The 71,578-nt window shown below is 43.2% G+C and overlaps 1 protein-coding gene across 1 annotated transcript; it reads left to right on the top strand.

Annotated features, from left to right (window-relative positions):
- Positions 1 to 17,721: 17,721 nt before the first annotated feature.
- On the top strand, positions 17,722 to 51,352 carry SPRED2 (sprouty-related, EVH1 domain containing 2). The gene is made up of 6 exons (XM_010574764.1): positions 17,722 to 17,987; positions 23,082 to 23,259; positions 24,581 to 24,749; positions 27,602 to 27,666; positions 47,285 to 47,434; positions 47,852 to 51,352. Exons 2-6 carry the CDS (start codon positions 23,116 to 23,118, stop codon positions 48,500 to 48,502), a joined length of 1,179 nt encoding a protein of 392 aa, XP_010573066.1. The 5' UTR covers positions 17,722 to 17,987; positions 23,082 to 23,115; the 3' UTR covers positions 48,503 to 51,352.
- The last annotated feature ends 20,226 nt before the right edge of the window (positions 51,353 to 71,578 follow it).

The following is a 71,578-nucleotide window of genomic DNA, read 5'->3' as shown; positions in this document are numbered from 1 at the left end:
CCTGAGCTGCCCTTGCAGCTCCCTAGGTTGGTGAGACGGCAGAAAACCAAGCAGGGTTTTCCTTGGATGGCTCCAATAGGAATGTGCCTTGCTGAGCACCTGGTTCGAGCTTTTCTTGCTGTATAATTCATAAAGGGGATTTAGAAACTCCCTTGACAGCAAAGGTTAATTTTTAAAACCCAGAGAAAACTTAACACTGGAGAGAGGGGAAAATGTGGATCATTGGAAGGTGCTGCATTGCAGGCAACACAACTGTTCCCATGCAAGAGTTTCTTTGCTTAATTGAATAAAAGAAATTGAAAGGGTTGTGCATGTTCACAGGTTGTGCAATTTTTTGCTGTTTTATATTTAACTTCTGAAAACTGTAGACCTGAAATATGGGGAAGGAAGTACCTAAAAGGCTAAAATCCAGTTTCTGTATATTCATTTTATTTTGGAACATCCCAAATACGGGAACTACTTTTGTAGCAATGTAGCTTTGTCATTCATGATCTGATTAAAATGCTAAATATAATAAGCTCTTTTGTGCTTAAGGAAGATATTTGCTTCTGTATGTGGTAACTTCCCTCTGCAGGATAACCTTAATTTTGTCAAGAGTTCTTTGTTGTAAAGGTCAGAAGATGGTTACTGTCTTCCCTCTGATCAACTATGTGCTGACAGATGTGGAAAAAGTCTCTCTGAGATTGGTCTTTGTGGGTTTTTTTTACAAAAACACACAACAGGCTGGCACGGGGATGTGTAAGCTTCCAAGAAACCTGTTTATATAAGAAGGTATTTCCCATGTGTTTGGTAACCAGGAGGTAGCTTGAAGATACAGTCTCCTGCCTGAGTGCAACCAGGAGCCTCTGCAAGGCTGTGACTTTGGTCACAATGGCTCAAGGATGAAGTTTACGATGTGCTCCCTCAGCATGTTGGTGCAGACGTGCATGGTAGCTTTAAGGCTTTGGTAGCTTCAAGCATTGTGCAGGCTTTCTTCCTGTGTTGCGTAGCAAACCACTCTTGGCTTACGTTGTCTATGGCTGTAGCTGTAGTTTTGTGAACACTTTTTTGCCATTTAGCATTCCTCTGTGTTACGGATCGTGCATAAATTAGTCTGCCCATGTCATGGAGCAGGATTGTGGCAGAGTGGATTTTTATTTTATTTCTTTAGCTAGACACTGTGCTGAACGTGTTCTTCCTTTTGGCTAAAATTAAACCTTCTCCCCACCCCAAGCTACTCTCCCACCCATGGCCTTCCGCTACACAAGGCATGAGACACATGCAGAGCACACTATAGGTTGGCATGATGGTTCAATTAACTATTAAATTCTTCAGCCTGGGATATGACCTAATTAAACTTGAAGAGCATGCTTGCCCCAGGTAAATAGAAAGCCTGCTCGAACAAGCATTGGGGCACTGAGCAAAAATTACTCCATATCAAAGGAAAAGCTTAATTTTAGCCCTACAAATCTAAATGGGATGTAGCACCTTCAGTAGCCCATGGATGTGGGTTATTGCGTTGTCAGCTGTTAGCAGGTTAAAGTTAATAAAATCTGCTATTTTGAAACGGTGTTGGCACCACCGGCCTCATAAAAGCCGTCCGTGCTGATTTCATAGCAGTGTTTCAGGAAAGCAAGTGAGGAGCCACTTTGAGCTTGCAATGCTGCTTGTTTGGCAGAGGGTCACGAGGAAGTCCTGAGTGCTATCCAGGAGTGGGATTTTTGGAATAGTCCCTGTACCATCCTCCATACTGGCAACAGCTGGTCATTGTAGGCATGATGGGCATCTAGGGGCCCTGGCACCAAAGCCCAGCCCTCCCCATTGCTACCTTGGTTGGCAGGAGACTCCACAGTCTATAAGTGCCATGGAAATTTTTAAAGCTGCTTGATTTTTTTATTATTGTTTTTTATTTTATTTCTGATGTCATTGGCATGCGTCTCTGACTTGTTGAAGTACCTACCCATGGACCCCAGACACTGGTTGTTTTAATGGATAAGGCAAAAACGCCCCATGCAGCCAGGGCTCTGCAAAGCCAAGAAGCCATGAGATGCCCCAGAAGAAGAGAGGTCAACACTTTCAGCATCAGATGGCTTACAGATGTCCTTGTGCACTGTGTACTCTGTAACCAGGGCTGCCAATGCTTGGAAGGCTGCTTCGGACAAGGCACCCATCATTTTACTGTGCTTTTTTGTTACTTCATACTATTTTTATTTACTTTGAAGAAAGGGACTTGAAGAGCCAATGAATGACTTCTGAAGCATCTGTTGGCTATTGGCAGACAGTGGAGAAAAATGGACTGTTGTATTTTGCGAATTGGCTCACACTTGATGAACTACCTTAATGGTGGGAGTGAAAGTTTGGTATTTTTCTGGAAGTATTGTCCAGGGTTTTTTGGTAGCTTGTTCGTTCATCTTTGTCTAGAGCAAAGAAGGGGTGAAGCCAGAATATGTGCGTGTCATTTCAGGGTTGAAATGACATTTCTGGGTGACATGTCAGGGTGTGAAGCATGGGGAACCTTGGTGAGAGCTGTATACGGGTGCAGATTCTCATTGCTGCCTCAAATACTTAATTAGCTGGAGAGCGTGAACTGTAACAGTGCTCTTGATAGTGATTTCCTAGAAGCTGGTGCTCAAGGGCTCCGTCTGTGTCTGTTAATTATTTTGCGATTTCTGCTTGTAATTGATGCGAGTTGTTTAATTACCAATAACATCAGTTAACGTGAGGAGCTACGAGGTGGCGTAAAACATTTTGTCACACAAACTCTTGTACGCTAACACACGTGGGAGACAAAAACAAAAATAAGAAAAGATTAACAGCTGGTCTACTTAGATTTGCAGCAATTCAGCATGATTTTAATGTAAGTAATCACTTGAAAAGGGAATGTAAATTGGCATAAGGCAGATACCCACTAGCTAGCCTGGCTGGTTCAGGTGGGCATTTGAGCACAGACCTTTGCTTATCCCTCGTCATCAGGGAGCACGTCAATGTGCACTATGCCACTGTAGCAGCATCGGCATTTCTCTAGACAGGAATAATTTGTGTGAACTGAAATTTTAAATTGTTTCAGTCTGAGATCTTTGCTTGTCTGATTTTACTGCAATGTAATTGACCATATTGTTGTTATAGTTGGTTGCTGTCCTCATACAAAACAAGAAAGCATGTGGCTTGGTATATTCTGTGTCAGACAAATAGCAAATGCTTAATATTTGATACAATATGTAGATAGATATATATATACACAAATGTTCATGCAGTAAGTGTGCAAATAGCATCTAGGTCTTAACTGCAGTTGTGGTAGAGGTCACATCCAAGTGGAAAGCTGGGTTGATAGTATTGCACTTGGGTTTTTTTTAATGTAGACCATTCCCCCCCCAACCCACCCCCCCGTTAACTAACATCTGCTAACTAATGTGGAAATTTAATTGTATTTCCTAAGCGATGAATGCCCTAGTTCGAAGGCATCACTTCCAGTGGACAAAAATAATACAACTATATATGGTACTAAAGAACGAAGTGATGAGAACATACTAGAAGCATAAGTATTTAAACCTTTTTTCAGGTTAATTTCTGTACTGATGGGTTTCCATGCTCTGGGAATTCTGCAGAGAAATATGAGCCTAATTCAGCTCTTAGGGTGGCATTCACTACATGTACGTAGCATTGGTTGCAATGGGAATGATCTAAATTTCTTGCAGGCTTTTGCAAGAAAGGGGTGGAGAAGTTGCTTCAAAAAGTACCTGGATGAGGACAAATTGATGTGGTGTCCCTGTCCCCTACTGTCCTCACTTCCTTTAATAGCAGAAGACCCCTGGGCAGCGCTGAGCCTCAGTCTGACTCACTTACGTAAGCTAACTTATGTATAAGAGATGACATGAGTCTGAGGGCTCCTTGTGATGCCACCATGAGCTAGCATGAGACGTTTCTGAGATGGAAGAAGAGGTTAGTGCCTCTGGTGTCTGTTCAGCTTTGGTGACTTACAATGATCCGAAAATAGCTGTGCCACCAAGTCGCTGCAGAAGTGGTGGTTGGCCTCAGCACATCCCTGCTGCATGCTTGGAGGGACTGTAATTCACAGCGGTGGTAGTTTTATTTTCATTGGAACAAAAACTAAGACAGGAGAGTCCAGAACAGCTTTTCCCGATAGTTTCTGTTTGTGGCAAAACCCTTCATTTCCAACAAGTACTACCTTAATATCAAGTATTACAGTAAATATACTGAAATATCTATCTGGAGGGAGTGCCTTCATCCTGTGGCTGTGGGGGGAAATGCAACAGCAACATAACTTGATTTACTGGTATCACCTACAGAACATTGTCCACGCTGTGACAGCCCTTTCAGGGACTTGTAATGACTTTAAATGAGGTGAAAGCCAAGTAACAATGTTGGCTAGGGAGGCAGCTAACCTGTAATGTGCAGGATGGCCTCCCTGGGCTGACAGCTCTGGGGACCTGAATGAGGAAACTCTCTGCAGCTGTTTTTGTATAGAGAATAGTGTGACCTGCAGATGGAGGCTTTTGCCGGTATCTTAAGCTTTAGAAAAACAAATATTCCCTCAAAATAACATAAAAAAAAATAAACTTCCACTTCTTCCTGTTTTTACAGTTCGCTTATTTCCTCAGTGTCATGGTTTTGTCTCCAGTACTGTAGATTATTAATCTTCAGAGGATCAGGACCTTCATAGAAGTATTTCCTGTACATGTTTATCTGTCTCTTTAACAAATTAGTATCTACTTGTTCTCTTCTGAATTTTCCTGCAAATAATAGGAAACTCTCCCTCAGTAATAAGGCTTTTTGCTAGAAAAAAATATCTAGATGAATCACTGCCAGAGGTTAAAGTACCTTTTGTATGACTTAGTTGATGGCATCCTTTAGGACATCTGCAAGTAGCCCCAAATTCCAGAGGTCACTGTCTTTATGTTGGTTTTGGCAAAGCATTGTTTCAGCTAAACTTCATTTATTTGCTTGTAAGTGCATCTGGAGGTCTCCTGTCCAAGTGTTACCTAGACTCCTAGAAGAGGGATGCTGCTATGTCTAGAGCTCGTTTTGAGATGGCCGCAGATTTCCACCTAATTTATTGGCAAGGTGAGCATTGGCTGTTAGTCAGCAGAGAAGTGCCTGTTTTCTACATCCAGCTCTTGTGATGCCTTGTTATAATAGGATGAATGCAATCTTTTCAGCCACTACACTACTAACTTCTGTTACTTTTAGCTAATCTCAGCTTGGTTTTTAAATACATGCATTAAATACGTGAATTTAAATATATTCCTCCTAAAAAGTGCATGCATGTGCATGGTGGATGGGGACTCAACTCCCAGGTTCTCCATGGAGTCATTACAGCCCAAGCACATCTGGACTGGCTGAGGTGAGGATGTGGTTTCTCCCTTCTGCCTCAGAACTGATGGTATGCTCTCCAAGGGAGAGTGCTGGATTGGGACGAGTAGCTGGCTTTCCACCTTGGCTTTCTATTTTGGATGGAGCTGTCATCATCTGATTCCATCACTGAATCCACTGAAGCTGGGTCTGTCACTGCCTGTAATTCAACGCTCGTGCTGGCACCACCGTGGGTTTCCGCGGCATGTGCTGGATTGCGTTGATATCCACAGCATTCTTCACAATGTTGGCCTGGTGGCTCCTCCAGGGCTGTCCCCATGGTGGAGGAGACATGGGTTGGGTACCTGCCTCATCGTGGTGCTAGAATTAATGAAAAGGCATCCCTGGACGAAGAAATAGCTTGTGGGTCCTTCAAGGCATAACCTTTTGAATTGCTCCTTGCCCCACCTTGCAAATTAATATTGGAAATAGCACTTGATCAGACTCAGAAAGGCTTGGGGGGGGTATTGGGTTTGGTTTGGGGTTTTTTTTTTGGACTTGACAGCTTTTGATTTCCCATCATGGTGCAAATTGTTTAGCAAAGCTCGTATTCAGCTTGCTTTTGGGCAACACGTGCATATTTCTTTCCCATGGCACACTGAAATGCCATCACTTTTTTCTCTGAATATTAATTTCTAGTGGACAACAAGGCCTTGCAGGGCAGTCTTGGCACATTGCACTTCTGCTGCCGTCTTGTCTGGGAGCCAAAACATCCCACTGGAGTGCTGGGCACAGAGCTGCCCTCCCTTTGCACAAATGCAGTGGAGACCTGTCTTCAGACCAAGGTTCTTCCTTTCCAAAATTTCTCTTGCTCCGAGATACTAGCGGACATAGCAGCAGAGGCAGGTAAATCCAAAGGAAGGAAGTCAGAGACTCATAACTGAATGAAACCACCTTAAGGAAAAAGGAAAACCAAGTTCATAGATGGGGCATCGAAGGATAAGCGTCCACCTCCTGTCGATTTAGCGTCCTTGGTAAGCAGGAATTAAAATCCTGGTTAAATCTGAGTTTAAGAGGGGGGGGGAAGCCATTTTGGATTGAGATAAACTCTTGCTGTTCCACTATCATTTGCTGAACGTGCATAGAGTGGTTGTAACACAGCTTGAAACAGTGAAAAACAAGTGGGAAGTTGGGAAAAAAAATCAGAGTATATCTTCTTCCTCCCTTCTAGACATTACCTTAATTTATTGAACGTGGCAACATACAGTATAGACGGGGCTTTGCCCAAAGGTAAACGTAAGTCCTTTCTTCACGCAGATCTTCAGCAAGAAGATAATGTTGCTGTTCTTCAGTATTTGTTTTTTGATGTTTTTAACCAGCGTTGTGGCCTGTTAAACGAATAGACTTGCATAAGCTCTTACTAGATATTTTCTAAGCTTGGCAGTTTTTTTGGTCTTGTGTGGGGCATTGATGTTCTGGTATTCCCTGACGAACCTGGAATATTTGAGATTATAGCTCCCAGTTGATACTGAGTGCATCAAAAACCCTGATGGGAACAGGATGAGAAGCTTCTTCACCATCTTTGCTGCTAAAAGGAAAGACCATGGGAGGCTTCAGTCCCCTTCAGATATGCCAGACGACTCCACCTGTGTCTAAGCAGATGTACCCAAAACTTAAGCTTTTTGGAAGGAATTGGCATGAAAACACGAAGTGCAGTGTGTTGAACAACTCATCCTTACCTGTCAGAATAAGAATATAGAATGACCCTGAGGTGATCTCCCCTGATCGACTTCTCTGCCGTATGTGAACAAAATTGCTCTTGCCAGCAATATATTCAGCAGGCACTTCACACCACCATATCTTCTAGCATTTAAAAGATCTGCCTATTAAAACAAAGCGCAGGAAATATAAGCCATTAAATGCAAGTGACACTTTTGTGACCGGGTGAAGGACCGTGGCAGGAAGAGAGGCATGCAACTGCCTGCAGCTTGAGGAAACGCTTGTTTGTTTGTGCTTTTTCCAAAGCCCTTCGGCTTTGCAAGGGAAGCGATGGCAAAGATGTAAACAGGAAACCTGGCTGCAGGGAGAACAAAGTAGAGGTTGGGAGATGCGCACAGTTGGCTGGAGGAAACCAAAGGTATTGGTGAGAAATCTCTGACTGCTATAGGACTTAAATAATAACATCAGGAAGCTGAATGCTGGATGTCCTAATACACGGCAGGCATGGCGAAGCTTGCAGTACTCTATGCAAGAGGGGAAGCCTGCACTGTATCATTTCGGTGTTCCAAGAGAGGCAGACTGTGAGGGTCGCTATCCTAAATGAACAATAAAATAATTCCCACATTACTAAAAACGAAAGCAGCATCATAAGCATTAACCATCTTCCTTTCAAGTCTATAAAATAGCAGCCTGTTCCCAAGAGCACTGGACAGAGCTAGACAAGGTACATTTTAAGGGCAAGATAATGTTTTACTAGCACATGCAGGAGAAGCAAAGTGATCTTGAAAATTTAAGCTGGTTAGCTTAAGTCAGTCCCCAGCAAAACAGGAAGTTTTCAGTGGATTTAGAAACGTAGGTGGCTAAAGTTTGTCGTTATCGTGGTGCTTGCCTCTTGGTCTTCTGTATCTTGCTGCCTTTGCAGGTGCTTTTAGCATGCAGTATTGAGTCCTGGCGTGAGGGCTTTGCGAAAGATAGCGCCAACCCTCAGAAAGAGCAGCAAAGATGATTTGAAATCTAGAAAGAAGAAATGAGGGATGAGAAATTGGATATATGCAGTCTGGGGTACACATAATTTGTCTGAGAATACTTGCATGGGAAAAAAATTTTATCCTACAGAAGGGGAAAGCAAAGATGCAGTTAGAAGTTAAAAGCAGATTCACACTTAAAAAAAAATTTATATATTTTTTTAGGGATGTTGTGGATTCTTCATCACTTGAGATCTTTTGCAGATAAACTGGAGTAAAGCCTCTGTTAGACCAAGCAATCTAGATTAAAGCTGAAATGAAACAAAAGTTTGATTTAGGAACAACCAGCCAAGTCAAGTTCTTCAACCTGTGTTGTGAGTGATCGGTTTTCTCAGGGCGTCAGAAGTATGAATCCATCTGTGGCAGTGACTGATTTTGGCTCATAGAGGCGAGTTCTTTGGACAGACGACTTGAAAAAAGCAGTTGAACTCTGCTGTCTGGCCAGTCTAGGAGATACCAATACTGGCGCAAGAAAAACACGAATTCAGATGCAAACCATGAGAGGCAGGACATCAAAAGCACCTCTCCTTTGAGCTAAGTATCTAAGCTTGAAAAAAGGGAGGAAGAAGGTCTTGGGTTTTTACTAGCTTTTTTGTTACCAGTTTTTTATCAAGAAAATGAAAATTTGCAGCCTGCCCTGTGATGATCAAGTCCATGTCACACAAGTAAAGCAAAGTACAGGGTTAGACTTCCTGGGGTATATTACAGCTGTTTGTCCAGGTATCAATTAGGAGCTATGGAGGAAGGGTTTAATTAGAAGAAAAGCATATGAGGCTTTTCTGGCGCAGAGGAGCTTGGTGCATGTCATTTGTGTAACTTCTTTTCTGGTCATGGATGTTTATTTGGAGTCAAGTAAGACGCTCTCGGCAGCTCTCCTTTGATCTGTCTGCAGGAAAATTAAATCCACATGGCCTCCACCCAGAACCTTTCTGCATCCTGGATGGAAATACCCATCCATGCTGGGGTCGTTTTTTATTGTCATCCATATGTACAAAGGTCCATTCATCTATGAGAATGACATGTCTGTCCAAGGCCTAAGCTTTAAAACACCCAGAAAAGAAAAATGGTTGTTGCAAGCTGTCAGTCACCTAGAGATGAATTTTTTAAACTGATACATAAAGAGTTGCCTTGGTTTGCACGCTTTGAAAGGGCAAAAAATGCTGCCTCCAACTTGCCATGCTCATTTAACATCTCTGTAATTTATAAATAGTTTGTGCCTTCACTAGGACCTGGAATTGTACTATATGTAATGATCCGGTGCCAAAGGGATGACTGCACTAGTCCAGCTGGGACGATGGCCTTCCAGCCTGGGCCCTGAGCTGCAAAGCAATTGCTGCTGGGTGTTAATGGCAGCTCCCACCATGCTGGTGGCTTGCAGCTTGCCGGAGCCAACTGCAAAAAGAAAAAGTGATGGATCCTCTGTTTCAGATCAGATGATGTCTACGAGAGATTAAATACTGCAGCTTTCCTCTTTCCTTAGTTTTACTGGAGTACTCGGGGTGCATTTGTGTTAGGAGAGCATCATGCTCAGTGATGCTTAAGATCTGGGTGAAGTCAATGCTGAGAAACGCATAAGCAGAGTTGAGCTGTGCCATGACCAGAACTGCTCCCACGTGGGCTTTCGTGGACCATCTATCCCCCAGCAGACTCCTCAACAGCTGAAGGGCTATTCAGCTGTACTTTTAATAATACCTTGCTTTTGTGCTGGCAGAGGTGTGCAGCATGGCAGAGCCTTATTCCAGTTTCCTCGAAAATAGGGAAAGCATGCTAATGGTAGGTAGGGAGGAGCATTTCAGTGTTCCTGAATATTCAGTGGTGCCAAGCACATCATAAAAGGTTTGAAGTCATTCCTAAGGATCAGCTTTTCTGCCCTTTTTCCTATTTCTGCTATACTTCTAGCTCTTCCCTACAGCACCACTTGAATGAATGCTGTATTCAAGAAAACTTTATGTGCAACAAGGGCAGATGAATGAAATGGGTGTCTCTGAAGTGTTGGACAAAAAGCTACACTGACCATGTCTATAAAGTCTTTTGTTTGGGTTGGGGTTTTGGGAGGTTTTGGGTTTTGGGGTTTTTTTTAATTAAAAAAAAATAGGGAAAAGCAGCCTTCTTTACCCCTCACAAGGCACAGTAAGCAATGTTTAGGTAATATTGCTATAGCAAATCTTGAATGCGACACCTAAGGTAGATTGCCTGGCGTTCCCAGATGATGAGACATTTCAAGTTTCAGAGTGTCCTATATGGACCTGGGGCTGCAGATACTTGGAAGCCTTCGCTGCACAAAAATTATGTGCTGAAACATCTTTTTGCCTGGTTCACAAGCTGTCAGCTCTTGGTCCTGTGCACTGTGTTAATATTTGCTGCAGAAGTTCAGTCCATTAATATGACTGGCATTAACAAGGTGACTGAATTTCATTCTGTTAATCACAAATACTCCAGCAGCTACAGTAAAAAAGGGCTCCTCTTGCTCTGACCACAGCCTCAGCTCTTTGAACCATGCTTGTAATTGGCCAGCAGGCAGCGGAAAGCAGATCTGCTGCCTTGTTGGCTCTCCAGTTGCAATGTTTACTTTAGATTTCTAATAGCAAAATCCTGTAGCAGCGTGCATCCCACTGGAAACTGGGGAAAATGTTCATGTATTAGAGCAGCCGCTCACCAGTCCAAGCTAGGAAATGCACAAAAGCTTTGGAGGATATTTTCACTGTAGCACCAAGTTAGTAGGGATGGGTGTGCTAAGGTGTACTGGACCAGGCAGCATGTAAGGGGAAAAATAATAATGATTTTAAAAAAAAAAGTGTGGCAGCATTGCCAACCCAGGCACTGAGGTTTGTTAGCTTAGCCTCAAGTTTAAAGAACATTTGCAAAAACAAGAACCCAACCAGTGATTCAGTTGATGCTCAGAACTATCCGGTGTCTTGATATCTGCTTCCCTTTGGAGAAAACCCTTGGGAGCAGGGCTTGAAGTGAACTGAATTAGGTGGTGGTGGTTCTTCTTGACTGATGCAACAACTTCTCAGTGTAGACAGGCAGCCAGGGCTTTATTTGCATCCATATAGATTGAGCATGCTATAACATTTATAACAGAGGGCTTTTCTGTGTCTTGGATTTTCACACATGGAGTGTTTCTCCCTACCTGCCCCTGATCCTGGCACACCAGCAGACAGGTGACTTTGCAGAAAATACCCAAGTCATTCCTCAACCCAGCCACGCGAGCTGAGAGTTACCCTGCGACAGCTGCAAAATTGTGTTAGCTTTACAGTGTGATGGCTTTTCCGTGTAAACCCATCTTTTGATGTGTAATGCTGGAATCATGTTTGTTAACGCTGCTCCTCCATAAGCCACCTTATGTCGGTGCTCAGTCCCAAGTCTTGCCATGTGCTGTGCTTTGAGTTTCTAAGAGGACCAGTGGCAGGCTGGTCTGCGGAGCAGTGGGAAGGCAAGAAAACAGGGAAGCTTTGGGGAGATGTAACCGCTCAAGTTGTTGTTTCAAAAACATGATTACAACACAGCTTATTCAAAGATAGTTTTGTTTTACACTGGGAGGTTAATTTCATCTTCCCCTGTCCCTTGGGAGAAAAACTTTAGAAACTGGACTTGCCACAAAAAGGGCCAGGCATCTTTCTTTAATTTTTCTGTCTGACGTTGCTTTGGACTTGTGTCCTGACTTCTTGCTGGAGACAGCTGAGGACAAAGCTGATGGGCGCTGTGTTAAGCATTTGAGGGTAAAAGCAGCGCTTCTGCAGAGCTTGAAGAGGAAAGCAAGGCAGCAAATCCTGGTGCATCTGGGAGGATGAGTTGTGGACTGGGGATGTGCAATTAAAATTAAAAAAACAAAAAATTAATTACTTGGATAGCACGATGCTCTGACTGGTTAATGAGTTACCCAGTGCTCGCAAATGCACTTCTACCAAAATGGAGTACCCTTTGCCCATTAAATTAAGGACCTTTTTATGTTGTATATTGAAATAGGGTAAATGCAGCTGTCACTTGATCCCACGGTAACAAACTTAAAATGCTGTCTGTTACCTTCAGTATGGCTTTGGAGTGTAGCTTGATTCCATTGTCGTGACAAAATTCAGCCAAGCTGCAAAAAGGTGCCTGCAGCTACACCTGCACATGTGCTCGCTGGATGCTGGAGAGAAGCAAGGAACAAATGCTTCTGTCCTGGCAACTCAGGATGTCCTCAGCATCCTCCGTGAAGCCTGATGTCTACACACTGAAGCTGTGGTGGTCTTGAGCTCGGTGCTTCCGTGGTCTAAGCTTGAAGTTTTCAAGAGTGTGTGTGATTTTAGGTTATTATGTCTGTAAAATGGGGATGCAGCTTTCCTAAAGGATGCGTTCAGGCAGCATCACCTCAGCCACCGTTCTCTATCCTGGGAAAAAGGGATTTTTGCCCCAAACCGAGGTTAAAACAGTATGGATTTAAGGAAGGCAGAAGCAGCTGAGCCTGGAAACACTTAAATTAGCTTTCTTCCTCCCTCCTGCCTAATCATCAGTGTAGATTAGTTCAGAAACCGGGCAAGTATTTTTAGAAGCTGCTTTCAGAGCCCCAATGTCACAATTTTTATTCTTCTTGTTGGTGCTGAGGCAGTTCTTGAGCAACATTTCAGCTTTTAAAAAAATGAAGGGGCATTTAGGGATGATCATATAACTTTGGGGAGGGGACACACTGGCTGAGCGAGGAGTTAAAAGTGGTTATGCAAGTTTTCGAGCAGCAAGGGAGTGCTTGACACCAACTGCCCAAAACTAAGCTCTTGTGTAGGGACGTTGCTGCATTGGCACTTCAGTTGCATGGGCTGCCTCCAAAGGTATGGTATACAAGGACCTATAGCTGATATTTATAAATACCAACTTGTCGCAAACGGGAAGTATTTAAAATCCTGTTAAAAGCTGCAATGGAGGCAGGCACGTCTGGAGGGGATTGTGCTTCCCCCAAGCCTGTTGAGTTGTTTGGACCCTTGGTCCCAACGCTGCGTTAGCAGCTTTTGGGGAATAAAGTGCAGTCCAGGTTACTGGAGAAGATGACGCCCGCTTTCAACTTTGGACCTGTTTGCAGTCCTGGGCGAGCAGGTGACGCGCCCGCCAGTCTGGTGCAACCTCTCGGTAGCTCGTTTACTCCGTCAGCCACTGCTAAACGCCCCCGTTATTAGTTTACGGTGGTTGTAATTATTTTAATTTTTTTCCAGCCTATAACCGGGGTGGGGAAGCAAGGATCTTTGGTCCGTGCGTGCGCTGGTGCTCTGCGAGCTGGGAGGATGTTGGGAATGAGTAATGGTCCGGCCAGGGCTGTAATATGTAGAATACCTCTGGGATGACTCACCCGGTACAATGCAGCACATCCCTCAAGGAGACTGAATCACGCATGGGGGGAAGCCGCTCGGCAGCAGCCAGCTGGGACGCGGGGCAGCCAACGCCGATCTGGAGGCTGGTGGTGGCAATGACGGTAAAATGGAGCAATCGGGGTGTAAAATGTAGAGGAAATGGCATCCCCCAGCAGGTATGTGTGTGTGCTCTTGCTGTGTATAATTTCCTATTTTTTACTCTTGGGGTTTTTTTCTTTTCCCTCCCACCATCTGCCCCCAGAGCCCTTCTGAATCTTTTCTAAGTCAGCATATAATTTATCAGTGAATATATATGACTTCTGTGAAACACTGGCTTTCTTTTATGGTTACATATTATTTTTTTCAGAAGTAATGGTTTAACGTGCACCCTCTCTTAAATACTGAGAGGAAAATAGATGCTGCTTGGGAAGCTGCTTCCCCTGATGTCCTTCTCCATGGACATTTTTTGGGGTGGGGGGGTGTTAAAGAGAGGTGGAAGGCAAACTCAATGTGCATGCTGGTTTTGATGTAGTTAAGAATGTCGTCTTTTATTCTGGTGTGTTTTTTATTTTAAATGCATTTACCTGGCAAAAGATAAAAACATTTTAGATTTAGACCACAGTTACTCTGCTTATTCCCTCGCCCCTCCACTGAAATGGATTCAGCTGGAATTGACTCACAGAATTTTTATTTTATGTTTTCAAAATACTGTCTAGCCTTTGTAGTTGTATAGTACGTGTCACGGAGGTTGTTTACAGGGGGATAAATATAGTTGCATTCTACGCTCATCAGAATGGAGGAGAGTGGGGGAAAATGCAAATTGCTTAGGGTGAGCAAGGAGGTTTGGTGTTGGGGTCTTTTTTCTTTGCTTCGTAAATTTCATTTTTTTCAGAAATATTGCGTATGCATATACATAATAATTTATTTTTATGTCCAGAATATCATTGATTCTGTAGCTGAAGATAAGCACACCTTGCGTTGTTTTCACTCCCACCATAATACAGCTGCATTAGGACGGGTAGCACTTAATCTGCAAAACGTGATGTTATATGGGAGTAATGGGATACCTTGTCTGGCCAGCGCATTTGATGTCATCATGGGCATCACAGCAGTCTACAACATGACAGCAGAAACTCATTGGAGGGAGAAGAGACTCATGTCGAAACAGCATCGTCTTGTGAATTGAATAGATTTCTCCATTACATTCCTCTCTAATTTTTGGCAAGCAGTATAAAATCTCTAGTTTCATTTTACAAAATAAGGAGGGTGATAAAACTTAGAAAGCTGGAATACCGTTCCTGTGTTTGTTAGTTTTCTTATTTTTGCTAAGTATCACCATTCATTAGCTAACATAGGATAACAGTAACAGTGTTTATGGTAAGTATATGTTAGAAAAAATTAACATAGAACTTGATTGTGGCTTTTGGGGGGGGGGGGCAGGGAGGAAGTGGAAATCAATTCAGGATGCAGATTTCATGTAACTACCTGTTTGGCTGGCTAAGCTTTTATGTGATTTTTGCTTATCTTGCATGTGATATAAAACAAATACCATCTGTCATGCAATAACAGGTTCCTTTCTGATTACAGTAAATGATAGTACTAATTAGCTTTCCTTGAGATCTGTTAATATTTTGTACACTTGCACAAAAATAGGAGGACTTGAGTGTACAACTCTTGCCTGTACTGCAAGCCGGCTTTATGAGCTGCAGGGTAAATTATTCAAACGCATTATCTTATTAAACTGATTTTTTTTTTGTTTTGCTGTTCCTTACAACTTTCCAAGACATACTGACATGTGCAGCTATAACGATTTGTTGCAGAATTGATCCATTAAACAATTTTGAATAAAAGTTTTTTAGGTTGGGGGGGGGGTGCTGTTCTGTTTTGGGGTTGGGTTTTGTTTTTTTGGTTTTTTTTTTTTTTTAACACCAAACCTGTAATTTGCAATCACTGAGAAAGCAGTCACCATGCAAAGCTGCAAGGAGGCTGGTCCTGAGGTAATTAAATTCTCCAGTGAGGAGGTTAACTGATTTTTTTTTTTAAGAGGTTTTATTAAATGGTTGCTCTTTAAAAGTTTTGTTATAAGCACACATCCCAGTGGTGTCATGGCTGTCTTGTAGAAAAAAGTAATTTTGGGGGTGTCTTTGTAACAACTTTTGCTGTGGGTATGGATAGCTTTAACACAGCTTCAACAATATATTTTACATAGATTCTTCAATATGGCCATGAGTAGTAAATTAATATGTCCCTGATGCAGTTAGACTTTCATTTTAATTCAATATTGTTTGTGTAGTAAGCTAATTTCTGGGGATAGCCCTTAAAATCCATGCACTTGAGCTGTCTCAGTGGATCTTCACTTGCACATCAGCGTGTTTGCAAGCCTGATTTTTTCCCCTAAAAAGCCGCTTGCTGGTTCGTTTGGGGTTTTGCTCATGTGTATGGCACTTTCTGGGGATAGCTGGGCAAGGCTGGTGCAAAAGGAGAGGTTATGCTGGCTGAAAAAAAGGGTTTAGCTTGTGCAGGGCTAAAACGCCCAACTCTATAGCTGTGTGAATAGCACTTGTGTTACCCTGCCTGCGCCAAACCCTGATGGTTTTTAACACCAGATTCGTAAGGAGTGAGGGCCAAGGCCCAGATCTGCAGCGGAAAATTGCTCTTGTCCCCTAGTTTGGTTCATCCAAATTAGTTGGGATGTTGCATTATAAAAATGCACTGTGAGAGTTACTCTCACAGCAGAAGCTGATGCTTTTCTGTGTGTCATTTAAAAAAAAGAAAAAATCATACATATATAAAAGATATGAATATATAGAAAAAAATTTCATATCTACATCATATATATTATGTATATATATTTTTTTTATATATATAAAAATTAGTTTTCTGTGTAATTCCTGGAAGGATTTGAAATAACTACAGGATTATGAAATCCCATGTGAGCAAGTTAGGATAGAGCTGTTTCTCGTAAACTCAATAAAATCAGCCTTAAATGTTTAACAAACGTTTTGTTGAAAGGGTTCCTTTGTTCATCTTTGCCTCGGTGTTCAAGGGAGATGTGGAGGCGGCCGGCTGGATTGTTGCAGGTGTCTTGGTTTTTTGAGAAGTCCCTTTCCTTCTGAAAAAAACAAACAAACAAAACTGCTATTAATCTTTCCTGTGGAGGATTTTTCACATGAGCTGCAGCGCTGGAAACAAACCCAGGCTTGCTGGGCACTGGCTGTGGAGGACCTGGCTCTTCTTTATTCTGCCTTTGGGGCTGCTCTAAACCCAGAAGGGCATCAAGGAACAAAAAATAAAATCAAAAGATGGTACTTTGGGTTTGCTCCAGCCTCCTGGAGCTGTGTTCCTTGTGTGAGGCCGTGTGTCATATAGGAAGACAAGCTTTTGAGGGTTGAAGGCACTTGAGCCTGTGAGCATCCCTGCTGCATCTAGGACCCTCTCAGTCCATCGGAGTGATCAGCCTGCTGGGTTGGGGTTTTTTACTGCACACAAGATTTTGGGCAGCACTCAGTCAGCAGGAAAATCCCCAGCATTGAATAACCTTTGTGCAAAACTACTCTCTGGGGTGCTTTATGGGATGTGCAGATAGGACTGTGCATGTCTTATAACTTACTGGCAGTGATTTCCAAATCCTGCATGAGCGCTTCCTTTGGGGCAGGATTTTCCTTTTCCACCTTCTGTGTTGCTGTGGTTAACAGTGTTCTTGGAGTTAATTTTTTTCCCCCCCTTTTTTTTCCCTGAAATGGTCAGCATACAAGCTGAACACACGCTGCCAAACTCAGTTCAGCAGCCAGGCATGAACTAGGGAGTTGGAAGAGAAAACTCCTTTCCGTTTTCAGGGGGAAGCTGGGAGGAAATGCTAAATGCCAACAAAGTTATCTCATTTTGTTGAGACAGAGAGAAATGTCCTGAAATTGAGCTTGTAAGGTTAATAATGGTTTAAGATCAAGTGCTCCAGGACAGGGATATTGCAGGACTTGGCCAGCATCTCTGGAGCAAGGCATGTGGAGATAGAACTGTCTTGTATTTACTCCGACTGGGTGGAAACCAAAATTTCCCAGATGCCTTTATTCTGGCAGTATTGGATTTGAAAGACAGAAGAATATAGGTTGCAAATTTGATATATTAGAGATGGGTTACAGGTCCAGTGGTTCTCTGTTCCTGGTGTGATGCAGAGGTGAGGGCAAGGAAAACTTTTGGGAGGTATTCCATGGTTTTCTACAGGCTCCATTTTATCGTTGGCTCTGACGAGGGGGGTGCAGATGGCTATTTTTTCTTGCTTATATTTAATGAAAAAGCATCAAACCTGCTGGAAATCTAAATGGTATCAAAATATCAGTTTTATTTTACTGTGACTCTGTGCACGCAGAAGTTTTCTTTCTAACAAAGTGAAAAGTTAGGGTTTTGAAGAACACTGATTATAATCTGCAGGTACTTCACCCTTGCTAGAAGGTTCGCAAACCAAGCATCAGATCAAGAAAGTGGGACTTCAAAAACAGCAGTTTGTCATGACTTCCATTAAACTGCCACTGCTTTCTGGCACTGTGGGGTTAACTCCAGAGAGGATCCTTGCAATGTAATTTCCAGCGATCACCTGGGCAGAACAGGATGGCTTTAACTCCAGCTGTCACACGAAGTAAGAGCACAGTGAAATACATCCAGCTCAGCTAAAGACAGGTTATGCCCCAGTAACTGTAAAGTTAAATTTGCACGGATCCGTGCTAAACAGCCTGACCTCTGCTGCTGTTGCATTTGTAGCCTCCTGCTGTCCTTTTGGCTCTTCCCTGAAATCTGGGATCTGGGAATGTCAATGCGTTAAAAACAGAAGTCCATAATTTTGAAACCCATTATATGCAATTACGTTTCTGTCCGAGATGTGAATCTCTCCTGGCCCTGTAAGCTGCAAGGTCGAGAAGGGGGAAAATACTGAAGTGCCGTATGGCTGCATTAGCATGGAAGTTTCTAAGTTTATATTATGGTCAACTAGCCTGGCTAGAGGAAGAAATATTATTGAAGTATGGAACGTGTCTGGAACGTTTTTTAGATGCTGAATGTGACTCAAAAGAAAGGAGTAAATGTGGTGGGTTGGACTACTTCCCCCACCACCACCCCTTGGGATTTTTAAACATCTCATGGTATTTGCAGTTGCTGCGTTTTAAGCAAAGTGGAAAAGAAGAGCGGCTGGTGGAAGGGAGCTGTATACTTCGACCCTCCTTTTACAAAGACACTGGTAAAATTAAAGCCTTAACTAATGAAGGAATTATTTGCCATTTAGTCCTGGATGCGGGATTGCAGCTGTAAGCCTGTACAAGACAACTTAGGGCTTTGTCCCCCACTGGTTTCACTGTGGTGCGGTTGCTGTAAGTGATGTGGCTGGATGGTGTTGGCTGGGCTTAACGATGCGGCTTGTGCATGCTGGAAGAAAGCACTTATTTATCTGCCTTAAATGTCATTTTTCTCTGACACAAATGCTTTGTAAAAGTTAGGCTATACGTAATGCAACCATGGTTCAGTTATTGCAGAGGTAGTCGTGCAGTCACTTCTCGTTTAGAAAAATTCTCAATATCCTTCAGAGTAGCAATTATACATGCACACACTTTTTAAATTTTTTTTTTTAGAGAGATATGTATGCACACCCACAAGCTACAATTTTTAAACGGCTCTCTTCCTTCCAATAAAAACAACACGTGGTTTTCTGCGCTACCTTTACTCCCCAAGTTCACGATGTTTTTTTGCTCAGGGTGGGGCAGGCGAACAACCTGAAGCAGCCCTGGAACATGCTGGCTGGCTGCCATGCAGCTGGGTAATCCCTGCAGATACTTTCTTCTCAAGCTTTTAAGGCTGTTGAAGACAAATCCGTAGGGTTAAGACAGAAAAGTATTCCATTTAAGAACATAATTAAGAATAGTTTGCATGAGACACGTAGCACGTAGGCCGTAAACCCAACAATTAGAGTGGTCTTAAAGTTTTAAGAAGCCAACAAAATGAGGGAACTAAGGCTTACTGCAGGGGTGTTTTTTTAGCTGTTTCATTTTTAAATATATGAAAGGCTTGCATTATCTAATCTCAGTGGCAATCGGTATCTCATTAATGGGAATGGACTAAATATTTTCACATACCTTATTAACCATTTCTCCTGGAATAGTCAGATTGCACCGTTGCCATGATAAAATTGCGGGTGCATGACTTGAACACGGTTGTTTTGCTGCTTCAGTGCACCAAGGTTTCAGCAGTGATGTGGACATGTGATTTGCAGATCTCTTCTTTGCTCCTGAGGATTTTGAATGCTTGCAACCAGCCAGAGCCTCAGTGCAGTCACGTAAAATTAAATAGCAAAGAAAATAAACAGCTTTTATACTAAGGAAGCAAGGTCCTTATATGGACCAGAAATATTTGAGTACCTCCCAAGCATTTACCAACACTGGCATGAGGGAAAGAAGCATTGCCTATTCTAGGCTTGTGAATGGAAATGGCAGGCAAGATTTTGACATAGAAAACTGAAGGAAGCAGTATGTAGCCTTGAAAATTCAATGTGCAGCTTCTGAGTCCTAGTCTAGTGACTAAACCAAGATGTCAAGCCCTAAAAAGCCTTAACCACCTCCTTTCCTTATGTTGGGAAATGTGCACCTGTGGCTGGAGCCCAGTGGGAATGGAGACAGGGCTCTCCAGGAACCGCAGCGTCACTGGTGACTTTTGATCATGCAGGAAAGCGTGCCAAGGGATTACGTTAACAAAGCCAGAGGTCTGCTTACCTTGCCAAAGGTGAACCCTTCTGCTGGACAAGGCCCTTTTCTAATAGGGGAGCAGAGGTCTTTTTGCCATGGTAGCGGGGTGGAAACGAGGTTTTCTGGCTTGATATATTTAAGGAGGTAGCTCTTCAAGATGGGAAAAATTAAGTTTATGTGGTGTTCTCTTGGCACATGGATGAAATCAGTGGCTGTGGTGGCAGAGGTTGTAAGTGCCATAGGTCACAGTATCAGTGTGGATATAAAGATGAAAACTGTACGGCTCTGTGCCCCACCAGAATGTGAGTATAATGGGCAGGGATAGTAGTCAGGGGACCTAAATTTAATGTGTAGGCATCCACTAGTATTCAAAGGTAATTATGAGCCTAGAGAAATCACCAAGAGGTGATGGAAACACACAGATAATTGGTAGAAATCACAAAGTACTGAGTAGTAGCTGCTTTCTTATTTTTTCTTTAAGTTGATGATTCCTGCAGGAAAGTAACTGAAGATGACAGTACTTTTGGGACAGTTGAAGGCTTAGGCTGCTGCCATAAAAGTGAACAGTAAATCCCGCAGGGAGCTGTATTTCCAGTGGCAATTTCCAAGTGTGGAAGGAGAAGCAGCAGTTTGTGTGGACGACTTTTGCGGGAGGATAGGAAGGAAGGTCTTATTGAGCAGTTCTGACTTCAGAAGAGAGCTTGAAATTTAATGGGAGTTCCCCAGAAGTGAGAAGAGTTAAAAAGAAGTCCAGAAAGGATCCTTTTCTTTATCTGTTAGTTGCTAATCCTTATAGCCCATATGGGAAAGTTACAAAGGAGAAAACTAAAATTGTCTTGGGTGGAAGCAGCTTAATTTTTGCACAGTAGGAAATTAGCTGAAGTATTTTGCTTAATTCTGACTGTCACGAAGCTGAGAGGTTAAAGTTGCTACTGGTAAAATCTAGAAATGCATTTTCATCAAAAGATAAAAAGGTAACTGGATCTGTTTAGAGACACACTTGCCCTGTTTCCTGTACCAGGATGCTGCTTTAAGGACTCAAACAAAAATATTCTTTAAAATGTTGTTTCTCAGTTCTGTGAATGCTTTGCATGTGTCAGCTGTGGTACAGGCCATGTATCTAAAGCATGCTGAAAAGCTTTTTATCAGCCAGTGCAAAGTCCTCAGAGCAATAGGGTATGAACCTTAAGTGTCTGTGTACTGCCTTCATCGTGCAGGTCCAGTGGGAAAGTTGGTGTATCCATAAAATAAAGCCAATGAAGAGAAAATTGCAATGTGTGTTTTGCGAGATATGTCTAGCTGCAGAAGAGATTAGCTGGTCCCAGGCACCTCTGTCCAGAAGATGCTTGATGCCTTCCTTGGTCTGTCCTCAAAAAGTGCCTTCAAGTAGGATCCATGAGTCTGCTCACTTAGGTATTAAATATAATCTGCTTGTATCGGAAAAAGGGGAACTCAGACTTCAAGTATTAGCAGTTGGATTACAAAAGTGATGCAAAAATTATGCCTGAAAACAAGAGGTAGTTTTAGGTGCTGCAGGATGAAGAAAACTACCACTGCTTGTAATTTTGGATAGAAAGGGCCTGTTCTCTTGTTATGTTGTACAGGATACTGGGAAAATGTCCAGATACAGAGCTTTCCTCCAGGAGGAATTTCTTTCTCTAAAAGATGATACCTGTCACTTTGAAAGGCCTCCTCTTGGAGCCCTCTGCGGGTTGAGCTTACTCCTCCTGGTGAGCTCACCTGGTGGCCTGGAGATGGACAATTCCTGGGCGATTTTCTTTGCGCATCCTTTTTCTTAGCCCCTGTTGATGTTCCCAGTTTTGTCCAGGTTTGAGTATCCTGCGGCACCTTTGTGGGTGCTGGCGGGTGTCTCAGCAGCTCTGCAGCCGACAGTGCCATGGTCATGCATGGTTGACATGTAGCTGTGCCTTGGTGACCTCCCTGGGAGGGCGTCACGGCCATCAGCGCTGTTCCTGAGCAGTCCCTGGGTTAATCGATGTCTAACACATGATGGGTTGCACTGAGCCAGGACTCAGCAGCAGCGTGAGGACAGAAAAGCTAACTTGGGTATTTCCCAGCAGCTCCGGGGTGGGGATAACCTGTTTTAGGTTGGAGTCTGTTGTGTGTCCCATGCAAGGTGCATGGCTTTTGCTCACATCCTGTAGTGGCCTTTCTGCTCCCAAATGACCCCCTCCCTGGTGATGTCCTCAGCAAATCCTGGAGCAGCTGCTCTGTGGAAACCCTGGGATGAGGCCTGGGTGAGCAGAACCTCCCGCTGTGGGGCTCTTTTTTTGACCCCTTGCAATGGGCACCTGGATTATCCCCAAAATCTCAGGTGCTTCTAGAATAGCTTCTTGTGAGGTTATGATGTGATGCCTTTGAATGCCCCTTGAAATGCTGGTGGAGCTGTTTTAAGGACATGGTGTGGTCCTGATGACCTGAGCTGAGGTGGTCCCCGTCTCCTTTTGTCTGAGGTACCATCTGGAGCCACGCTTGTGGTTTTTTTCCCATAAGGGTGTCCCAGTTACGAAGGAATTTGAGTGTCGTCTTCCAAAGCCCACTTCACTAATTTGATCACAAAAACCTTAAAACACCTTGTTCATGGGTTATGTGAGCTCCACATGTTCTTCCAACACTTTGGAGACCTGATGCCCCAATGCATCCCCTGTGGTTGGTGGCCTTGGGGTGCTGCTTGGCTCACCCAGCTCTCTTGGTCCCTGTCCTCAGCTGCACGAGGGAGAGTGTGTCCAAGACCGTGGGTGGTTGTTCTGTATGTTGAAATCTGGAAACCCAATGGGTTCATTCCTTGCTCTTTGATGGGTCTCTTTCCTGTGGTGGCTCGAGTGGTCAAGGCTATCCGTCACGGAGATGGACTTCCATCCTGGGCAGAAACTCTGTGTTGGGGCCAGATCAGTGCTGTCTAAATACCGCCTTCAAGAAGAATGCTCTGATGAGACTGTGTGATGCTCACAAAAGGTTTTGTTTTTGTTTTGTTACCATTGCAGTGACAGCTATATTGTGCGAGTCAAAGCTGTGGTTATGACCCGAGATGACTCCAGTGGGGGATGGTTGCCGCAAGAAGGAGGCGGTCTCAGTAGAGTTGGCGTCTGCAAGGTCACGTACCCAGAGGGCAATGGAAGAAGTGGATTTCTAATCCATGGTGAAAGGCAGAAAGACAAACTGGTAATAGACCGTAATTCAACTTTTGTCTGTTCTTATAATGAGAATTATCCCAAATCTATTGCTATTGTATTCTTGTGCAAGTTTTTTTTAAAACATAAAAAACAGGCATGTGCAGATAGTACCAGAATGGAAAAAACAAACCCATCCTCATCTAGAATTGCCATCTTTTGCTATCTAGATTGGCGTGCTGCCACCTGGAAGGAGCAGGTAAATTTTCAACATCCATGTGCAAAGACCCCCTTTGATGATTGAAAAAGGGCCTGTGTTTTTTTTCTAAGACGTAGCAGGGGTAAGTGAGAAGTGAATTGAAGTGTAAAGAACCCATGAAGCCAGTCACATTGCACTGAGTAATGGAGTGCAAGCCTTTAGAACAGCCATGAATTATTTATGCTGCGTGCCGTTCAGGGTTTGAACAAGCAGAGTGAGAATATGAAGACAAGTTGTCTCTTATGAATTGACGCACTCAGTTTCTCCTGGTAGCTATTTATCTAAAAAGGAACTCTCTTCTTTACCTGCACAAATCAAATTAATAAAGCCTTTTCCCTATTTCCAGGGTCTGTTTTAGGTGTTATAGTTTGTTATGTTGTTTCTATATATTTGATTCTTGTGATATTCACTCTTGTGAAGAGATGGGCTAGCTTAAAAATAACGCTACCTGCACAGGCTCTGCTAACTCAGTATTTGGGCAACGTTGAGTCAGAAATGATCTTGCTTTCAAGAAGACTGGCATTTTAAAGCTGTTTCAAGTACAGTTTTTCTTTTGCAATACTATTTTGCTTAGGATGGTTTTTTTGACGCTATTTGGGAGCTGTGCTTATGGGGACGGAGTAAGACTAACAAGCCATTCCTGTTCTCCCTGAGCATCACTCTAGAGATGGTTTTTGGCACAGGAGAGCTTGAGATGAGTGCCTGGCTGGGTATGAGGGAGGAAAAAAAAGGTGAGGGGAGTGTTACAGCACTTCCTAAATCTGCTGCTGGTGGATAAAATTTCTGTTGAGCAAAATTATCGAGGGAAGAGGTTCTCCCTCCACCTGAGCCCCCGCTATCTGTAACCTGTGCTACACTGGGTCTGGGTCCGAAATAGGCTCCTGGGGTAGGGAGCAAGCACCTACTCAAAGCGCAAGCAAAAGTTGAATGTGCAATGGTTATGAGAACAATTACAGTGTCTGGTGTTTATTAGTCATCGTTTGGTAGGGAAGGATGTTTCCCTGCACAAGACATGACTTGGCTTGCTTTTGGGTCTGGGCTGAGATGGTGCCGTCTGTGTCCTTGGGGTGGGAAAAGTGACTTTGCTCCTCTTCTGGGGCTTGCGCCCTCCCAGGTGGTGCTGGAGTGCTTTGTGAAGAAGGACCTGGTGTACACGAAGGCAAACCCCACCTTTCACCACTGGAAAGTCGACAACAGAAAGTTCGGGCTCACTTTTCAAAGCCCTGCTGATGCTCGAGCCTTCGACAGAGGAGTGAGGAAAGCCATCGAGGACCTCATTGAAGGTACCGCGACGCGTGGTGGCAGTCACTCCAACCCTTGGAAGAGTGGGGAACGGGTTTTGAGTCATGGAGCTGGGAAGAGGGTTTAAAATCAGTTCTTGGGCTTGGACATCTCTCGTGCATGTGTCCAAGTGTAGCCAGGTACTTTCCCTGTGCTGAGCAAGCCTCAGCTTTTAAGAACTGAGTTTTCTTATCTGTTAAGGCAAGAAGGGATTTCAGTCCAAGTATGTTCCAATCCTATCTGGCCTGGTCTGTCCAGACTTCCCCCCCTTAATTATCATTGAGTCTGTTATTACTGCTTTTTTTGATAGGCTTTGGTTTCATGCTAGCAATAGTAATTCAAACAGCCCAGGCTCTTCTTTATATGCAGCCGAATCTCATCTTACTGAGTCTTTGTTAAATCATAGTACGAATTCCTGCCTGGAGTTGAATAAAACTTTGTTTTGTTTTTGGTTTTTTTGCAGTAATTAGTTTTGTCTGCGTCCGTGTAGTTGAATGGTAGTTCTTGAAGACTTTGTTGTGTTTCTGGGGTTTTTTTAATTCTGTAAAAAATCCGTTTGAATTGCCTGTGCTTTGAAGTTGTCATAAATTTTTCCTTTTCATATTTCATTGCAATTAGGCAATCATAATACAGCTATAATTCAATAGTACTTTATTTTAACGAAATTTGATTCTTCATGGGTTTTTTGCTTAATTTTTTTTAACCATGCCACTTTATGTAGGGACATAGTGGTCCAAAGCCTTTCTCCCTCTCACCTGCTGTGACTGGGATGTTTTTATATACAGATGGTATTATTTTTTTGAGGATACTAGCTCAAATATATATACATATGTGTATTCTTTTTGAGGACATTAGCCCCATAAGACAGCTTAACGTTCTGGATGCTCTGTCCTTGCATTAACATGGAAATGGTAGATACTGGGGGAGAATTAATCCCCCAGGGTTCTCTCCTGGTAAATACCTCATCAGTTAGACGAAGCATCTTCTCAACTAGTTATTCATTTGCTTTTTCCTGTGCCATTAATGTGAACAAGTTACAGCTAGGCCTTCCTTTTTCTTCTTCTTCTTGCTAAAACTGGGAAGCATTTTAAGTCATAAAAGTGATGTTTTATATAAGTGGCATGGGATTGTGCAAAGTTTCAAGAGATAATAACTCGGCTGTATTGAGTAGTACTTTGGAGATGCTGGTATGTGGCAACTCCTGTTGTGCTCTTTCTGATCCATTTTACAGTGGAGGTATTTAAAATCAAGTTCTGCTGTATCTCAGATACTTCAAAATCAGCAAATCTATGTTTACCCCATTAACAGCAGAGACTGATCCTCATGAATGTGTTCCTCCTTAACTTCCAAATAAGGCTTTCTGAAAGAAAAGCAGTAACTGGCTCATGCACACACAGCGTCGCGCAGTGGATTTCATTTATCGTACATTTTTTGTTCACATAGTTGATCAAATTTAGCAGGTAATATTAAGCACAACTACGTGCATTCGAAACTTCACTTCGTGAAATTGCAGCTTTATTATTAATATTTAACCGATACTTTGTTCCCTGTAGCATCAGAAGTATAGAAGTCTTGTGCACAAGTACAGCAATCCTATGCAGCTCTGTAGAGCATCTAGATTTTTTACTTTTAAAGCTAATGTAGCAAATGGCACAAATGTTTTCATGTTACTTAGTGTTTTAAGTGGGCTTTCACACTTAGCTCTGCACATCTTCGTGATGAGGCAACTGAGAGCAGCCAGGGCTGGTGCATATAGCATTATATAAAGCACATTATTTTTAAAAATTTCCAGAATGAAGGTGGTACAGACCGTTCAACTATTTTAGTTAGGGATGTGATGTGGCCCTAATTCAGTATAACAGTGGGCTTATATTAAAAAAAAAAAAAAAAAAAGCCTTTGGCTTGGGGTTTCTCCCCCCACCAGAGCACCTTTCTGCACCCACCCTCCTTGGCAGCCTCATGGTGGGTGAAGCCACCTGGGAAGGGGGTCTGGGATCCCTAGCTGGGGATAGGGAAAGGGGTCACCCCCTTTTAGCCACAGCATGAATTTACTGCCAAGTCCAGCAATGACGTGTGCCACCCTCCCTGCTGCCCCTCTGCGATGTGGGTGCTGACCAGGCTTTCAAGCGGCTCTGGAGGGGGACACCCGCAGGGTGGAGAAAGAGGTTGGAGGAAAGTTGTTGTTTTTTTAATGTGATTTCCCACTTTTCCAGATGATTACCATGTAATTAATGAGAACTGCACCCCAGTATTTTGCTCTTGTCCATGGTATTTGCACATTTCAGCTCCTTTCAAATACTTTGCTTACATCGTGCAAGGTTGTTCTCTGAGAAACAGCTGATAACAGAGAAGACCTCTACAATATATAACAACTTCTGAAGCTAGAAGAAGAAAAAAAACCCAATCTAATTCTTCATTGTCAAAGTGATGTTTATTTTTTTTTCTTAAATAAAAAGTAATTTCCCCCCCAGATTTAGGAAATACATGAAGAATAACTCATAGAGGGTTTCTTGACAGCTGAGGATCTGGTCTTGAGCACTGATTAGTGTGTAGTTTTACCGTTCTTCAGAAATGAAAGTCTTCTGTAATTGGAAATGTTAACTGCTATTTTTAACATAGTTAATTAGCATTGGCAGCCGTGCAGTTGCGTGTCAAGAAACACTTTCAGATTTTACCCTTCCAACCCAGCTACCAGGAGATTATTTTTTTTCTTCCTTAATTTGAGCCCCTCTTTTACACATCTACAACATAAAGTTGTGAGGATCCAAATGTTTACAAGCCTAATAAAAAAAAAGTTGCATAGAAATGTTGTGTGTTTAAAAAGCTGTTGTTTTTTGGTTTTTTTTTTCCCTAGGGTCTACAACTTCCTCATCAACGCTTCACAATGAGGCTGAGGTCGGCGATGATGATGTCTTCACTGTAAGTACATGTCACCTGAGGTTGTTCTCCTTTATGCTCCAGTTTGCATGGTCCAGTTGGAAAGGCTTTTCTTTTTATGCCTCAGGGTTGGCTTCCAGCCATCTCCATGTTTGGCCAGTGGGTGTGTTTTATTTGGTGGAAGTATATCCTCTACAAAAGGTAAAGGCTTGGGTTTCTATTGGCCTCCTGTCGCCACGTGAAAAGCATGGTAGAGCAGATGTTGTCAGGGCTAGAAGTGAGTGAATAATAACTCTCAAATTTCCTATGTCTTGGCCTAAGTGGTGCACACACCTCTTAATACCTCTTTTTCTGTCCTTAAGAAGCTTCCCACAGACTCAAGTGGGTGGCTGCTACTCAGGTGCATACTCAAGGAAATAAGATTTTGAATTGCAGTTGTTAACAAAAGCCAACTTTTAAGTGTTTTGCCTATGCATGAAATGTGGAAAGTTAAAACAAGTGTTTTTCAGCTGGAGGAAGGCACAGTAGCATGCCATCTACCTAATGAGCGGTGACTTAAGTAGGAGTGAGTTGCTTGTATTTAATTTGTGGTAATGTCTAAAATGTGTTTTGGAGCTTTTCTGAAGCAGAAGCAGCTGCTGTCCTTGCTATACTTGCACATTTTAAAAGAGAAGGAAAAAAAAATAATTATGTCACATGAAATATTAATCCAGTCATGGATATTCCATGGACTGAAAACAAGATGCTCACAACAAATACTTTATTAAATTTATTTGCTCAGCTCCAGTCGCGAACCCCCACACACATGCGTACATGTGTTAGTTGTATTATAAATGCCCTCCTTGTCCCGTGGTGCAGGTGGGGCCTGGATGGCGGAAGGGCAGAAGGTGGGATGTCCTCAGCGCAGCAGCGGCAAACTCAAAGTCGTCTTTGAGATACTTTGCTGCATCTTTAGGGTGAATGAGAAAAACTGAGGACAGGCATCAAGCTGTTTGAAAATGGGCACCGGGAAGCACGCAAAGCCAAAACGTGTTTTTGAGGGTGATGTTTTGCTGGTATGGGACCAGGGCAGGTTCCCTGCTGTGTTTTGACCAGATCCTCCCAACGGCTGGCATGTTGTCCGCATCTGTCCTTTTGTCACGGCTCCGGGAGACAAACAACAGCAGGCAGGGTTAAAAGGTGACTTCCTGCGCTCCACAGCAAAACTATCATTAGCAGCTGCTTCCCAACTACCTGCCAGAAGTGATTTATAGGCACTGCGATGGGATGGACCCGGGGGAGGCACTGCTGGAGCCAGAGCAGTTTCCTGATTTGTGCTGTTTTGTCCCCAAATTCACCAGGTGAGCCTTGCTCTGCTGGGGATGGATGGTCATGCTGGACATGTGTGTGGCTCTTCTGTGCTTGTCAGAAAGGGGATGACCATTGAAATGTACCTTGGGCGGGTGTGTGCCAGCTCTCACTGGGTTAGACATGGAAATACTCAGTGTTAAAGCAGTGAAAAGTAGCCTGTGGAAATGGGAAAGGACTTTTTTGCTAAAAGCCAACTGGCTGACATTTAGGGACCTGGGAGTGCTCCTGCATTTCTCCACAAGCTCAGTCTTGTGGTTGAGTGTTGATTTTTAAACTCGTAGGGTGCTTTTTACTGGGAGGAAGAAGTTGTGCATTTAAGTAGGTGTTCCTTTACATTGGGAAGGTTGGATGAATGGTGCCCCAGTTGCATCAAAATCACTCAAACTCCTGCATTCAAAGTGAAGAGCCAAAACTGCAAGAGATTTTCCCCCCTACTTGACCCCGGGGAGGTGACAGATAACCTCCTGCCATACAGATATTTATGGGTAGGGTGCTTGGCGGAAAAGGAGGAACAAGCTACTTGATAGCATTAGCAAGGAGGGAAACCTCAGCTGCGGTTGGCACCTTGTTGGGATCCAGGGAGACATTAACACCTCAAGTTGTGCTCTGCCTGGCAGCGCTCTCCACATGTTGTGTGATCTCCAGAGTGTGAGAGGGACTTCACTGATGGTGGTAGCTTGCACGGTGCTGTTGGTCAAGCTGTCACATCAGGGCAGGTGTGTTGTCATACTCCAAAAATAAGGCTTTAGGAGCATCTTCCTCCCCATTACTTCTTGTTTGCTTTCCTGGGATGAAGTTTGTCCTTCTCCTGCAGTCCTTAAGCTCTTTGAAGCTCTCAACTTCCTGTTTATCTGTTAGGTGATGGTGGAGTATGAAGTCTGCATAAGCCAGAAATAACAGACTGAAGCATGGAGGGGTTTTAGTCTGGAAGAAATTGATAGGGCTGTTATATGTTTTATTATTAACCTTCTGTTTCATTCTTTCTTTGCACTTCTTTTTGACTTGTGTATCATAGTCCATTTGGTCATCCTTGCACACAAAACTTCTTTACAACTTTCCTGTAAACTCTTTTCCCCAGCCACAGCAGTGGATATTTTGGGTTTGGTTTTTTTTTTTTTCAACTCTGTTTTAAAGAGAAAGTACATTTGTTCTTTTTTACTTCCTAAGGTAGTTATTAAAATCTTCACGGTCCTCCCCCTCTCCCACACATGCATGAATAAACTTAACTGCGTGTGGCAGAATTTTCAAAAGCATCTGCATGATTGAGTCATTTAATCAGTCATTTACCCATCTCTGAAAATCCCAGCTGTCGCTGCTACACTGCTGCCTCAAATATTTGGCCTGAGGTCCTGCCTCTCCTTGAAGATGTTTCAATCTGTTCAACCACAGTGGTCCAAAAGTTCACATTTCTTATACTGTTTTGCAGACAGCCACCCCAACTTTATCTTGCACGTCAGCACTGATCTTTGCACCGATGTAATGGTACCGGCTTTAAAACAGCCACCCTCCTTACATACAAGCACTGACCCTGATAACAACTGTTGGATATTGATTGACACAGGGCTTTTATACTGTCCCTGATCTTGTTAACTTCAGTACCGCTCCATGGGATGATGACTTTGGGCATGTTTTTGTGTGTGCAACTCATACATCATCCATTTTGTTTATTCATCAGCCAGGATGAAACCCTTCTGGGCACCCAGCAAGTTATTTACATGGGGAAGAGAAGGTTTGCCCCAGAGGTAGAGCTCTCCCTCAGGCTATGATCTTGTGTGTCTTAATGGAGGGTCATTTTCTTGTACTAGAAGGTGGGGGTTTTTGTTTTTAAGGGGGTGAATTATCTGCAGCTTTGGACACGTGAGCATTTGCTTGGGAAGCATCGCTGGTGTCAGTAGCCGTTATCTCCTCCCATCACTGTAACTTGCAGTCCCAAGACCATAACTTGGGAAGCAGTACCTTGCACCATCCCTACGGCGTATGCTCTTCATCCATTGTTCTGAAGCATGGGTTGTATCTTTAAAAACGGGACTTTGCCATCTAATAATTTTCCTGTGGATTAGACCTACAGCAGCTAGACAAATCAATACAAACCTCTGTTCTGAAATGCATACCTAACAGGGCAGAAAGCAAAAGTATATAGAAATACATGTCACTGACTTGAGGGGAATATGCTTATTTCTTAAATGAAATCTCCATTTAGAAGTTTTAACAATATGTAGTTGTGTTTCTTTAATTCCAGATTCTCAGTAGAGCCCATAAATGTTTTCCATATGTTAGCAAATAAATTTCTCCTGTCTTGTACATTATAAATCGTCCTCTCAAGAGATGCAATCTGAGTAAGACTAGCCATCCGTTCTGTCTCCACTGGGGGAAACATTGTCTTTGCAATGGTCTGAGATTGTTCTGTTTGTCTTCATCCATCCAGCCTGCATCTTCGGCCTTCTTTAATTAACATTCATTTCAGAAATAATGTTTAATAAGGACTGAATATGTTCTGTAATTCCTCAGCCACAGATTTTGCCATATAATTGAGTTCTTGTGCAAAATTTTTTCCTTAATCTACACTTTTACTTTCAATTGCAGATAACAATCCCACATGACCATGAAGTGAAAAATGTGAATTGAGTCCAAGGAAAGAAAGGTCAATGTCTTCCAGAGTCTGCAGAGTGCCTGAAATGGTCTCTTTTAGCAACCCGTCTGAAAAAGCAGAGGTGTTCGTGCTGAAACCTTATGACTGGTTCAGCTGAAATGCTGCGCATGTGTTTTTCAGATAAATCTACAGCCCTGTGCCTGCTTTAGTGCTAAAGAAAAGACACCCACTGGCAGGAGGAGCAACAGCTCCCTTGTTAGTTCTGGTTTGTGAACCTAAAAATGGACTGCAGTCCCTTCTGGGTTAATGGGAATATGAGGGAGAAAACAACAAAACCCAACCTTACTAAGTTTTATATGCATGTTACAATCATAGCTGTTTCATGTAATCAATAATAATTTTAAAAAATCCTAGGTTTTGTTCAAAATGAAACTTGCAGAATTTTGCAGGTAGAGCAGGCACGATCTATAGGTCCATGGCCAAGCTACAGGGTTGTGTTTCAAGACACCTAGACTTGATCCATTGCTTCTCTTGCAGACTCCTGGCTAAAAGCCTGTTTGCCTCGGTTCCTCAACGACAAGACAGGGAAAATATTCTCCAGCTTCACTAAGGTGATGCGGACAGATCTTGCTGCCACCACTTTTCTTCTCTGCGCAGGGTCCTGGTGCTAGGATTCACACTGGGCTTCCAGCAGAAGTCTTCAGACTCATGTTTTCACTACAAAGTTGTCTGTTTCGAGTGATCCTGCGCCACTCGTGCCTTTTTCTCAGTATGAGCATGTACTCCTGTGCTTGGGGATGTTCGAGTTGGGAAGTTTGTTATGTGGCTTGGACGCTGCTCACAGTCGTTTAAGAGACAGACACAATTACCCATTCTGTGCTGTAGTGGTGCAGATTGTGGCAGATGTTAATGTTACAGTCCTCCTTGCATCTCTTCTGGTTTCCTAATTAAAAAAACAGATTTCTCCCTGCTGCCTTTCCATGAAACCTTTTCCCTACTTTTATCTCCCATGTGGGCCTCAAGCGTGTTACAGCCTCACTATTAAAATTTATAAGATTTATGTTAGTTAGATAAACGCTAAATCTAATTTTTCTTGCTGGCTTGGTCATTTCATGTTCAGATAGTTCTTTTAAAGAATGACTGTAGCTCTTTTTCTTTAAAGTAGACGTGTAGAAACCCAGTCCAATTCCTTTGGAATATATTTGTAAGTTCCGTGTGATGCTGGAGCATCTCTCGTCCCACCCCTCCATGGAAAATGATGTTGCCGAGAGTAGAGAAGCACTGAGTTGCAAGATTTATTTCTTTCACAAGTTGTGCTCAGGGATTGAGGAGCAGCAAGAGCCTGCAATTTCCTTTCTCTTAAAGCTAAGGTAAAGTAACAGAAAGGAAAAATGCCTTTTGGAGGAGCAGAGCTCTTTATGAGGGTGGTGGGGTGCGGTGCTTAGGTTGTCACTGCAAGCAAATCCACCTTGTTTGCTCTGTGAGGCTGAGCAAAGCAATTAGAGGATTGTCACAGTGATAGGACTAGATGGCCTTACCTATGTTATTCTTCTTGCTCAGCAGCCAGCTGTGCTGTGCATGTACAGTCGAAGGGTTCACTGCTGCTAGCCACATCCTCTGATGTCTGGATTTTGGGCTTGCATTGTAAACCACAGCTATTCTAATTCAGATTTTAAAAGAAAAAAAAGTACTTGCCAAGAAGAGAGAATTCACACACAGAAACCAGCAGGCTTAAATCCCTCCCTCAGAAAAAAAATAAAATAAAAAAAAGCCTTTCCTGGCTTTGAGCAATGAACTGGACTAAGATTTATTCATGGTTTTTTATAGTTGGGTGTCTCAAGTTATATGCAGTGCTCTGGGCATCCCCGTCCTACACTTCAACAGTCAGAACAACACTGACTTAGCAATTGCTTGTCATGTCTGAACATGGCTTTTGCTCTTTGCACTTCAGTGCTGTGAAATTTGCCTTGATTTGTTCCAGCAGACTGACTACTGAGGTAGTCCCGGAGTCTGAAGTCACTGGTTTACCTGTAGTTTGTTTTGTTTTGGTTTGGTTTTTTCCTTCCTCCCGTTAATACCAGGGTGTATAAGCTTCTTGGTGAAATTCTTCCTGCTTTTATGCCAGGGTTCAGGAGGCAGGATAGATGCCACTGCAATAGTGAAAAGGTCCTGAATATCCAGCTATTTTAAGGCTATCTTCTTTTTTTTCCTTTTATTCCTTGTCTTTCTTCAGGTTAACTTTGCCCACAACAAATTCATGCCACTCAGTGGGAATGGATAATGATGCTCAAAGAGATTTTTCAGTAGGGAAAGTGAAGTGGAAAGTTTTCCTCTGGCTTTCAGGTTTTTTATAGTGTTGTGTTTCTCCCTTTCCTTCAGGACCTCCTATTTCTTTTAAGTGATGCTGGAAATTAACCCATTTATTTTCTTACTCTTTCTACCAATACGAGCAAGCTATAGTCACTGATAATTTAATGCAGTTGTCACTGAGACGGAGGTATCACTGCTGTCGTCTGGGATGTCAGCTGCTCTTTTCTCCAAGTCCTTCAAAACTGTAGCGGCAATTACTGTCTACTTCAGCCTATAGATTGCCCTTGCTTGCTGACAGCCTGTCAACTGGACAGGAGGAAATATGAAAATTACTGTGGTGTGGAGGTGCACAGAACATAAAATCTATTTATTCTTGTGTATATCACAGATTCACAAGATGTAAGTGAAGTGCAGAGGTAAGGGGAACTGATAGGAGAGAGAACTGTGGGGTAGATTTGAAGATTTATTTGCTTTCTTTAAAAGAAGGGAGGGGGAAGTAGAGGTCTTGCACAATTTATATATTGCTTTGTTGTATTTATCATTATTTTTTTGCTTTCGGGTCAATCTCTGGTGGGCAAAGCAGGCTTTTCTTGCTGCAGATCAGGAATATACAGTTTAACAGAATTCCCAAATGCACTGAACTTCAGTTACTTTGGCACTGTTTCAGTCTAAAGCTTTCAAACAGTAAAACCTTCTCTTTTTTTTTTTTTCCTTCCTTTTTTAAACCAAACTATCAGTCTGGTTGTCTTACCCCACACAGTCTTCAAAATCCTGAGTCCCTGGCAAGGACAGGATCACCCAACCAGTACTGCAGCGCTTCCCAAGGGTCCGGCAGTCACGGCTGCGCTGGCAGGGAGACGATGGGAACATGGTCGGAAATTTGGTCAGTCACAGGTACCCGTGTGCACTTCGTGGAGGAGGCAGAAAAGTGTTTGCTGTCACAAAACCAGACCCGAAAGAAAGGATGTGATTTTTTTTTTTTTTTTTTCACATTAGCCCAAATATGGGAAGCGGTCCTTTCCTGCAAATATCAGCCTACTAAGAGCTTGGGGCGTTTGGGGTGTCTGTGTGAAGACAAGGCAAGGAGCATCCATCGTTCAGTAACAAATTATTAAGCAGAAAATACCTGTATTGCTATCAGATCTTCCAAGTCTCGCTGTCATGTAGTTTTTATGTAGCTAATTATAGCAACGACTTGCATGTGTTGAGCTACTTTGCTGAGGGTAAGCAATTTCTCTTCTCACAATTCTTCCTCTCAAGACCGTTTTTGTAGTGTATTTTCTGGCTCTGTACCGTTCCCACATACAAATACAATTGGCCCTGTGCTGGGATTGGGATATATCCTGCAGGAAACTGAAATTTGATCTTCTGCTGTGATGGAAGTTTCCTTATAGATGTATCTTGCCAGAACTTGTAAGCGTTGTAATTTGTGCACCAGTTAAGTATCAGGTTTTGTTCAGTTTGCCCCAGCAGTGCAAAGGAGATTTTTGTTAGGTTTTTTTTTCTTTCTTTCTCTTTTTAACACCTGCTTTCCCCTTTCCCTGTGCTTAAATGATGATATGGTAGCATATTTTAGTGTGCCAGCTCTTTTGGTTTCATATTGTCTTTAATTATTTTGTTATTTATAACCACAGTTGCATTCATTTAAGTAATCTTCAGATGACTGAAAGCTTGTTTTCTTGTAATATGCAGTCACCTGAGGCTTTGGGATGAGAAGTGTCACCAGCAAACCTGCCTGTAGGATTCCTTGTCCAAAGGTGAATTGACTGCTGCTTCCCTAGCTGTAGTTTCTAGCTGATGAATTCGTGATCTGAGTGCATTGTAGCACCATTTCTTACTTGCAATCAGCTAGCTGCGTGTTTGTCTTCTGAAAAAAATAATGTGGCTGTGTAGTAATGTACTTAAACTACATGATGAGTTAAAGTATGAAGCTGTTTGTGAGTGTGTTCCCTTTTAATTCATCTGGAACTCAATGCTTTAGTGCACTTGTGTGCTTAAGGCACAAATGTGTCAGAAACAAAACACAGCCAAGATGAAATTGCCCTTTCTTAATGTACAGTAAAATGGGTGGGGGGAGAGATTTTTTTCTTCTTCTTTCACTTTTTTTTTAAGGATTATTTTTTAACCTGGATCAGGTTACTGGTTGGACTTAGTGCATGGCCCTGCAGGCAATAGCAGCAGCCCAGATAAAGGGGGGATGCAGCATGGTGAGCATCCAGAGGTGGAGCTGGAATTGCTGGTAGCCAACGAAGCCATCCCTGGGACCGCTTGCTGAAGGTGGGCTTTGCTATTCCTTCCCAAAAGCAGTCACTGTGCCCCTTGCTGTTTCCCTTGCGTAGCTCTGATCCCTTGCCCTCAGCCAGAAGGAGCATTTGCAAGTACAGCTCGTCTTTTCTGTGTTTGCAGCGCAGCGGTTTTGCCTACCTCAGCTTGTCAACAGAGCTTTGCAGGCTGGGTTTGTGGCCTTCTCATTTTGGCCTTGCTTTTGTTCAGCTGTGGTTCCCTGGGCATTTCTTCAGCATTATGTAAGGGGGACCTGATTTGAGGCAAGATGCCTGTGAAAAGCAAGTTATTTTCCAGCCAGCTCTGTTCTCCCTACCTTGCTTTTGCAGCATAGCCATGCCAAGAGCAGAGATGTGGGGGAGCAGGGATGGGGTTGCAGGGGTTATTTTAACATCATATATGAAACCACAGCCGAGGGATGCAACTTGACTGATGCATCGTTAGCCTCAAAGCCGCTGAGAGCCAGCAGAGCGGAGAGGGGCTCCTGCCGTCACCCTTTTACCAGCACAGCTGACCCCGCGCTGAGCCAGCCTGGGGAATTGAACCAAAAACTAGCCCTATAAAAGAAAGCAAATACTTTTCCGGTGGTTTAGCTCCTTAAGCCAGCTCAGTGTAGGGCTGGAGAAGCAGAAGTGCTGGCTCAAGGGAAACCGTAAGCACGGCTGGCTAAGCGGGCGGCAAAAAACCTCAGCCACCCTGCTAATATTCATCGTGCCACCTTCTGCAAGACAGCTTCACTGGAGACCTTTGCTGTGCTTGTGCCAATGGTACAAGTAAGGTGGTTCTTGCACTCGGGCTGAGCCAGGCTTAGTATTTATGGCATTTTCCTCATTCATGTTGCTACTGTGAAATGTCTCCTTGTCTCAACTGAAGGATAGAAGATAGCTGAGGCGGTGTCGATGGGGGTGTGTTATGGCCAAATGTTATGCTTTTACCTTGAAAATACATAGTTGATATTACTATTGTTTTCCATTAGGTTCCTTCTTTAATCTGGGCTATGTAGTTAGCCTTTGAAGCGTATAGTCCTTTCTTTTGGCCGTGGGGTGCTTGAAAATTTCACAAAGACAGAAAATGGCCTTTTCCATTATTTTAATATGCAACCTAAGGAAGTCGCTTTCAGCAAGCAGCTGTATTTGTAATCTGCAACCTATCTGCCTGCTGTGTTCGAACAAAACACTTTGTGCCAGGGCACTCATGGGAGGAGGCACCGGGGACATGGGCTGGATTTGAGGTGTCTCGCCCAGCCCTGGACACCACCTCTGAAGGTGACAGGCGGAGCAGACCCCGCGCGGGGTGTAAACACAGTTGGAAAGAGGCAGCCTTGGCCAGGGGGACAGAGTGATGATTGACAACTTCCCATGCTGTGGCAGAAAGGATTAGGGAATTGCCGCCCAGCACATGACCCGGCAGTGCTGGTGGGGCCAGAGGGATGTGGGTCTGGAGTGAGCCAGCAAAGCTGTGCTCCGCCCCAGCATCCCAGCCTCTCCGCATAATTTAGAGGGGGGAAAGCATTTGGCTCCTGGTGCAGAGCTGGAGCATGCGTCTTGGCAGTGGTGTGAAGGGGGCTGAGTCGGAACTGCAGGGCAAATGACTATGTTGCCGTGCTGTTCATGAGAGACCCTGTAATTTCCACGTGCTGTTTAAACACTGGCAAGTCTGGTTTGAATCTGTTGTCTCATGTAACAGGTAGAAAAGAAAAGAAAAAAAAAACAAAACACAAAGAGTTCAGGCCACTTGGAGTGTGCACCGGAGTTTTGCCAATCTAACCATAATTTGGTTGCATCCTCTTAGGTGTTGGGGGGGCCAGTTCTTTTTCTGGAGAGTTTGGAAAGGAAAAGGAGTTTGGTAAAGCTAAACAATGAAACGTGCTTTTACATGAGGCTTCAAGAATGATATTTCTTTAAAGTGGTAGGCTCCCCCTTTCACCCCTTTAAAGAAAAAAAGAAAACCAACCTTCTGACTGACAAAATACTGCAGGATGATGTTCACTCTACCCCCAGGCATGTGTTTGGTAGTAACTGAGGATGAACAACAGAATACAAGCGTCCAGAGTCAAAATGGACCTCTGCCCAGTACAGAAATGCATTATAAACAACTGCATCTAAATAGCCCTGTTTCCTTCCTTCACCTGCCTGATGTGTTTTGCCAAAGGTCTGCTCACCTCTCATCTCGTAAATATTTTATAAAAATTAAATCAGAAGTGATTATAGGAAGCAGTTCATCTGTCTCTGGTTCTGTCTGCAAAAGGAGAAGGGAAGGCAGAAGTAAATGAGTACCATTGCATTTTTAAGCAGACCCTGACATATTTGCAGTGCATGTGAAGAGGGTATTTTAAAAGTTTGTATCAGCTGTTGGATTCTATTTTGGTGATGAATTCCAGCTAAAATAACGTGGATGCTCATAACTGTGTGAATAAATGACCCCTAACTGACTTTTTAAAATATGCTGTCAGCCTGCTGTAGGAAGTTTGCATTTAACTTTTTTCTCCTCTATTTGTAACCTGGTGTATTATATAGGAGGAGCACACTGCTGAATTTAGAGGCTGAAGTGTTGAATTTGTACATAGCAAAGGCATTAATGATTGATTGAGTGCACCGATTCTTTTAGCTTAGCTAATCTAATTTTCATTAGCATTTTTTCCCCCCCCCCCCCTTGAAAATTTCTATATAGAAGAGCTGAGATTCAGTGATGAGTTATGTGAAGCCATCTGTTCCCAGCTGCGCTCAGCAGCAGCGCAGGCTCTTCCCATCCCCGTGCACGTCCAGTGTTTAACAACCCCCAGCTGAGCTTCGCTCCTTTAGTTCCTAGCATCCCTACCCATCTTGTGAAAGGAAAGCTTTTCAGCAGCATTGGATGTGCTAAATTCCCTGTTAGCATCTTAAAATTAGGAGCTAGCACTTTCCAAATTAATTGTGGCTATGCTGATGACAAGCAGGTCAAAGACAGAAGACTTTAAAGTGGAGCTGGCACCCACCTCCCTCTCCAGACCCCACTGTCTCTGCCCTCTGCTTTGCTTGGAGACCCTCCTGTGCCATCAGGGCACAACCTTCTACGGGTGATCAGCTGGCATCAGGGAGCTGATACAAAAATGATTTGGGGCTGGATTCCTGTGATTCTCCACTCAAGCATGTGCACAGAGCAGGTGATGGGACCGGTGGCAGGGAGAAGCGGGGACCATCGCCTCCCCACAGCAGTACGGACCTTAGTGGCTGTCTCTCATGGCTTTAGCAGAGGACAGCTGTGGTAACGTGGCTAATGTTACTTGTTAAGAGGAGGGAGGCTTTGCTAATCTTTGCGGAGCTGTACGAACACAAATATTGGGCAGCTGATCATCCTGACAATGCTGTAGTCTGTACCGAGATGTCATTTCCACGGCATAAACAGATTAACGGAGCCCTTTATGCAAAAAGGAAAAGCCTGCCTCTGTCCCTAGATGGTTTTAAGCAATTGGTTGGTTTAAACAGTTCCCAGGTTTAGGTAAAAAGATCCTGCTGAAGCAACGTAGCTCATCTCAGCATGGAGAAATCCAATCAGGCCACAGGAAGGAGGAATTACAGAAATGAAGAAGGAAACCTAGGAGTTCTGGTAAGGAGACACTCTCCAGATTGATGAGGACACGAGCGCCTCATGAGTAGGCAGAGCCATCCCACCCTTGCCACTCTACCTACAGTGGGATTGCTGTGCTGCCTGGGGAGCAGCTGCAGTAACTGGGGCTTGTGGTTTGAGGTTGTTTTCCCTTATAAGAACCTGATGCACAGACTTTTCCTTCCATTGAAGCAGTGCTGTAGCCCAGTGGTGCAGTACAGGCAAGGTGAGGGTTGTCATATGGGAAGGAAATGTTGTGTGGACCCGCTCACAGCCTCTGGTCCTGGGCTGAGTCCAAGCAAAATGGGGTACTGTCTTCAGTCCTCCTCTGACTTTTGCAGGCATTTCTCTTTGTATCTGTGCAGATGCCTGCTTTTGCAGAGATGTCTGACACGTTGTATCACTGGCAAGTAGTGAAACAGGGAAGTCTCACTGAGGTTTCCCCCTTACCACATCTGAGTCTTTGCCGTATCATTTAACCATGTCTGATTCTCATATATTCTTTTTACTCCTCGAAGTGAGCTGTTAAGCCACATCTGTGGTCCATGCAGAACTGACCGATGATGCCAGAAGCAGGTTTAGCATTAGCTTAATGGAGATGATCTTGTGCACCAAATTCTTGTAAATGTTGCCTAAGTTTTGCTGACTTAAGACAGCAAAGCTACCAGCATCCTTCTGGCGCTAAAAGCTGTAACCATAAAACTTAAAAATAAAAAAGGTAGCAGTAAAACTAGCTAGCTTTCTGTACTTTATATTGGTATTTGTGTAATGACTAGGAAACAGTCCAAACATTTGAGAAACTATAGCCCTGTTCTGGTTTTAGAAAAATCTGAATCCATGCTTATTGTTATGGTTATGTGCAGCCAATTTGTCTTTGAACTGTACTGGAGTATGATCTAACATGAAGCTTTTCCTTCAGACTCTCTGCTAGGGAATAGAAGTAGATTCAGCTCCAGCGGTCCTCAGCTGATGAGAGTGTCCAAAAGTTTCAAAAATGTATGGAAGCAATTTTTTTCAATACAATTTTTGTCTTGTCTTCAGTGATAGGAAACAAACAGAAATTTGACAAAAGCATTTTCTTCTGTGGCTTTATCTTGCCATGACAAATTAAAAGCTTGTGCTCGGGAGACAAGAGTCTCAAATCTTAAGAGATTTTTCACACTGAACCTTTTTCTTAATACTTAGATAATCTAAGCCCCCTTTGAAATGGGCTGTCCTGTGTATACAGGGCACACTTAGAGGTGGATGGAAAATGTCAACTGTTTCCTCTTCTAATTTTCTTGAAAAGAGAGAAAAAGGCATTTTGAGACAAAAATTAGGATTTTTGCTGTTCCCCTCTTTGTGAAATTCAAAAGTGCTATATCTCTTTAGGCTTTAAAAAAAAGAAGTTGGATGGGAAAGGAAGGACTTGTTATGGCAAGATTAAGCTGAGGGAGTTCTGGGAGACTATATTTTATCTTAATTTCTTTGGAGAGGTGGAAGTTTCTTTGCCATGCATCCAAAATAACTCTCAGACTTCCTCTTTGTGAAGTTCATAAACAGCAGAGGCTCTGCAGATAAACTTCAGGTTGACGCTTAGCTCAGTATTGCTCGCTTGCTGTACCGTTTCACCAACTTTATAATTTTTCCTTTCTGTATTGATAGCACAGCTGTGTTTTCCCTTATTCTAGTGAATGAAAAGGGCCAAGTGAAGAAGAGCTGGCTTGTGCCAGGTCTCCCAAAGGATCACACCTGTGCAGAGCACACAAACAAAGGGCTCCAGCTGCCTGCAGGGAGCTCATTGTGCGGGTCTCGGCCGGAGGTGGTCAGGCTACGGTTGGAGGGAGGATGCAGCTTTCTGGCTGTCATTTTTCCAGGCTTATCCTCAAGCCATGAATAGGTGAGGGTGCTGGGTTTCTTCTCCTGGGGACGATGGGCACATCTTTTCACATGACGAGATGGTGATGGGCTCCTCTTTAACATGTCTAGGCTTCCTGAAGTGAACACAGGAGCCACTGTGAGGAGGTTTGGCTGTTGCAGAAGGCTGCCTTGGTAAAGATGAGACCTTGAGCCCCCATCAAGTTTTGCGTTTCCATGCTGCATATTTACAGTCCCCTTCAGATATGGGCGATGCAGTGAGCGGGCTTGCACAGCCATGGGAGCTGAGCAAAGGGGAGCGTGGCAGTAGACAGCAGGTCTCCAGACAGCAGATTGGTTTGTAGAGGGCTTGTGCTTTGCAAAGGCCAGGCTGACATGGGTTTTCGATTCCTTTAGGACCATTACTTGCAAAACTACTTTTTACATCATGATACTTCTATTCCCCCTTGTCCTTACCACCTCATGTAACCATTAAAATCCTAGAAGGAGAAGAAAAACGTTGTCTTGCTTGACCCACAGTTATTTTTGACAGCAAACTTGCAAATGCTTTAGCTAGCTGAGAGCACTTCTGGAAGTTACAAGTGACAGAGCTCCATAATTTCCCTCTGACAACTGATTTCTGACAAGCTGCCGCAGATTGTATTGCTTCATAATTTTGAGACAAATCTTCTGTTTTGTAGTCACCCTTGCACGTTGCATCACATGGGGTGAACCTATTCTGTAAAGCCATTAAAGGCAAGGTGATCAGTCCAGTTCAGGAGCAGGAAAAGACTTCTTTTTCTCATTGGTTTTGATAATAGATGCTTATCTCACAATATTACTTAGGCACCTGATTAGCTGGCCGTTCTTGTGTAACAAATCCATTTCAATGAGAAGTAAACTACAGTAAATTATTAACGTAATCTTCTTTACTAATGACTAGGGGTTTTTTTAATTTAATGAGTCACTTCTGAAAGTCTGGGGGGAAACAGGGACACTTTTTTTTTTTGTGATGATCACAGTGCAGTCATTTGCATGTAGAAGCCTGGTGTTGTTTCTCAAAACAGCCATATCAAACATGCGATATGTGTGCTCACTTGCAAAAGGAAATGTGTTGCACAGGTTTTATAAAACTACTATTATGGTCATGATTAATGATTTTGTTATCCAGGCAGTGAAACCACAAGACTTTGTGACCACCATAGCAATAGCAAAGCTCTAGTACATGCGGTACAAATTTCTCTAATTAAGTATTTGAGGGCGTGTTGAAACAGAGTTTCTTACCAGACTCCCTGTTCCAATAACTTCAGTTTTGGGTTCATTTCTCTTATGTGGCTACTGGGCATGTTTTCAATAGTTTCCCCTCAGAAACAAATAGTGGAGCTGGACTGGTTTCAACAGGCTTTAGAGGAAGACAGTGTTTCTCTGACAGACCAGTGACTCAATGGTTTGGGACATGTTTTTCCATCAGTGAAATAGCCTGACTCTGGACACTATGTCCTTTCTAGATACATTCCTGTAGGCAAGTGTGTTGTATTTGGGTGACCTGCAACAACCCTCTCATATCTCCCCCCTCCACCATCCTCCCCAAAATTTTCACTGCTATGTTGGTGGTAGAAAATCCCAGCCAAGACCCAGTCTTGTCGTGGAGGACATAAGTTGTTCCCTGCTTCCATCACTGACAAAGTCTTGCCGTCATTTGTTTGTAGTGGCATTTGGCTGAAGATGAGAATGCCTTTTCTTTGAGAATGTGCCTGATTTTTGCCAGTCACCAAGTCCAGGTTCACTCCCAGTGGAATGGTACTGAGAGAACAGTATGCTTTTGAAGGCCTGAGCATCATCATGCCTTTGATCCTCAATCATTTAGTTTCCTCTGAGGTTTTCCATATGGCTTTTTGAACCACGTTTTAACTATGGGCTCTGTCAGAAGTACCTCTTTCTGTTTGAATCTTACCCAAGCCTATTCCAGTGAATGCCTTGCAGTCTTCTCTTCTGAGGGATACCAGAAGAATAATCTCTTCCTACTCACGTTCCCATGGGACTCATGATTCAATACTACTTCTCTTCCCATGTTCACGGTCCCTTCCATCATCTCTTTTCCAGAATGGAGAGACCCAGGCTATTTAGTTAGTTGTTGTTGAGAAACCAACCCATGTCCTCGATTTTCCTGACTGTGGCTCTGTGAGCTTGCCATGGTGACAGTACCCTTATGGACACAGGGTGGAGGGGAGGCCAGAACTGCAGACAGACTGGGGAAGCACAGCAGATACATGCAATGCCTTGATGATCATCTTTGTTGCTGCTGCGTTTTTTTTTTTTTTTAATCTGTTGCTGAGCCACCAAGCTGACGCTGTCACAGGGCTGTCTGTTTTAACCCCAAGATCTCTTTCCTGAGCAGCAATAGCTGGCTCAGAGTGCATCATTGTACATGTCAGATCAAGGTGTCTCTGTCACTTTCCACTTTAGGGATAAAATTTTGTGTAGTTTTGTTTGTTTGTTTGTTTTTTTAATTAATCCAGGCTCTCAGCATTATGAGATTCTTAAGCAAGTTTTCAGGATCAGCTTTCATTTTTACTCCGTTGAATAACTTAAGTTTCATCAGAAAACTGTGTCATCTTGTTCACCTCTCTCTTCAGATCATTGATGACTATGCTCACCAGCACAGGTGAGGAGCCTGTGGGGTTCATTGGTGACCTTCTGCTCAGGAGGGAGGTATTTCCTACCTTTTTTTCCCAATCTTCAAACCATTCATTCCTATGTGTCAAGAGCCTTCTCTCTTCTACAGAAGTTTGAAGCTTTGATGGGGGACCTTGTTGGAAAGTAACAGGGCTTATCCCAGCCAATGGTCAGCAAGGTAACCCTGCAGACGCTGCGTTTGTCAACCAGTTGCCTTTAGCGTCACCAACCAGGAGGCAGCATGAACTTTTTTTACAGATGAGTGACCAGAGACCTAGTCTCGGATAGCTTGCTTTCTCCCCTTCTGGGCGCTTAGGTTAAGTGTTTGTGTTGGCAAACCGCCCCTCTAATCTGAGGACATTGAATGTGGAAATGCAGCAATTTTTAATAAGGTGAAAGCAAAGGCCAGAGCCACAGCCTCTCTGGTATGCTGCAAACAGGTTTTGTAGCCATGTCAACACATGTGGAAGAGAGGCTCAATTGCCCTGCTGGGTCTGAAGTAGAATAAGGTGTGGAGGAAAGCAAGGGTAGATAAGAATCAGGCAAGATAAAAATCACTACAGCCTCTTTTCCAATTGCCTATTGCAGAAATACTGCCTTCCCTGAGAGGCAGCAGATAGCATGCTGCTTGGAGGGCTGGTTATAGCTCCCAGCTGCCCCACTGAGATTATCTAGCAGTTATATTCAGTTTGGGATTTTTATTTTCATTTAGGAGGGTAAGGGGGTTGCAGGCCAGTATGTGCAAACTCCTCCAGTTGGGTAATTTTCCCAGGCTTTGTTATTTTGACCATGAGCACCCATGACGTTTTCGGGGCATAAAACACGAAAGGCTTGCCCCAGCAGGGCTTGGCTGTGGTTCCAGTGAAGGTGAAGGGTCCTGCTGGCTGGCATGGCACCGTGTTAAGGCCCTGCCTTCTTTTTGGTTCATGTCAGTCAAAGTTTAACTTTGAGAGCATGCTGCAGACTGAAGCTGCCTGGACTATGGGGTGTGTGCCTTTCTGTTGTTGTTCTGAGAAGCTTAAATTACAGCTTGGCATCTGGGCCTGCACCGCATACAGCACTGCAAAAAGGTACTCGAATGAGGTGGCTGTTGTAACTAAATCCTAATTTTTCTCAGGTTTTCCAAATAGGTTGGAAGCTTAATGTTGTTACAAAGTACTTGCTTGTAGAAGCTGCTGGTTTTCTTTTGAAATGTCCCCAAAACATGCTAGATATGGTAGGACCTGAAGTTACAGGCACGAGAATTAGCTTTGAAGGGTTTAAACCCCAGATTTGAAGTGCCTTTGTCTAGTAAGTTACAAAGACTGGGCTGAAGAAACCACTTTTTAAAAAGAGCCTGAATATCAGTGCAGTTACATTTTAGAGGTGTTGTTAACCATCTTAAGAGTTGTTCTACTTCTAGGTACTTGTTTAAAAAAACCCAACCAAAACAAATACATGCCATTAAAACTCTGTTCCTAATGGGTGGGTCAGCCCTTCAAAACTTATCCTGCTTGTTGTACCTCTCAGATAACCCAGCCTGGCCTTACATCACACTGCAAAGAGATCTGTATATTTGCTTTCAACAAAGTAAGTTGGGCATTCAGTGCTTTTAAGTGCTATACAGGTTGACGAGGATCAACACCTATTTTGTGTTGTAATACTTTAAGGTGTGCTCACCTTTGGGCAGAGTCTTGCAGAGCGCTGTTTTCAGAATAAACAAATGCCCACAATGAGTGTTCTTGTATTCTTGGAGTAAGAGACGTGTCTAGTACGATTCATTGGAAAATAATATTTAAAGAGTGCATTCTTGACAAGGAGAGAAGGCTTTTCAGGTAAAACCAGTCTTCTCCCACTACCGATACAACTTTTTTCCTCCACTCTTGAGGTTGTGTCTCTAGCTAACTGTTGTGGCAAATGGAAACCTTTCCCTTGGACTTGTCATAGGTGCAGCACAGCTTGTTAGTTGGGAGAGGGATGGAGATTTTTCTTAGTTCAAAGCATCAATATTTTTGGCACATGCAGTGTTACAGCTCTTCTGATCGTTGTGCATGGAGGCTCATTTTTCCTGTTCCTGATCTGTTAGTGCACTTAACAGCTGTCCTCTGATATTCATGGTAATATGAAAAAGCCCAAGCAATCTATGAAAAGAATTAATCAGCAAAATCCTGAATGTCTAGAAATTGTATGGAAACTGTTTTAGCCAAGGAAGGGCTATGGTGAGAGGATAGCCAAGACTGGTACACCACTGTGTTTCTCCAGGAGGTGAAATACATATAATAAGAAGTTGCGGGTATTGACAACAGCATGTTATTGTGTGATATTTCACCCTTTCATGATCATTGTTGTGTAATGATGCAACTAGTTAACCTAAAGAAAGTGCTCACCATGAGCCAGGAATATATAAAACGCAAGCAACATTCATTGCACATTAGAGATTAGTGACAAACCGAGGGGAAAAAAAAAACCCTGAAGTTTTTAAAGGAAAGCTGATTATTCAAGTAGCCTGTGATGAACTGGAATTCGGTGAGTGTTTGGAGAAGAACGTGTAAAGGAGTTTTTGGCTTAATGGGAGGCCTACAGGTTAATGAAATTGCCAGTATTTTTGTAGCCTGGGTAACTAGTGGGGTACAGCCTGGACACACTGATGCTTTGTCTGAGTCTGCCCATGGGACTTACATGATTGCATCATTTGACGGAATTTAACTTTGCTCTTCAGAGTTAGCTTCTGGTGTGAACGCTCATCATCCTGCAATGCCCAGTATAACAAATAACATGCCAAGTGAATACGAGTGGTGTTGGTGAATATGTCACGGGTAGGCTGTGGCATATTATTTTTCCATGTGTGTGGCGACAGCTTTTATGGCCTGGCAACAGATCTGCCTCTTTCAAGTATTTTATGTGAAACTTTATGAAGCTGCCTGCTGTCAGGTGTTGCCAATATTGCAGGTGTGCGTAAAGTCAGTGAGTGGCAAAACATCTCTTTTAATACTGTGTGCAGTAACAGCTGAATGTATGATGATTTTTTTCCCCCCTTTCCATTTAAAACAGAATGCTACAGATAGCTCCTCTAACTCCTCTCAAAAAAGGGAACAGCCTGTGCGAAGTCTGGCTTCTCCTGCATCCTGCGAACATCGAAGAATTTGCACTCGTGGACACCTTCACGACCATTATAGCTCTGACCATTACCATCTAGAACAAGTAAGATTTCTTCCCAGTGTGGCCACCTAAAGAGCTGTGTCTGACATAGCTAAGACTGGTGTTTGGTTTTCCCCCCACATTCTTGAAAGACCCCCCCTTCCTTTCTCTCCCTTTCCTTCTCAGTTAGCTTTAAATGGCTTCCAATTATTTAAAAAAAAAAAAAAAAGTTTTACACTGTGATTTAATGTGTTATGTTATACCATGTGCACACAGACCATTGTAGGTCTGTGACAATTGTACTCATTTCTGAGCCAAAGGCTGAAACTCTGTGATAGGTCACACTGTAGGGCGTACAAAGAAGAAAAGACAAAAATGGTTCAATGCTGGCTTTTCTCTGCTTAGGAAACAGTGATTGCTGATAGCAAAGTGAGCTTATTTATCTTTTCTCCCTCTTCGTCTCCATCCCTACTTCCACAGTCAGTACCGCGATCCTACCGGCACGTCAACTTTCCAGACGATGATGAGGAGATAGTGCGCATCAATCCTCGGGAAAAGATTTGGATGACTGGATACGAGGACTATCGCCATGCCCCAGCACGAGGAAAGAACTTTGATCCTGATGACATGGACTCCTACGTACGTTTTGCCAAAAGTGAGGCCTCAAAACACGAATACACTTATCCTTATGTAGACAACTCGGACTTTGACCTGGGTGAAGATATCAAGGGTGCTGTGATAAAGACTCAACCTGTCAAATTCAAGCCCAGGCGGAAGGAAGATGGTGAGAGGTCGCGGTGCGTGTACTGCAGGGACATGTTCAACCATGAGGAGAACAAACGGGGTCAATGCCAGGATGCTCCAGACCGTGTCAAGACTTGCATCCATCGAGTGAGCTGTATGTGGTGCGCAGACACTATGCTCTATCACTGTATGTCCGATCCAGAAGGAGACTATACAGATCCTTGCTCGTGCGACACCAGTGATGAAATGTTTTGCCTCCGGTGGATGGCCCTTATCGCCTTGTCTTTCATTGCTCCATGTATGTGCTGTTACTTGCCGCTTCGGGCTTGTTACCACTGCGGGGTCATGTGCAGGTGCTGTGGTGGAAAACACAAAGCTGCTGGGTGACTACAGATGCATTCAAAGTGTTACGTTTTTCCTGTAGTTCAAGGAACACGTTGGTTTTGGAGCATTGAGATCTCTCATTTTGATGCAGCCACTGTGCCCAACAGCATCCAGTTCGGATCACTTTACATTTGGTCGTCTGGGGCTCACACTGCATTGATTTGCTCATCAAGTGTTCTAACTAACCTACAGCATAGACTTTTGTATTATTAATCTGTAATCAAAACAAGACTGTCTTGTACATGTTTGGTTTTTTTGTTTTGGGTTTGTTTTTGTTTTGGTTTTTTTTTCAGTTAAAATGAGTTTGAGAAAAGAACTGCTTTAAAAGGTGGTGGATTGTAGAACATCTCCAGGTTGTGTCCGTCTTGCCTCTGCTTGTGTGGTACCATCAGTGTGTTAGCAAGCTTTGGCATTTCTAGAAACAGGGTGGTGTAGTGAATGAAATATCACTTTGAAGATATTTTAACTTGCCATCAAGTTATTGTGTGTGTATAGAAGGTGTGCTAGTAACAAACTTGTACCACAACACAGTATTTCTGTCACTAGTTTTCTTTGGGGTTTTTGTTCTGTTTTCCAAAGCAAAAATAGCCATCTAAGCTGCAGTTTCTCTTCTAGAGTCCATCGTCATTTCCTTCAGCAAACATCTTAAATTATTTCTCTGTTCATAAAGCTCTGTGAACAGAAAGCAAGGTTCAGTTACCATAGTCACATAACCATTGAGAATCTGGTAGTTCTCCTTACCTGCAATCATTTCAGACCACTACTTGAAAGGGAAACTTAAATTTTAGGGTTTTCTTTTTTCCCTAAATAACATTGGAAAAATAAAACTGTGTTTTCAGAGTTCTGCCCAAAAGAAAGGGAACTTCTTTATTAGCCAGCCATGTAATGATCTGTGAATGAAACACTAAGGTTCCAGATGAGGAAAATTGTTGTTATGCAAAGAATTACTAACAATGCAACGTCAAAAGCACTATTATGGCAATTCTGGGGAAATGCTGCATTAAGTGGTGGATTATATGGAAAATTGTGTGTGTGTGTTTGTTTTTCTGTATAATACATGAGCATGAGAACATACGCATCCACGGCAGAAACTACGTTTAGCAATCTAAACAGGTATTTAAAGTCAAAAGCCAGGATGTTAACCACCACTTCCATTTCCTGAGCTGCGGTCCCAATCCTCCAGATGCTTACACATGTTTTGACGTATTGTGCATGCATCCAGCATTTCTGTGAGTCTGTGTGTAGGATTAAGCATGTGAGTCTTTGCAGGAGCCAGACCGAAGCGTCTCCCTGGCTTTCCCCTCCCCAGTTCACCACCCAGATTTATCAAGTGGATGCATAAGGTGCATACAGCAGGATAAGATTAATTTTTTTATTTTTTTTTTAAATGTCATGTTGTCTTGTGTACAAGGCTTGTAATTAGCTTGGAAAAAGAGTATTTTTCTAATATATTACAAGGAATAGCCAAATAATTTTTATTAAAAAAAAAAAAAATTTAGCGCAGTGAGCTCTAACTAGCATAGTACAATCTGAATACTTTGAGGCAGCTAGGGATTGGCTTGTCAAAGCTGGCACTGCTGTTCCTGCCATAATTTCTTTCTGCAGTAAATTGCCAGTGGGCGCATGTCCTTTCCCTCCCTCTATTGCACATTGACATCAGTCTTAAAAGAGAGGAATTTTTTTTTTTTTTTAAATTAATTTGCCAAATAAATGTAAAAGGAATGCTTGCCATTCTTTCTTGGTGGAATGTCCCAACGGTTCCTCTGAGAGTTAATCACAGCTTTTTAGTCAACCATGAATTAAGTATGCAATGTGCTTATACACTATAGAGTTTGGTAGGTTTAATTCGTAGCAGTTGCTGGGGATTTTTTTCGGTAGGGAAAAAAAAAAAAGAATGATAGTGGAAAAGGGATGGAGTGTTACACTCTGGGTGATGTGTCTGGGTTTGCTGAATGAAATATAAATATTTTGTGCCTAATAGCAGTTGACAAATCTCTCAATGGTGTCTAGTAAACATCAAGCCAGCCTCGGAAAAAAAATAATAATAATGGAACAACCTTTTCCTTTTATTTCTATTCTCAAAGTTGTTTCATGTAAACAAACATCTGTAAGATCTTCTCTCTATAAAGCACAACACTACAAAAAGATCTTACAGCTTTTTGTCCGGTCTTGAAGTGCCCCTATTTATTTAAGTAAAGTAGACATACTCCAAGCCTTTCTGTATGTCTGGAAATAAAAGTTAAAAAAAAAAAAAAAAATCCCTCTTTTTTTTTTTTTTTTTTTCTTCCCCTCCTCCTTCCTCCCTCTTCTCTTGGGTTTTTGTAATACTTGTAGATTTTGCTACGTGTGTTATTTGGTTTGTGAAGGCAGTGGTGTAAGGGCACAATGATAGAAATGGGTGTTTTTTGTAAATATTTCTCCTTAATTTCCACACTGCTGCTGAACAGTGTGTAGCATTCTCCCAGTCAGCTTTGCAATACTGACATCAATCATTTGAGAGAAATTATTCAGATTTTATTTTTGTATCTGTGGTAACAAAACATTAACCAAATTTTTTTTTTCTGTTGTGGAAAGGTTTTTTGGTTTGTTTTTTTTTCCAAGCTATCGCTCACGTTAACAAATTAAAGTGCCTGAAGCCTCATCATTATTGTATCTATATACTAAAAGTTAAAACCCTGTTGTATTGATTTTTATAAGCCTTTTTACCTCTGTGTAAAAAAAAAAAAATATATATACAAGTGTATGATGTACATTTTAGTTCTTAACTTCTTTTTTTATTGTTTCTAATATGTATGATCAGTGTAGCTATTGCTTTAAAATGTACCATGTAAATATAAATACATCATATCAAAATGATACTGTTTATTGTCATTCAGGTGGCTGGAAAAGGAGGGGAAAAATAAACGGTGCCAGGAAACACGGGGCCATTGCCGGAGCCACCTCCCCACAACCTCAGGGGTTTCTGAGGAAAAAAATGGATTTATTTTACATTTTTCAGTAGTGAATGCTGCTAGCCTCAGGCATGGGCCATACTTGCCCAGGCACAGCAGGGAGCATGGGGGCAGGTGTTTTTTAGGTGGTTTTCAGGTGTTTCACACATTTCTGGGGGAGGACACTCCTGGGGGCAGCCTGGCCTGGTGGCACTGTGCCCCAGGAGGCCCCAGCAGCCATGACAATGGCCAAGATGCCCCTCTTGCTCTCCCTTCTCTTCTCCCTGGGCCCTCATGTGCTGCTTTGGGCTGGGCTAAATGCGCCACGGGGATGTTTTCATTTTATTTTGTTTCACCCAAGCAGAGCTGCCCCAAAGAAAAGGGGAAAGCAGAGAGAAAGGCCGACAGACATGGCTGCTGAGTGAGGGCCGCCTTGCTTTTTGAGAGGGCGCACAGTGGGAGTTTGTAGGGCTGGCTGGATGCTGCCACCACTGAAGAGAGACACCTGGGGCGGCTGGCAGTGCCATTCCTGCTCGGAGAGGTTTAATGTGGAAGATGGACAAGGAATAGCCCAGTTAAAATGGACACCAGGCTGTGGCCTATCAACTGAAGAAACTGGAGGAAAACCAGTGAGTGTATCTGAACTTTTACAGTTATTTCCAGTGTGAGCTAGTCAGGCCAACACCATGCCCTGAAAAAGCCCAGTTTTATTCTTCTGTAGGTAAAGTGATAACCAAGCCCTTGCTCCTTTTTTTTCTATGTGCTGCTGCTTATTTCGCTGCTGAATAACTAAGCTGCCTCGAGCAGCATGTAAGAGCCGAGGCAATGAGCACAAGTGCCAAACCATACATGTCCTCAGATAAAAGGTTTACTCCCTGCAGCGGCAGTGCTTTGCGTCATCTGCACCACCCAGCACACAGGATGATGTGCCAGTTGCATAAATAACCTTAACGGTTTGTCACAGCTTTGCTGAGATCCTGAGTCCACATTTACCTTTTTATTGGTTTATATTTGTATTCATGTATTTCTAGAAATATTATATGCTTATATAAACCTAGATTTCTGTTTACATTCATGATACAAGTGTATATTTGTCAGAAATTTAAAAAAAAAAGACTTTTCAGGCCTCATGAGAAGCATGTGCAGTGTGGGTCAGGTGGTGTGTTCAGGAGGACTCTTGTTGCATACAAAATCCTTTGGGCTGCATTGGTGTTTGCTCCATCCATGGCTAAGCTGAGGGCAAAGGGACTCCAACAGCCTTTTGCTTACAGTTCGTACTCTCTTGACTATGGCAGGAAAACTTCAGCACTGTTCCCTGGCCATTCAAATTCAGCTTGTCCCACAGAAGATGTGGCTAAGCTACGTATCTTCTTGCAGCCTACAATGTCTTCTTGCTTTAATCTGTGAATCAAAAGGTTGGTTATGCATGGATATTTCTAAACTGAACCAGTAAATGGTATGTTTGGACCCTGGATCCATGGAAAGTGCAAACACCAAGATACAAGGCACCAGAAAAGGTAATCAACCTTCTGCAACCTAATCAATGTGGAGGTCCCAGGCTTACTCCTGCTGATCATCTGGGATGGGTACTGTCCTCTTGGCAAGATGTAATCAAGGAGATTGAGTTTGAAGAGGACATGGATATTGTAAGCCTGCAACCATATGAAACAAGGTTGAATATTTTATGGCTTTAAAATAATCATTTCACTATTAAACGTAATACAAATTGCATTTTAGAATCGCGTCCTTTCACCCAAGCTGAGTTTTAGGTGCTGACAAATGCAGCTTGGCATTTTATAGCAAAGAGACTTGACACCAAATGCGCTGCTACCATTGCCTGGGTCAGAATGGCTCTCCCAGCCTCTCCTTTCCCCGCTTTGGCAGCAGGAGCGGTGCCGACCCAGTTCACCCCCAGACCTTTCTCCTGGGGAGGAATCCTTGGGTTCAGACAAATGTTATCACAGCAGTCCCACCTGTGTGAACTTTTCTCCATGTAGCCTATGAAACTGAAGAGAGAGGGGACAAGGAGAAGATTTTCTTGGCTGGGCTCACTCAGGAAACCTGCAAATACTTCCAACAAGCCTCTCCTCATAAAAGCAGTACCAGGTCAGGAATTGCAGGGGGAATGGAGGGCAACTGCGAGGGATAACCAGTGAGGGTCCCTCCAGCTGCAACAGCTCTGTTTTCCTGCAAGGTACCAAGATGACAGTTTCAAGCATTTCTCAGGAGAGACTACCTGCCCAGTGTTGCCTTCAGGGACAGAATTTTTGCATGAGAAGGGTTCACCTGGCCTCCTTTAATCACTCAGTAATAAGTTTTTCTCACTCTGCTCAGAGAGCTGTAATTTAAATAGGTAAAACGGACTTATCCCTGTTGTGAAAATGAGTCAGTCCAAGAGTTTGAATGACTTGCTTAATGTCACATGGGGAATTTGTGACACAGTCTGGCCTGGAGTATCCTGAGCACAAGTCCACCACCATCTTCACCCAAAGGTCATCTCTCCTGTCACTCTTTCTGAAGATTAACTGGGAGGTTTGGGCTTCTACAGGAGCCTCACTGCATGGAGCACAAACCAATCGGTCCAATCAGCAAGGAATGTGTAAATCTCCTTTCTCTGCTAATTCTACTTGGAAATGCAAATTGGAAGTAGCTGTCAGGACTCCTGGAAACAAGAGGTATCATTGCATGTGTTCCCAATGCTTATCACAGGCAGAACTTGGCTTCTCATACAGACCAAATGCAGCCTTTTTCACAAATTACTTGAGAGCGAGCTTGCAGCACTAGCAACTGGAAACGCTTTCCTTTCTTCAGCACACGATGCTAGATAAGTTAACATCCTCCTAACACCTTGTCCTTTTCCAGGATGTTCAGCCTTCTGGTATTTTCTTAACGTTTTGAATTAGGCAACTAAATTCCTTAGTATCTTGGTGGCATACATGGAAATAAATAGAAAAATGTTTGGCTTCCACCCAGAGACAAGATATTTAAATGGTGGAAAGTATGTGTGTATTTTTGGGGTGGTGTACTTAGATCTCCACAAATATTTTTAGTTGCTTCCCTACACTCATGCACAACCATCCCATGGCATTCATCTCATTCCCCCATTCCCCACTTGTAAATTCATTTAGGAAGAGTTGACAGACTTTGGTTTGGCTTCTGCTAGATTTCAAGCCTGCTGCCTAATGTTGTGTGAGACAGGATCTCACAGCAGTGCTCTGGGTGGTTGTAAAGAGAAAGGTTTCTGAGGACTGTAACACACCCCAGCTCTCTGCCTGCACAATCAGAGCTCCATGCACTGATGTGTACTCTGAGGTGGCAAGGAAAGTACAAAGTCATTTCCAGACTTAATATAATTCATGTAATGACCTAAGGAGTCACTGATGTTAAGAATACATATCATTGCATGGGGGAGATAGAATTAATGCATACTTTGGGATGGCTAAGACATTACCAAGTCATATGAAGCCTTAAACTTAATTCTTATCTACAATACTTAATTATTCTTAATTATACAGAGAGTATAATATGAACTGACATTTCTTTTTCTGCATTTTCTAAGGTTATGTCACGATGAGCTGCAGAATTGGCCAACATCTGTTTTAAGGGAACTGACAGGACTACTATCAGGCTTACCACCTTGAGCAAGCATTTTTCTGATTTTCACACTCTTAATTTCTCTGTTTCAGTGTTGTGCCAATGTTAGTTTATTAACTGTTTAAGCTCTTGATGTGAGATTCCAATCTTACAAAAAAAGAACAGGGATAGGGAACTTGTCAGTGCAAACAGTGAGATCCTTGATGTTGAAATATCAAGTCTGATATGTTCCCAAATGTACCCTATTTTCTAATCTGAGATTTCCGGTATTCGGATTATGTTTAGCTCCAACCTGATTCAGAAACTAAAAGCTCAGACACTTCTAAAATTTGAAGCATTAATGTCCTTGTGCCCTGGAGGACCATTTCCAACCTTAAAAGCCCAATTCCAGAACTACTGAACTCAAGTGATTTCACTTTAAAAGTGCTTACTCTTTACAACTTCCTGAGAACAATGATAAAAGCCAGGTTAGAAAGTATAACTTTCAACCACATTTTGTAAAAGTGCTGACCACAACTTAAAACAGAGAGCATTTTGATGTGTGCAGCCAAAAGAAGCAGCACTCTGCTGGTTTTGTTCATGAGTCTAAACATTGCAAAATTCAAATCCCAATAATTATGTTTCAGAAAACTCTGAGCAGCTAAAAAAGACAGAGTAGAAGCTAGGACTGAATGCAGATGCAGGATATACGGTTCATCCCAGATATGAAATATAAGTAGAAATACAGTCTTTTTTTTTTTTTTTTTTTTTTGGGGGGGAAATAAAATGAAGCTCCCAGCGTCACAGTGATGTATTGGTATGGGGCCTGATGTTCAAACTGAGGTACCCCCAGCAGTTTCCACATATTCCTGCCAGGAAGGGCAGATGGTCTGTGCCTCTGAGAGGAGAGTTCAGACCAACACCGTGGCTCAGGCTGCCAAGCAGGAAATCTATCTACACATACATATGCGTGTGTTTGTGTGCACACGTATCCTTTTGGAGCAGAAATCTAAAATTACCAACATGAGCTAAAAACCCAAGTGATACTTACCCTTTAAATAAATAAATAAACAGGTAAAACTCCAGCTGTGTGGCTGACCCTGGTGGCTTGGCAACAATGAATGGGGTTTTCTGTGCAGTGGCCCCAAGTATTGGGTATTGCTGGAGGATTTCTCTGTTCACTTAGTGAATAGACCTCAGTGAACATCCTCATCTTGGGGAAAACCCCATAACCCCATTAAGTGGTTGAGCCAGCCACAGAAATGGGAAGGCTTCCAAAGTAGAAAGCGAAATAGCAATAGGATGAAGCAGAGAGATGTTTTCTGCTCAGAGGACTTTTCTGCTTTGCTGTGACTTGAGCATCATGTGCTGAATGGTCAGTGGCTCTGTTTCTCTGGGGCCAATGACTGGGCTGTGGGGAAACCAGGGGCATTTTGGTGAGTAGGAAAGCCTGTGCCTTCATTCATCTGCCTGAAATGGAGGGGTTTGGTGCAAACCATTTGGCCAGAGCAAGGCAGCCTTTGCAATGATGCCAGTACGACAGTTGAGATATGGTTACTGCTGTCTGCTGCAGGGCTAAGACATAGTTGTACTTCCCCATGTGCCAGAAGTGCCACAGGCCTGGAGCAGACTGCTGGGTGAGCAAAGTCCTCACGCTTACCCCTGCCTTTGCAGAGAGATTCAAAGGGCTGTAACATGTCAGAAACACAGCAAGAAATACTACATACATTTAATTTCAAAACTCTAGCACCCATCACATATGCAGTGCGATTTGCTGCATTTGTACTTCCCTAGACTTCGAACAAATGGGTTCCTTCCAGCATCAGGCAGGAGAAGACTGGAGAGGAACAGCCCATTCAGTGCCAGGAGATTGCATTCCCCAGTTCCCTGGGGTAAAATCCTGACTCAACTTAGGTCAGTGGCAAAAATCCCATATACTTAAGTGAAGCCAGGATTTGTCTCCTGGGATCTGCAGGATTTGGATGCCAGTATCTCAAGGTTTGGCACCCAAAGTACCCCCTCTGCTGGCAACTCCCTGAGGTGAACTTCCCATGGTCTTCTCCCTCCCTCATTCTCCTAAGGGACACTATAAAAACAGATTTCTTATCCCACACAGTGCATCAGCTCCCCAATTCTGTCTTTAAAGGGCTGTGTTTGAAATGGGACCCACTTTCTGGTCCTGCAAAGTTACAAGTGGGTGAGTGAGGAGTGAGAGCACCCTGCTGACAGCCAAGGAAGGGCTTTGTGGGACACCAGGATCACTGGTTTTACCCTTAGCACCTTAGCTCATCACCTTTTTTCCTGTGCCCAATTGCCAGGTCATTTAATTCACTTGGACCTTCACAAACCAGCTTGGAAAAGAAAAAAATGTCTCTAGGAGGAGTAAGCAGTTTTGACTTAAAAAGTGACAAATTGGCAGAGACATTCCCTCAGCCACCTTTCACTCATTTTTGACAGCTTGCAGGGTTTCAAACTGGCAGCAATTCTTTCCAATATTAGGCTGAACTTCCAAAGAAAGATTAAAAGGCTGAAAGGGTGTCTATGTACTAACATACATGAGAAAAAGGTCCTGTAACAAAAAAGCACCCCTGAAAGGACTGTGTTTTCAAACCCACTCACATACATAATGTTTTAAGAGCTGTCACCATCAGAGCACATTTTATGGCCAGTTCCTGAAGGAAGTGGTTGTAAAGATGTGGCACGAAGAGCAGAAAATCCAGGTGCTGAGCAGAGCGCTTTTGAACTTACAGCAAATGCGTGATACTTTTTTCTAACCAGAACAACTGCTGTTTGTGACCATCTGAACTTTAAGCTACAAGAAAATGTCTTTGGGGTTCATCAGGCTGATATCCTGTCTCTAACCACAGCCTGTACCAGATACTTCAAAGGGAGAGAATACAAGAAACTCTGTATTGGAATCATCTGCTAGCAGAGGAAATTTCTTCCCAACATCAGACAATTTGTCATTGATTTATCCCCTCAAACACGAAAGTTTATGTGCCTCTTCAAAAAAAAAAATCCAATTGAATGTAACAGCAATGTGAGTTAATTCATTAAGCCTAAAAATTTTTTATTTGAAATTTATTTGATTTCACTGAAATACCATAACAACCCTTCTACAGTTTTCTCTGGAGATTTTTCTAGCGCTGAATTGATTGAGGTTTTTTCCCAGGCAGTTTTTTATACAGATAGGCCTGGAAATGTGATGATGTTCCGGAGCTGTGGCCCATAGCAGCCATTTTGCAAATGCCAGTGTCTCCTCCTCCATATCCTTCTCTTGGCAAGTGTTTTTAATCCCCTTTTATGGATCCTTTAACCTTAATTTTCTTATTGTTGAGATGATATTGTGTTCTTATTGTTATACAATTTCTCTGAAGCCTCCTATGTGTCAAAAGACACAAACCAGATTGAGGATATGAAGCGAGTAGTGAAAAGACAGCAAATTTATTGTTTTGTTTATTTGTCAGATTGCTGACACTGAATTGGATTTATAATACATGTTTTCTGGAACTCATATACTTTCAAAAAGACAGCTGTGCTATAGCTGTGAATATAAACTAGGATGAACTGGGTGTCTGAGATGAAGGTGTAAAGTCCATATTTAGGCCCTTAAGTATAAGTGGCTTTGCCCTGAGAGGTGTTGAACATCTTAATTTCTTCCTGAAACCCTTAAGATTTCCTAGCTGGGTAGGTATAAAATATTGGCCGCACTGAGGTCAATGGCAAACTTCCCACTGGCTTCAGTAATATATAACAACCCTCAAAATACAGAGTTAGGAGGCTAATCTCTGGCCACTATTTTTCTCAGAGCCTGGCTAATACATAGGACAATACCAAAATGCCTCTTTGTGTTTATTTCTTTACGCAAAGCTCTTCTATGCATTTTCCCATCCCCTGTAAAGAAATATAGAAAAATTCTGCAGCCAGAGTTGCCATCACCGTCTATTTTAGGGTCATCTTTTCAGTCTTAGTCACAAGCAACACAAGTGAAAGACCCGCTTTGCTTAAAACAAGGTCTGGCCAGGTGAGTAATTCAGCCAACTAGTAGCAACTTCGTGGTTCTGATGCAGAAATTCAGTGGTTGATGTTTGAATCCTAATTTGAGACTTCTAATTTGATTGTTTAGCAATTGGTGATTGCTTCAACATGAACTACAGATGATCAGCATCTCCAGAAATCAGGCCACAGATCGCTGAAAATAGTAGGTATGGATTTTTTAAGATGTGGGTCCTAAGGCTCTGCACTTCATTGAATTTAATCACAACTTGGAGTAAAGACACACACAAATTCAACTTTGGCTTGGCTTCTAACAGATTGGAATTTGCACCATTAATCTTCCGCTTCTCCTACTCCTATAATGGTTCTTGAACCACACAGCCAGTGAAAACCAAACTGAGGTCTTGAAGAAACTAATTTCCTACGGGCTTCATAAAAATAGGCAGCTGGGTAAAACGCAGAGCTGTTAGTACTCTTGCTGAGCTCATTCCTGATTAGACACCAGGAAAACAATGTGGGAAAAGCCTTGTTATGAATGCCCTACCTGTGGATAAACTCAGCTGGCAGTAATGCCCTACTGGACACAAACCATCCACCCCACAAGAGCAACTTCATTTTCACAACACACCTCTCTCTTAAACAGCCAGTCATGCTCAGACACATCTTTTGGAAACCAAGTGCTGTTGTTTTCATGGCTTGTGGAATACTTGTTTTAACATATACCAGTGATATCTGGAACGGAAGTGACATGTTTTCCCAATCAGGGCAAAGAAATCTGTCATGTAATGTCCTGGTTTTTCAGTCTGGCCACAGCTGCTAAGGGGTCTCCTTCGCAATTTGTTAATTCAGCTGAGAGTGTTGGCTGTATCTTTGTAGGGCTCTAGGTGGATGATTTGCTTTTTTTTATTGCCAGATTGAAATCTGCTTTCACCTTTTTTTCTCACTTGCTTATGCATCAGTATGAGTATCTTTCCATCTATGAAATTAAATTTTGTAGCTGGAAAGTCAATGATTCCAAGAGATTTCCTTGGGCTTCTACTTGCATGATGAGAGAGAGATTCCTGGGCTCCAAAAGGCTTAAAATGTCTGGGTCTTGCTACTAGTAACAACCCAAAGGGAATAGTCCAGCTGACCGTATGTAGGCCAGACATAATCAATTAACACACTGAGATAATGACATGCCAGCTTATGGAGCCTCCTAAATATGATCACGTGTGAAGACAGCCACTGGCTACAGGAGGTCTGATTGATAGCTTCACAAATTAAATAGCACAGAACTGCCAATATTTAGATCTGGGATTTCCGGGAAGCCACACTGAGATAGAGAGCAACAGCAATTTCTGAAGAAACATGCATCTTTCCATGCTAATATTTAAACCAAAACCATGGCTCAGGGGACACTGATACCATAAATAAATGTCTTTCAGCTGCGGTTCTTTATGGCTGGTAGTTGCAAACTGATACCTGTTGGAGTTGTTCAGCTGAAGTCAATGGGACCGTTCCTGCACATGTCTTTGCAGAACAGGGTCCAGCATACAGAAATGTTGCTTACTTTGGAAGTTTTGGTCATACGCATCTCCGTATTGTTCAAGCTCATGTGAGCCGAAGTTTGCATAACAGCTCTTAAAAAAGTGGGCCTCAAAATGTCAAAGGGAGCCCCCTTTCATGTAAAAGATGAAAGCCACGTTGTCTTGGCTGAATTCCAGTATCTATCCTTGTGTGTTCAAGCGGATGATGGAGGTTTTCTTGTGATGGCTCCTGAACCGGGTGCCCTTTTACAGCCGATAAAGCTAAGTTGATTTGCCTTGATTTTGCTGTGGGCTAAATTGCGTACAAAGGGGTTACAGTAAACTCTTAATTGGTGGCTGCTTGAATGTGTGTGTGTGAGCCCTTAGTTCACCCATCTGTACGATGAAGGCAAAAGAGAGGTCCCTTCTTTTTTGACCCTTTTGTCTAATCTGGTTTGATTGTAAGATCTTCCAGGCAGAGATTGTTACCACATGGCTGCACATTGTCTACTGGGATGGGGACCCTGGTCCCAGTGGTAAATAACAGCCTTCAACAGTTATTCTCACATGAATAAAATACGACCAGCAGAGTGATCCGAGTCATCTATCAAATAACCCACAGCTCCACCCACGTACAGCTCCTCCATATGAATCCTGAGGTTAATTAAAAGAATTTAAAGAATGATGGGGTTAGGGTGATTTTGGTTGAGCGCTAAAGATTGATGTATCCTCACAAGCTCCCCATGCTGTTCCTCCAGGCTGGGGGTTTTGCATCCTTGCTGGCCAGTCCCCCAAAAGACCACAGCTAGGTTTCTAGCTGCTCTGCAGGCTATGCCAAACTACAGGTTTAAATATTCATTGCATTCTTCACATGCCAAATCATCTAAGTTGGAAAGCAGAGGCCTAAGATTCTGCAAAGCTGCTTTTGCACATAAAGACCATTAAAAATTCATCATGACAGGGAAAAAACAACAACATTGCCAGCAGTAGGGAACTTTATGTTGACTTGGCTAATGCTGTGTGGGGCTAAGTTAGAGCTAACCCACATTAATCCACTTAAATGGAAGGGTGAGCCTGATCCAGTAAAAGCAATAAATCCTCTTTAGAGCTGACCAGACTCTAGTTGCGCTATAGGAGAATGGGGCTGAATGGCAAACAGTTGGCAGGAGGTAACTGCATGGGGCCTGAATTTCCAATGGAGCAGGTAATTTAACCCACAGCATCCTCTTTCCCCCATATGCACAGACCAGCTGTGGGTAGGACGACATCCCAAAGCTCTTGGCACCAGAGGTGGAATGATAGACTGCGGGGCACGGCAACTCCCTGCCAATACAGAGCTGGAAAGGTTGAAGCAGCTCTCCGTCATCGCAGGAAGTGGGCACCCGAGATGCCTGTGCTGGCAGAGTTGTTATCCCAGGCAGCTCGAGTGAAAGGGGTGAGGTCCAGGGAGCAGAGATGGACAGACAAATGCCTGACCTGGAGCTGATGAGGCTCTGCCTTGCCTTGGAGGCAGCCTGCAGCTGTCAGGAGAGAAGGGCCAGCTGCTGCTGCCTTGCTATGGGTGTGGGACTAACTGGGTTGCTGTTAAACTCCACAGAATTACATCTGAAGCTGAACTGTCTCAGAAGTGAGTGGACCTGCACACTTGGGAAGTGGCTGTTACTATCAGAGAGCAATTTTCTCGAGGCTGACCCAAGGCATGGAACTAACTCCAGTCAGGGTGAATATCTCTGTTTCCTTATTCCTCTGAGAAACTGGGCCTGAATTTAAAAGGCTGTTTAGCACTTTGAAGCCACCCACAGTTCTGTCTTTGCCTCCCACACAAGCTCCAAGGAACTGACTCATTCCCACCGTATTTTCAGCTGCACGTAGATCTTGCTCACAGCCCAGGAAGATTCCCGTTCAGCCAAGTGAATTAAGCACACATTGTGACTTGAGTTAGCTGGTCTTGAAAGGGTTTCACCATGCCGACTAACAGTCAACTGTATCTCAAGACATCTGGCCTGTCTTTTAAAGTAGAGTAGGAACCATATTCTTTAGTTAGCTGTATAATTTATGCCTTGTCTGCTGTTCTCTATTCATGATACTTCCTTATGTTGACTGTTAAATAGCTGTCTGTGAAAATAAGTGACGCTGTCATCTGCTGTTAAATGAAAAGAGGTCTGCTGTACAAGCAGGTATTCACCTCTCCTCTCCCCTTCTCCGTGGCAAAGTCATGTTGCTTCTCTCCCCATGGGGACATTGCTTTGGGGTTTGCAGCATTTTAAAGAGTGTGAGTGATATGTACAGCACTTGATGGTTTGTAATTCAGGAAAATCAACAAGCCTTTCTTCAAGGGGAGACATAGGGTTGTCCCTCTGTCCCCTGCCAATCTGGTGAGCTCAAATGCTATTTCCAGTTTGGACTAAAGTCCTGACATCCCTGGGTTTCTAGCGTGCTAATTCTTCCACTGCTGAGGAAAACAACTCACTTCTTGCTGACATCATGCTGTCCTCCTGCTATGCCGTATCCACTATGAGTCTTTAAAGCTTCATGCTATGCCTGAAAAATTACACCCACGTTTTGGCTGGGAAACAGAGACAAATGAAGGCAGTTAGAAGGAGGACACAGGAGCCCTGCCTTCCATTTTCCTATTCTTCACACTGGGCTCATCACTGCCATCTTTCCCCCGTCTGGTAGCAAATCTCCAGCAAATACCTGTTGGGGTCACCGTTCTGTGCCTTCTCTCTGCTTCTCTGTAGAAATATCCCCAGTCTATTTGGGCTCTGGACCACTTCTGCATGCTGTGACACCACAGCACAGTCTTTACAGATAAACATTTGCAGGTTTTTGAGCATAATCCTGCTCACTATATCATTACAGAAGAGGCGGGGAGTAAACATCCTTTGCAGTACAAAGGAATTGTCAACAAACTCAGAGGAGGGGAGAAATGTCCAAAGGCGTGCTCCATTTTTGGCTCGTTGCATTTGGTTTCCTTCATGCAACTTACTGAATGTCTGCCCCCTTTTAAAAAATCCGGGGCAAAGGCCTGGCTCTTGTCTGCACTATTAGCTAACAAAGTCAGGAATTTACCTCTGTCACCACCTGGGAGTTGAATAATGTAAAACCCAGCTCCTCCATCCTACTGGCACTGGGCTGAGTTCCATCAGCTTCTGAGGAGCTTTTTTAGAGTGCAGAGTCCTGACCTGCTCACAGTGGTTAGTATTAGCTGAGACATGAATAAACAATAAAGCAGATAAAGGAGAGGCTGGGTTGAAAGCAACAGCTGTTTCCTATGGACTCCTGAATAAATTCAGGCTTCTCTTGCTGAGGGGCTAGGCTTTTGTCCTTGTGCAAAGAAATGAACTGCTCTGGGAATCGCATTCTGATATGAGAGCAGAGTGGTATTTGTTTATCACTAAATATAAAGGGTCAGCTCAAAAAGTTTAAGTTTTAAGAAGAAAAAAACATCTATTTTAAAATGTATTTATTTCAGGTAGTTCTAAAACTTTTAGCTGCATTATCTCACTTCAGCTGTGACTCTTAGGAGCAAAATTACACCCCAGACTTGCATGTGTAGATCATACATGGCAAGGAGCAAAGTCCTTGGCCCAAGATAGCCTTTTGCTGACTCCAGATGTGCTCCTCTGCCATAAAACACTTTGGAGGCCCGATGCTACATTACATAAGCCACCCAGTGGTTTTAACGTTGATTTCAACAGAAGGAGCGATCCCCTCTCTGTGTAACTAAGCAAATGGTTTGGCTTGAGCCTGGTGCTATAATGAATTTCTAAAGCTGGGCTTGTGGGAATGACTCCATCAGCAAAACACGAGCCTCCGCTCTGCTCTACCCCCAGGAGTGCACAGCAAGTCTCGGAGCTTTAGGCATTTACTCTTGATTTCCACCAGTGGAGCAGAGAGAAGAGCTTGGCCAAGAGAGGTGGATTTTCCTGGTACTTCTCTTGTGTAAGTTCATTCCATTTGTGTGGAAATCAAGATTTTTTCTTTTATAGGGAGATAGAGCCTTCAGTTATCTCAACAGTACAGCAACGGGAGATTCTAACATCATGATCCAGGAACCAGATAAATACAATCTGTCTTAATGCAACAATCTCCTTTTCAGTTACTACCAAATTACTACATTTGAAAATCCTTTGCAAACTCTATTCACTCAGGTAATCTCTTAATTTGCTGAGGGCCTGGCTGCTTTTGTTTACATGTGTAAAACCTGCAACAAATTTGAATTCCAGATTAGCCGGTCCCTATCCTCCCCCTCTGCCTCCCAGCTGCAGAAGGGTGGCTGCAAACTGCAGCAGTTTGCTCTTGGCAGCACTGGCATTATCACTGTAGAGACCTTCCCCACAGAAAATAGTTTGGAGATATTGTAGGGAGCCAGAGTTTGAACTAGCCCTATTTTTAATTTTTTTTTAAATTTGTTTTTTTTAAAGCAGGAGGTATAATCTGTTTTAACATATGAATTAGCAGATCCTGGTGGGGGTCCCTTGGTGTGTCTACCTTTCCAATATGAGGCACTTGGCTCCAGCTGCAGTGGGAATTCAGGGCAGCTGGGTCTAGTGGGCTGTGCTGTGGGCCAGGGCAGCCACAGCTGCAACAAGTTTGTGGCTCTCTGGGGTGGCTGTGGAGTATTTGGGCTGTTGGCAAACTGGCTACTTTGGGAGAACAGGTCATACCAGTCTCACCTCTTTAGTAAATCTAGTAGTGAATGGTGAAATGGAGCTGTGATTGCATCTGCTACATCCAGGTTGTCTGTACCTTCCTTTTTTTTTAGGAGGGGGGGGAATAAAATCCCTGGAAAAGTACAATCAAAGGGTAATCAAGCCTTAAAAATTCTGCTATCTGTATATTTGAAATGAGTATTACCTTGCCTTAGAACAAACCCAAGTGTATAGAAATGCAAACCTGCTAAATTTCTAATGCTGTTTTAGAAGAGGGTGTCTTGGTTTTAAAGTTTAGTATTAGCTAGAACTCAAATAGATCCTGTCAGCACTTCCTTTTTTCTTTCTCTTTTCTATTTTTCACCAAGTCTTGCCCATCTCGACTGCTTTCCTGAGGCTCTGTTTTGTTTATCCTACACAATTTCCTTCCTTCCTTCAAGCCCAGACCCCTTTGCTCCCCTGGGGCTTCCTATGATAGCTAGGCACTAATCATGTATTTCTGCCCCAGAAGCACAGATAGAGGCTTCCTCCCCCTGCTTCCAGTCAAAGGAGGATGTAAGGCATAATGGTAATCTTAAACACTGCTATTCATTGTTTGGGAGATCTGGGAAATATCCTTGAATTCAGCTTGCTAAATTAGCTGCTTCTTGAGTAACCCACAGCTGCTGCGTATCTGTCCCATTACATTTTACGAAAATGCAGCAGTTTTCATTACATATGATATTCTCTCGACATATGGACCTTCCATTAGTTTATGTCTCTGTAGCTCTGTTGCCATGAATGTATACACAGAAACATTTTCTTTTGTACTTAAAAAAAACCAACCAAACAAACAAACAAACCCCCCCCCCCAACAATTCTTGAAAATAGATTAAAGACAGGCATTTGCAATTATTCAGATGGAGCAAAGATGTTGGAGCGCCTCAGAATACAGCCTCTGTCAGGAGCCAATACTTAGATTAAAATGTTGCTTCTGGCAGTAAAAGTGTAACTACTAGTGGTTTTAAGGCTTCATCCTGCCTGTTGTGCACATGAATATCTCCCTTGAAGTTGGCAGGCGTTGCCTTGTGCGTGCAGATATTGGAAGTCAGATGGACCATCAGTGTAAGGTGATGCTTAACCATCTATCTGAGGCTCCTAAGGAGGCAGCAACATGTTTTTTGGATTTGGTCTTGTGTGTTTGCTCCTTCACAGTGATTCACAGAGGAATTTGGTTTGAAAGAAAATGGATTCCTGGTGTTAGTGGATTTACACGGCCTACCCTTTTAATATCTTCTCCGCATGAGTGGGGAACTTGAGCAAACCTTGGGGAGAAAGGTTTCTATGTCTCCTCCCTCTTGTGCACTTCTCTAGGCTTTGCCCTTCAAAGTAGATCTGTGTCCTTGAGGAAAACACAAACTTCCATCTTTGCTGTGCTCCCTGTGAAATAGCTGGCTCCAGCAGGGTGTAATCCTTGATGCACCAAGTACTTTAAATAAAAATGCAATGCTAGAACAAGTGAAAACTTTCCTTGGACCCCTAGAGCACTGTTCAACACCTCTCTTATCCCACCCAGGGCTTATTTCATTGACTTCAGAAGGAGTCTGAGCAGGGGTGAGCACTGGCTCTACTCTAAACATTGGGAAAAGTGCCACACGTTTGCACCCTGACTGTTGGCACCTCACACAAAACAAGGGAGGACAGACCACATCCTCCAAAGGGCATCCTTGGGCTATGCTTGATTGTATGGTCACCAGCAAGGGCCAGCAAATGTCTGTGACAGTGGTCTTGACTGTGTAACTGTGGTTAGTAAGCCAGTGGTACCCATCTCATTGCCTTCCTTCCTTCTTTCCTTCCACCTACCCTGGTCCTCTCTGTTGTCCCACTTTCCCTCTCTCTGTCTCTCTCCCATTCTGTTTGGTTTTCTTTTCTTGAGTTGCATTTTCCTTGTTCCATTTCTGTCTTGCCATGAGCTGATGACTTTACTTGCTGCTGTAAGTTTGAGGCACTAGATCTCTGTCACTCTTTGGGATGTTGCCATGCTTAATCCTGCCTGCTTTAGTGATGTTATTTCAGGGCTTCCGATTAACCACGTTCAAAATTAAAAATATGTAATTCTGTTTTACACCTCTTTCCTCCTTTTATAATTGTTACAAGCATGCCCCGTCAAACGTATCCACCCAACTACAGATACACCCTGCTTTACTGCTGTATGTGAGCCTTCTGCAACATACATTTATATCCAATACCTGCACCTCCTGTGCTGCAGGAGGGGAGGATCATCTCCCTCCACAGGAGCTACAGAGCAGTTGGAGACCTGAATCCATCCAAGGATGTGGCTCTCCTGCAGCTTGGGGGAGCTGCCAGTGCTAGGGGCTGTCAGGTACCCCACTTCATGTTGGTGCATGTGGGAGGGTGTACAGAGGATCCCCAGAAGCTGGTCAGCTGTGTGCAAAGAGCTGCCAAAACTTGGCAAATAGAAGAGGCTAAAGACTCTGTTGTGGCTCCTCGAAGCCATTCAGGTGCTTAATCCTGTGCTATAAGGAGATGTCTCTTCCTTGTCAGGGTGCATGGGCAGGAACTCTTTGCAAGAGAGGCCCTTCTCATGAAATAGAGGAAGAAGGTTTGGGTTTCCTTTCAGTGGCCTCTAAATCATTTGTCCAGAGCACAGAACTGCCTCTTCCTGGAGGTATTTAGGCTCATTCCTTTAGAAGTCATCTACGATTGTGTTAGTGTTTGTGCATAAATGAATATTAATTGTGAATGTGGTCTGACTACTGGGCCCATTTCCTCCCACAGCTGTTTTTGTGCGAGACGTGATCCAAAAACATCTTGCGCACACATCTTCCAGCCTGGCTCCGCAGGCGAGCTTGATGGAGAACGCTTTGCTGGTAAGGCCTGTTGTGGTTTAGGCATGGACAGAGCGCATAGCTGCTCAGTGCTGTCAGGGTCTCAGCAGATCTGCATTTGCCTCACAGCAGACATTTAGGTACCCAGGGAACTTGTGTTTTAACTGGAAAAAAGCTTATGTGCCAAAGGCCTCCTATTGTAAGGGAGGTTGCAGCTGAGCAGAGGTTTGGAGGGGCTGAAAGCTGGAGTTTGCTGCTCCAGCTGGTGAGGAAGGCCCACCCACAGCTTAGGTGGTGTTTAGGGCTCCAGATTTCATCCTGAGCACCAGCACCTGAAATCAAGTATTGAAACACCTGCATTATAGCACTTTTATTTTATTTGGATATGGTTCTGTGCGTTTCTACATTTATCTCTTTGTGGATTTATCCCAAAGAGATTGCTGGGACTCCTGCAGGAAAAGACGGTCCCAGAGATAACAGGTTCTGAGGACAAATACTCCCAACACCCTATTTTTTAATCATTAAATGAGTGAATCCTTACAGATTTAGGTGTATTTAAGTAGGGAAAGGGATTCGTTGTATGACTCGCATGTCCGAACTAATTGCTACTTGTATTTTTTGATGCAAAACCCGCACAACTGCTTGCGAACAATCTGTAACGGATGTGTGTGCTCAGAAACTCTTGAGCAAGTAATTTTGGACTTGTACACTTGAAAAGGTTGTTTGCAGATGATGCATGTGCAGACGATTTCTGTTAAGAAGGGACCTAATTCAGAGTGTACAGCAGGCAGCAAAAAGTTTCCCATTGCCCAAAATTATTCACAAATAATTTGCCTGGCTCTTGGTTTTAATCACATCATCCAATTACAACTTAATCCCATCAATATGAAATAAATGTTCTCACCTTTGGCTATTTTCTTGGTGTGGAAAGCTGCTCACAGCCTCATGCCTGACAACTAGTCTGTTTTATGTTCCTGTTGCAAAAGGGGAAGGGGGATGGACAAAGGATCGTTGGTGAAACACGCGGCTTGAAAAGCCTTCTTTTGGCCCAAAGTGGGAGCAGCACAGCCCATAGAGATACTGTCATGGATCCAAGCAGGCTGGGGTTAAGCGGTTTCCTCGGCTTTTCTCCCTAAATCAGTTTGAATATTCTTGGCAAACTCTGTTACTATGCATGGTGGGCAGCTGTGATTCAAGCAGGGACTTTTTTTTTTTCCCCTTTCTACTGTCCCAGTCTTCCTGTCTTGTGCAGATGTGATCCTTTCCCTCTGTCTGCCTAACAGCTAATTATTTTACCAGATGAGCCAATAGTCTGAAGAAAACAGACCATGCATATTCTTGAAAGCAACAACTGTGTTACAATGTCGGGGGGGGGTGGGAAATTAAAAAAAAAAAAAAAAAAAAGTCATTTCCTTTTGACCCTCTCCACTCCTTAAGAAAACCTCCAAAAATAGCAAGCATTCTGATTTATAAGTGACCAACCTACCTCCCAAGTTAGTACCCCCCTCTTTAACAGCAGAAACTTGCACCATGTATTTGGGGAAAGTGGGGAAAAAGCCAGCTTGGATATAAAAGACATCCAGCTAACAGCTCTGTAATCAATGGCAACCCAAAAATGTACACACCCCTGTTACTGCAAGAATGTGGACAAGAGCACATCAGCTGCTCCCCAGAAACTGCCTGGGTGTTGCTGCACTCACTGAAATTTCATTCCCAGTCACAATTATGCCTTCTGATTAAAATCATTAGTCTCTGGATCTGGAAAGGGCATAAATTCTGCTTTCTGTGTTTGGTGGTTATGTTTGAGGGGGCTTTTCTGGTGGGGTAGATATCTGGGCTTTGCAGCCTGCTCCAAAGCCAACAGCTCTAAACCACTGTCTGCCATGCCCCAGGTGTGAGCTGTGAGCTACCAAGGAGCACCACAACTGCGCAGCTGTGTTCTGTAACCTACAGGCTGCGTTTTGAGAATGCCTACAGTATTGGGTTTCATAGGCAGGACAGGCAGAGGAATGCTTCGTTTCCAAATCCCCCAGAAGCTCAGCATCAGTTGCTTGCTGGAGCGCCTCTGTGACACAAGGAGAAGTGTGTTGGTCTGCTGATACCTGCTGAGCCATGCTTACTGCCTGCCTTCATCCTACAACAGTGAAGAACAGCGGGTCAGGGGTGTTTGCCCTGCTCTGAAAAGGCTGGCGCATCCCATATATTTGAGGCACCCTGGTTTAAGCAGTGAGGTGCTTGGTATTTTTGCAAGTGGGCCAACAGCATAAAAATGCTGAGAGGCAGGAATGGGGGCTCTGAAGGAAGGCATGTGCCTTGAGATGAGGTAGAAGCTGTCTGGTACTTTTTGGAAAATTACATTAGAGCCTAGGGTGCTAATTGTTGGAGGATTTAGCACTCTGGGTAAGAGTTTTACAGAGGTCTACTACTGCTGGTGCAGAAGCTGCAGGGTCTTTACCCAACATGGGGTAAAACCAAGGCCTGTCCCCAGCACATTGCATCCACACCAAGGGACAAAGTGCTCCAGATATATTCTTTTTAAAATTCTGCACAAGCAAGTCCTTGAATGTAAGAGGCAACCCATACTGCTCTGAAGGCCAGCATCTGCTGCCTTCCTGGATAACCTGGGTCACTGAATCCTCCTTAATTTTGAGTTGCAGTTCAAAAGTTGAGTTGCTTTTGAGTAAGCAGTCTACTCTCCTAAAAGCAAGTTCCCTGCCTCAATAACCCTCTATGGCATTCAGAGCATCAGGATGGGGAGATCTCTGTCCGTCCTGGACTGCCTCATTCACCTTTTGAGGATCACGTGACTTTGCTGACAGTACTGGAACAAGAACCAAAAGAATGAATATTCCTCATTTCTTTGTTGCCATTTTAAAAGTGGATAACCATTTAATTAGTTGTTCACCCTCTGGGGCTTTAAGTTCTTGCATAATTAGATAATGAGCAATTATCATTACAGCATTTTGTTCTCACGTGGTACTACCTGGATTCCAGCACTGACCATGTTTCAAAGGCTCATGTTCCAGGTTATTACCTAGTAATGCTGTGGGAAGCACTAGCACCTCCTTTACAAGAAGAATTTCTTAGAGGGGACAATCTACCAGTACTACAGGTGCTAATATAAATCCCACCTGCTCTCAATGGACTTGCCCCGTGGTAGTTTGAAGTAGTGTTGATACCCACTACAATGGGAAAACCCTAAAATATTCCAAGGAGATTATGTGGTTGGGTGCTTCCCAAAATACTGCCTTTCATGTCCTTAATGCCACCTTTGCCTTTCCTGCTTTGGCAGGGAGAGCCAACATCAGGATTACACAGAGTGGTTTAGAACAGAAAGTTATTGGACAATGCAAAAGCTTAGATTTGGAGTAGCCCCCAGAAGGGGCTGCTGTGCTACGATAAAGCGCCTGATGCAAGTCAGGACTTACAGGATGTGCTTGTGTTGAGGTCAGCAACTAGCAATTAATTAATTCGTTAAAATACCTGGAGAAATTTAAAATGGGCACATGGTGAGAACATGCATGCAAGAGGAAGATCTTGAAACCATTTAAGCTTTAGGGCAAACAAAAAACAGATGGGAGATGGGTGC

This window comes from Haliaeetus leucocephalus, unplaced genomic scaffold (assembly GCF_000737465.1).
Source record: "Haliaeetus leucocephalus isolate CR32 unplaced genomic scaffold, Haliaeetus_leucocephalus-4.0 Scaffold450, whole genome shotgun sequence".
Taxonomy (NCBI): domain Eukaryota; kingdom Metazoa; phylum Chordata; class Aves; order Accipitriformes; family Accipitridae; genus Haliaeetus; species Haliaeetus leucocephalus.
This window is presented reverse-complemented; position numbering and strand designations above follow the sequence as displayed.

Excerpts from the sequence above, each read along its gene's own strand:
- SPRED2 (XM_010574764.1), top strand. The coding sequence starts at position 23,116 with ATGACCCGAGATGACTCCAGTGGGGGATGGTTGCCGCAAGAAGGAGGC. Across the intron at positions 27,667-47,284 it reads GCGATGATGATGTCTTCACT|AATGCTACAGATAGCTCCTC; the intron begins GTAAGTACATGT and ends CATTTAAAACAG. Across the intron at positions 47,435-47,851 it reads ACCATTACCATCTAGAACAA|TCAGTACCGCGATCCTACCG; the intron begins GTAAGATTTCTT and ends CTACTTCCACAG.